We start from the raw sequence: 72,089 nt of genomic DNA, 5'->3' as shown, positions 1-72,089 counted from the left end.
GTTAACTTATTTTTTCACTGTACCTCATTTTGGACTATAAAAATATTGGGAAGAAATAGAAAAGTTCCTAAGTACATTTCACGTCCTGAATGATTAAATAACAGTACAATTCCTACATGTCATGGTGAAAGTAAACAGATTTTTCCATGAATAAAAGACTGAAAAAAGATCTCCATCTCATACCTTCTTAGCTCATGGTTTGAGGCAAGGCAACTTCATTTATAGGTATAGAATCATTAAGGTTGCAACAGACCTTTTGCATCATCAAGGCCAACTGTCAGTGCAGCACTTCCACAGTAACCCCTAAACTGAAAAAACACATCACCCAGTATTAGATCCAGATGCCTCTTGAAGACCTCCAGGGATGGTGACTTCACCACCCTGGGCAACCTATTCCAATACCTGACCACCCTAACAGAGAAAAAATGTTTCTAATATCGAATTTGAATTTCCTCTCTCTTAGCTTAAGATATTTCCTCTAGTCCTCTCACTGTAGGCATGGAAAAATATGTGTAACTCAAGTTTGTCCTACAGTTATAACTGTAATGTAACTGAGTATCTGAGCAGAGCCAATCTATACATTCGTGTATGAGTAATTAGTACCTGGATGGGCCAGGAACTCCACATCTACTCCATCTGCACAGATGAATTAATGGACTGATCTTAAACAGTGAAAGGAATTGAAACAATGTAATTAAAATTATATCCACCAGCTCAATTAAAAATTTGATTCATTGATGAAGGAGCTCATTGAGAAGGCTTTTTAGAGTCCTGAAGATTTCAGTCATCTCTTGCTGTGCCTACACCGATTTGTTGGCTTCAGTGTATTAACCACTCTGGGAGAAAAAGTCTGGTGCTTTCAGCAATTTCTCATATGGTCCTTGCTGCATAATTGATCACATCATGTGTGGATAGGGTGTTTAAAGGGAGTAGAAACTGTTCCTGGAAATGCAGACGTAGCCATGTAAGACAGTCCTCTATACATAATTTACATAGTTGGGTGATGTTTTGTATGTGTTTTCAGATCAGCCAAAGAGGTAGGTCCCATATATGCAGGAGTAATCATGCATCAGCTGCATTCAGCAAAACTAAGGCTGGGTGCAGTCTTATCTGATCCAACTGAAGTACCTTCCTTAGGCATTTCCTCTTTGAGGTACTTGATTCCCCAAGCACATGCTACCCTGTGCCAAGATCCCTTTTGTAATGCTCTCTGTCTGTGCAATAGGAAAATGAGGGAAATGGAGATGGTGCAATATTTTGGCTGTTTGCTTCCTCTAGCTATTCAGAATTAAAATTTTGTTTCAGTATTTCCCAGGAGCCATCAACATAAATATCAGGTCCTCAAATGAGGAAGGCATGGCTGGCTTTTTCAGAAAGTACAGAATTAATGTATTTATGTTTATTTCCTTGTAAGAGTTGAGGCAGCTCTGGCAATCTGAAAGTTAGAGCACATCTTTCACTTTTCAGAATGGCCTTCTTTCCTTTAACACTAATTGTATTTTTTTAATTATACTATTCTTATTAAACTTTTAATTTTCTGATACCGTAACCAAATGGGACGACAAAAACTTATCCAACAACAATTTGATGTGAATCAGCAGACATTCTTTATTCAGGGTGCTGGGAACACTGGGGACAACTCCTCTGAAACTGTGTTCCACCCAGCAAACAAAACTCACCCCTTTGATATACTTTTCCCGCTAAACCATTGTTACAGAAATTCTTTTACATCTTATGCACACTATGGAAGTTCTTTCATTTAACCTTTACATTTATTGGTTCCAATAGTTGATAACTTCATCAGTATTCTTATCCTAAAACAATCATTGGCTACTCTACTGAGGTCTACTGATTGGAATCCTTGGAATCAAGATGGGAAGGATAGTGGGTTTCCAGGCAGCATAACTTTCTTGACCGAAACATAAGGATCCAGTAACTTCTTGGTGAGGTTTCCGTGGCTACACATTCCAAACACAGCACTCCTGATATACCTTATACTTCATGATTTTCTATTTAAAATCATAGCTAACACTTTTATATTATTTAATCAATTATTTGATCAAATATGTTGCATGCCTAGAAAAATGTCCAAAATGTTCTTCTTGTTTGCTTTTATTTGTTTTGGTTTTTTTTCTGTTGCTCAGTCACACTGTCAGTATTTCCATTAACTCTAATACTGCTGCATTAACACACCTGCAGCTCATCCTTTATTTCTTTAGTTGCAGAGTTTTTCACAAGGTCTAGTTAACTACATAGTGCCTCCCGAGCTGATTCAAACTTATCAGAATCTAATCCAGTGTTTTGTTTAAAACAGAAAAAGAAACTATTGAAACACACAGAAATAGAAATTACATAACTAGAACACTGGGAATGAATTACTGTACAGTACACTGCCACTTTTTAAAATATAAAACTTAATTAGCAGCACACAATACTTTTCTATCACCTGTTATATACATACCTAAATTTTTATCAATGTCCAGAGCTACTGGTAATATTTTCATTTTATAACACACTTCTACTGACAGCCCTCAGATACTGAAGAAATGAAAGATATTTTTTCTGTTACTAAATTGAAAAAAATTTGAGGCATGGGGAATAAATATACTGTTGAAACAATTATTTTTAAATGCAAGTTGCAAATACAACTGAGCAATCTTGTCCAAAGACTACTTTTGAGACTTTCTGTTGTAAACATTACAGTTGTTGTCATCTTTATCACTGTCTCACACACCTTTATCACAGTGGAATCTAAATTTCATCAAGACAGCATCTATCTCCCTAGGTCTAATAACTATCTAGAACTTATGTCAGTCTTTTTTTCAGAGGAGTACATAAAGGAATAAATTTTTATCTTTACCAATGACTATGCAACACAGAAAAAAGTTTCTGTTTGCCTATAAGCATACAAGAGCAGCAATACTGATTTTTAGTTTTAAAAGTATTAAGATCATCTGTGATCAGACTATTAATGCTCTTACCCATCATTCTGAGAAGTAATCAATGGCACTGCTTATGGGAGTAAAATCTCCCTAATGTGGTCACATGCAGGGCTCACAGCCAGATCTATGAATGTCAGCATCATATTAATAAATCACTTCTGAAACACTTAACAAGCTACATGACTTTGAAATTCACTGTAATTTTCCAAGAAATAAAAACTGCACAGATCCTAAAAAAATAAATTAAAACCAAATAAAAGCCCCATATCATCAGAGAATCTAGAATAATCTTTAATCAAAAGCAATAGTCAATGATAATAACGAGGTGATATCAAATGTGCGAGCTTCAGTATAAAACATAAACAAAGAAGGGAAAGAATTATTTAGAGGGAGTGAATTTTTATTCTCATGGTGATATTTGTTATGAAAGTAAATGATGTTATGTTCTGGCTAAGCTGTACACAATTCTAAAGATCTGCTTGAATAATTATATATTCTGTTTGTGTACTATTTAGTTCTCTGTAATTCTGCTTATCATTCTAATATTACAAATTCAGTTTTATTCTCACTGAAATTAATAGGCTGACTGATATTCAGTATAGATTGAAATATTATCTTACAAAACAAATCAACATTTTAAAATTATTTGTTTCATGTCAGGACTAGAATTCTTTTCAACTTTGTTGTTCAGTTTGGGGTTTTAGTTTTGTTTCCTTCCCCTTGCAGTGTTAAGTGGGGAAGAGGTCAATAGCAGAAGGATCAATATCCTGTATATTCCTGATATGAAAGACACTGAATCAAGACCTTGGGTAAGACAGAGTAGGGTGTGAACTGGGTGTGAACTGGGCACATCTCGCTCTGTGATTTAGGAAAATAGAGCTATATATTGCACTCCGAGTTCTGCTTATATTTCTAAGTAAGCATTCTAGTATATTTCTAGTATATTTCTAAGGAAGCAATTGATTTTACTAAAACCACAAGAAAATGTACTTTTGAAAACCTCCCAGATGGTTATAAACACCTAGAAAGGCACAGATTTTTGGCCAAATTTGTCACTAAAAAAAGTTCCTGCTTCTATTTCAAGTCTGAAGTTTATTATGAAAGATTACCGGCTTGAAATGTACAACACAGAAAAGTTTTCCTCTAAAACCTCCATTCAAGTTGCTACTTACTATCTTTTACACTCCAGGTTATAAATGTTTCACTCTATAACTCTGGAAAATGCACATTTCTCTTCTAAGACATATTAGTGTACGACTACAGGAATTTATTAGCTTGTACCAAAAGAACAGATAAACACACACCCCACAAAAATTAAAAACCAAAACAAATCAAAAAACACCAAACAAACAACCCTCAACAAACCAAACAAAACCCCCCTCCAAGACCAAACCAAACAAACACACAGTCGCCCCAAGAAAAAAAGAAAAAAATCCACAAACAAGTCTAGCATGGTTATATTGCTCTGTGCTACCTTGTTGATCATAATGACACTATAAATGTTAAGTATCTCCATGAAATAATGAATGAGACATACAATTGATATTGACACCTACTTAAAAGGTAGAAGTTTAGAAATTTGATTACAGTCCTTTTATTTATTGAAAAAAATCTATATTGAAAAAGTACTTCAAATGAAAAAATGAAAAGTATTTTTAGACTTGAAATGGAATGTCAGGATCAGTATATAGTGTATGATGCAAGCATTAACAGCAGCAGTCAGAATGAATTAACATTTTTGAAATCTTAACATCAGCAATAAAGAGAAAATACTATTATTAAGAATAATATTAGGTGTATCATGGCTAAAAATGTCAAACTGGCAACAGTGAATTTACTTGCTTATTCAAAGTATGGCCAAATCATATCCTGTGCAATTACTGGACTAAATCAAGGCAATGTCTTAACCATAAAATAAAGTGGAGTCAACCAAACTCCATTGTCTCCACTGCAGCAATCTGGAATCATGATGCAGCCAAGCTATCTTCAGGCAAGAACAGGTGGCCAGGGGAAGAAAAAAACAGGTATTTATCCATAAAGAAATCCACAGAAGTTCTGCTAAAGCAATTATTTCTAAACCCAGGGCAGAATCGTGCACCTGCTAAACACTCAGAAACTTCTTTTTTTTCTTTTTCTTTTTCTTTTTCTTTTTCTTTTTCTTTTCCTTTTTCTTTTCCTTTTTCTTTTTCTTTTTCTTTTTTTCTTTTTCTTTTTTTATTTTAAGTAGACATCATTTTTTTATAAACATAAAGGATTCAAATACAACACTACCAGAGAGTGGGGTGCATGAAAGCACCTTCTCGCCCCACAGTGTTCCTACACCAGATTGACTTTTTCCCTTTCTAGCTTATGTTGTCATTGAATTTCTTCTCTTTTTGACTTTGCAACACTTGAAACTTAGAAGTTTAACAACATGAGCTATCAGATCAGATTATTCTATTTCAGCTTTGTAGAGCTGTTTTCCAGAAAAGCAGGGAATTAATTTCTTTACTACTTTCTCAGCTTTTCTTTCTTTTTCCAAGCTCAACAAGTAATAACACAAAGCATACGGACAAACAGATTAAAATTCTCACCACTTCCCTTATAAAACATGTACTGAATTGCAGGAATCAGCTGCAAATCACAATTTTAGCCTCAAAGGGATAATTAATTAAATTTTCAGATAGCTAACTCTGTCTTGGAAGACAAGAGCATCTCAAATAATCTCTCTCTTATATCTTTTATTTTCCATTTAAAGCTTTTTTCTGTATCATAGTCTGAATGCATTTCTCAAATATGAAAATACTTTCTCTTTTCAGTTTTTAGTTAAATGTTTGCTAAATCTGTACTGTAAATTCAGCTATTGATTTCAGCTTAATATTCTGCATATGCTGGTAGGGAGACAATAAATTTCAAGTAATCAAGTATGTTTCTGGATGTAATTACTCACTAGACACACGTTAATCAATATAATTGTAGTTATACAGATCTCCATATACACTACTTGTGCACATTTGTATTTGCACTCACACAAATACACACAACCACACCTGTTTATCTGGAGAAAAAAAATAGAAAAAGAAATATTTTTCAATATATGGATATTCTTGCAAGCAACAGAAATATATGTAAATATTATTAAATACAATAAGCAATGTAACATTTATATATATATATGTGCATATTATCTGCTATTTTTTCTTCTATATTGTTTTTTTCCTTTCTGAATTTTTCTTCTAAAGCACTACTTAATGGACACCCAACTGTTATATGACATTCTCTTTGCAACTACTACATTTTAAATGTTTTCTTTTTGTTGGCATCATTTCTAAATTAATATAGTCAATAATAAGCAGTAAAACCTTCAAGCAATTAATCAGTAAAATAAATAGAACCTATATGCAGCTTCTAGATTTAGACTCTAAGAACTGCATTTGTAAAACAATTTTCTGGGTTTTTTAATGCCAAATTTGATCAGTTCTCTTTCAGAAAAGGTTCACACATCTTAACAGAATAGCTTTCTATAATTTTCACTAATTTGATGCTTTGATGCATTTTATTTATACAGCTGTGTTTCAATGGTGTTTAGGGCAAAACTATTTCTAAATGTGAAAAAGCAGAGAGAAAATATATATATATTAAGCTTTTTATGTTCTTTCTTCCCTAGCTTGGAGGGAATCTCTCTTTATCAACATTTTTTCTTCTAAGCACTTGCAAATTATTTAATTATTTGCTGGAGTTCTGGAGTTGAGGACGCCTAAGTGAAAAGTGGTTCATGATTCCTGAGAACTTTCTTTTTTTCTGTTTTTGGAAGAGCTGCCACTATGTCCCCACTTCATTCCATATAGTTTCAAGTACTTAGATCCAAGACTTCTGAATTAGAAGTTTAGTCACAGCGTCTTCTCTTCGAAGACACCATGATATACTTTCTACATATGTTCTTCCAAAATAGCATTCAGTTATTTTTATTGTCAATCTACCCAAAAACTAACCACAGAGGGAAAATCTGTGTATACAATGGGGAACATTTACTTTATCAAGCCAGAGTGAGGTAAGGATGAGAATGTAAAATATTTATATATTTTTGTCCCTAGACAGCAATAAAGTACATACTATTACTACTTCAGCTACTACTAAATGTTATTATTTTTATTATTATTACTTTTAAACTATCTATATTTTTTCTAGTTTATTCTGAAATTGTGTTTTGTTTTGTTACTCTTAAGTTTACTTTTTAAATCTGTATACAAATTAGTAATCTGATAAATTCTCTACTTCTTTTGTTTTGTGGGGTTTTTACCTGTTTCCTTTCAGTTCTTTGCTGAAGTCCTGATTTTTCCAAGTGGGTATCTCTGTAATACTTATCTTTTTCTTCCATTAGTGTGCTTGTATTAGCTGCAATGTTCTTTTATGAAACTGTCCATTCATTGTATGAATTCACTATTTTTTCCTTTGAGGAAACAATCTGATCTGCTTATTTGAATCTATGAATTTTAATATGCACATTTTTCTGTATTAATAAATAAAATTCAGCATTTACAATGATCTTTCTTACCCAATTTACATTTTAATTTCATGTTCTCAGTCATTTCACACTTGTTGATCAGAAACAAAGATAAAACAGTTTAGATTTGTCTTCAGCTTCTGTATTCAAATGTTGGCTCCAACAAGAACTGGCTTTATGATCTCTTACAGATTTCTGTATGTGAATATGTCTCTGTCCTTGCTTACAGAGGCACAGCTGGTAGTTCATAAGCTTCGACTGACTGTGCAGCTTTCTGATCCCAACTGACTGAAGCATCTGTTTCTGCACTGTGTACTGCAATTCTCTCCACAAAACATCACTCCAAGTCATACTGCTATCATGGTGGGCATTCTAGGGACAAGCTGGTCACAACCATAATTTGGGTTAATAATTTACTTCTTTTATCATGACAGAATAGTTCCTAGCACACATTGCTTGCTCTGTTAGAAAAAAAACAGCTTGCAGAAATCCAGGTTCAAAGAATTCTGGTGATGTCTTTCTTTTACACTACTTTAACTGGTTTTCTATAGTGTTTGTACTTTTCTACTAACTATAGTGAATCTGTGGTCTCAGTTTTAATTGCAAAGTTATCTTATCTGTAGCCCAAATATTAATTCTCTTTAATCAATAGGAGACACTAGGAATGCAGTTCTTTTTAAATATTTCTGAATGTTATACTTGTTTTACGGTCAACAGGACCTCATCCTACCATAATACAGTTGTAGATCTTCATTAACTCTTGGCCTACAGAGACCCTACTTCTTAGCTTTTTCTTAATAGTTTATTTGTCACATTTTAAATCAACTGGTATTCTATGAACTCCTTATTTCAATTTTTCAGTTCAGAAATCCTCTTCTTCAGCATCATATGGCATTGAATTTTAGTCTATGTTTATGACTTTATGTATTTTTTTCCACAAATAAATGCTTCAGTAGTTAAATTCCCCTTTAGCAATAATCTTGTGATATGATCATCATGTTTAGTCTTAGTCCCTCTTGAGGATGGCATTTTTATTCTTTTGTCCTTTCTCCTTGGCCCAGCCACTCTTCTTTTTTTGTAATACAATAAGTCCTTGATTTGTCTCTCCTCCCTTTTCGCACTGCTACTCTTTCCTAAGCTGCATATACAGCAGTAATCTAATTTAAATTTGGTATTCCATTCAATTATTCACTAAGATTTCCAGATTTAATATTCAAAAACTTTGTCACAATTTTAAACTTGGAGGGATCAGTCTGTGGTCAGATGAAAGGGAGACCAGGGCTTTTCCTGACGGAGTTAAAAACTGAGCAGAGTTTTGCATATGAATAGTTTCCAAGGAACAGAACAGACTAGATTTACAATGTTAATGCCTATTCTGAGAAAGCAAACCGAAGATGTAGGATTGCATGTTTAAACTGGTAGTTGTGAAATGTCTAACAATTTGTTAGAGAAAACTTTGCAGCAGATTAAGTGCTAGGTAGCAATACACATCATTGGTATAATTTCTATGTGCTCATATACCTTTGTATGCATATATATGCCCTTGGAACTGTGCCACTCATTTCAGATTTTGTTAGGAGGAATTTACTTCATACTAGGCAAGAACTGCAATTTTAAGACCATTCACTAAAATCAGAAAAACTTTTCCTGGGTTTAATTAGAACCAGAATAGAATATATCTAGAACAGTCTAGATATATCTAACTCACTATCCAAGTTATTTTAAAAACAGCATGGTCAATAGTTTAAATTCAGAGTCCACTCTAAGTGGACATGATCTTTACCTAGAGTAGACTCTGAATTCAAGCTATTGATGGGGCTGCACCAATGCTGAATGCAGTGGGAGAATAATTTCTTCTGGCTGGCTGGTGATGCTGCTCTTGATGCACCCCAGGATAGGTTTGTTCTCTGGGCTGCCAGGGCACACTACTGGCTCACACTGAGCTGCTGCTGACCAGGAGCCCCAGATCCCTTTCTGCAGGGCTGCTCTCCAAGCAGTCCTCTGCCAGTTTGTACTTCTGGCTGGTCTTATTCTGTCTTTGGAGCAGAATCCAGCACTTGGACTTGCTGAATTTCATCACCTTAATCATTGCCCAATGCTCTAAGTTGTCTAGATCCCTCTGTGCGATAAGTCAGCATCCCTTCCCAGTTTGGCACGATCAGAAAACTTGCTAACGGTGCATTCAACTCTTGCATCCACATCATTGATGAATATGTCAAACTGAACTGGCCCTAGAACCAAAACATGAGGAAAGTCACTGGTGACTGGTCACTGGATAGATGTAGCCCCATCCCCACAACCCTTTGAGCTCTGCCCTTCAACTCTGCCTAATGCACCAGGAACCTGCTGGACAGCTTGTCCAGATGGATGCTGTGAGGCACAGTATCAAAAGCCTTACTAAAACCCAGAAAAAAACTACATCCACTGCCACCCCTTCATCCACTAGGCAGATGTCCTTGGGTGACTTTATGATGCTGAATTGTATCTCCGTTCCTCTGTTTAGCCCAGAAATAAGCTTTGACCCTTTAAGACTGGTTCGGAGAGTGAAGAGGGGGAGAGAAGGAATTAGTTCATTTTAGGATATAACCATAATATCTGGGAAAAAAAGGGGAACTGCAGATTTTGTATAAATAGACTTATAAGATTTCCTTACTGCCTTGAAATACAGGAGAATATGTTTATATATAAAATCATGATCTTTGTTTATCGTGATTGAAAAAGCACTTCACACATACAAAAGTTCTCAGGCAAAATAAGAGATTTTCTACCGAAAGAAGAAAAGTCACAAGTCCTCTGCATTATAATGTGGTGATGCAGACAGACTACAAATACCTATGTAGTTTCATCTGTAACATTATATATACAAAGATATAGAAATTTTTAAATTCGAAAGTGCCACTGAACTGTAAGGAGTTGACAAAATGTACAGAATAGAATTAGAAATTGTCACCCTTTTTTAAATCGGACAAATATTCCAAACATGCAGAATTCTATAACAAACTGTAAGATATTGACTTTATGAAAGGAAAAGTGATAATTATATGAAGTGTAGAATTGATGGTGTCATATCAAAACTGTTTAAAAAAAGGCAGGAAGGTCAATGAATTAATAATCAAATTTCAGCGGTATTTGATTTACATGGTAAGGTTTCAATAGTCAAGGGGGTTTTTGTGAGAAGACACCAAAAGCTGCCTCCAGGTCCCACAGAACCAGTTCCAGTCAACTCCCAGATGGACCTGTCACTGGTGAAACTGAGTCAATCAGAGATATTGCACCCTGTGAAGAAGACCATGGTAAAGCAAGTTGGTCCCATGCAGTCAATGGAGGTCCATGGTAGAGCCGATATCTACTCTGCTGGCTGTGAAGGATCCATTGCCAGAGAAGGTGCATGTGCCCCAAAAGAAGCTGTGCCCCTGTGGAATCTCCTTGGTAGAGCTGGCTTTTGTCAAGATCTGTGGCTCTAGGGAGGAAGGAAACCATAACAGAGTAGGTTTTCTGACAGAGCATGTGATGCCAGAGGGGACCCATGCTGGAGCTGTCTGTTCCTGACAGAACACGCCCTGTGTGAAGGACACGTGCTGCAGCAGTTCTTGAAGAGCTGCAGCCCATGGGAAGGACCCTCACAGCAGGATTCTGTGGAGTACTGTCTCCTGTGGCAGGGACCCCACACTGGAACAGAGAAAAAGTGTGAGGAGAAAGGATCAGCAGGAACAGAACAGTCACCTTCATTCCCCATTTCCTTGTGCTGTTCAGGGCTGGTGGGGTAGTGCTTTGTTTAACTTGCAATAAATTAAATTAATTTCCCCAAGTAGAATCTGTTAAGCCCATGACGGCATTTGAAAGTTCTTTGTGCTTCTATGTCTACCTAGAAGCTTTTTTTTTAAGCTCTTCCTGGTTTGCTGATGGAGGGGGAGTGACAGAGTGGCTTGGTGGGCACCTGGCAGCCAGCTGAGGTCACCACACCACAACAGCTCAGTATAGTGCCACTGAAGTAAAAAGGAGATTCTCATTTGTGATTTAATAATAGAAGTTCTGCACAAGAGTTTTTCAGTAATTGTATTTGGAAGGCCTCAGCAAGTACTGTGTCCTACATTTGGCATCTGTCTAAAAATAATACATAGGGAAATGGAGGAAAGGCTCAGTATGAGGTCAGAAAGTATGACCATTGAAGGAAAGAGAGAATTTAAGGGAACAAAAAATCATGTCATCCTGAAACTAACTGTCATTATTTGTGCTTCATCTTCACTGAGAGGAAGGGAAATAAATCTGTATACCTTGAAACAGTAGCATTAGATGATAAGCATTTTATTTTTTAACTATTTGCCTATTTTAGTTTCAGAATTTCTTCTACTGAAGCTTCTTAATATTCTATTTACATAATGCTTTCCAGAGATAGATGTACTATTTGTGATCTTTACCAGTACATAAAAATCTGTCAACTTACTTTTAATGATGCTCAGACTTTATAACATACATGAAAAACTGAGGATTGGTGACAAAAATATAATAGATATATAATATAGTCGATAGTGGTTATAGTGGAAAAGAATAAGATCTTAGCAGTTCCATTAGGAATTTGAATCCTATAAATCTTCATTTCACTGTCACAAGGTTAGAGAGTGCAAAAAGAAAAAAAAATCTATTTTATTAGAGATAATATTTCTAGGTTTTAATATTCTGTGGAAGCTATGAGTAGAAAATAAAGAATCTGTTACAATATTGTTTGTATTTTGTGGGTAACCTAATTAGACTTTCATTCCTGTAAGACTTGGGAAAACTTTCTACACAGATAAAATGTTGACTTTGCCTCAATAAATGCAGTTCCATGTATTACATTCTACACTGAAATATATCCATAATTAGAATTCTAACAAGTGATTTCATAAATTTATAGGATGCATTACCACTTTGTGGACATTTTAATTTACTACTTGAATTAGTAGTCCACATTAGTGACATTAGAAAAAAAAATGAAAAAACACAAACAGTTATAAACACTAAATGGGATTAAGTAAGCATTTTTGTTAGCCCCAAAGCTATCCTGATATAGCTTTATTGTCTTAATCAACTTAGTTGACTCATTTTACTGCTCTTCTGAGGTGGAAGTTGTGGACACATGCTGGGATACTAGTTCACTTCTGCCAAATTAAAAATGATAATTCTCATGCGTGAAATAACTGCATGGACTAATGACCAAGTCTCAGCATAATTTGAAGTGAAGCCCCAGCAGGTGGCAAACAATTAAACACATAACATAATATAATATAGACAGAAGTATTTTTTTCTTTTCTTTTTAAAGCAAAAAAGTAAGGGAGGGAAATAAGGAAAGCAAATAATCTTTTTCTTGAACACTGCTAAACTCCACAAATAAATGCAGAGGGATAAATGAGGAAGAAATTAAGTATATTGGAAAGCACTGGAAGTCACCTACTAAAAGAACTCTCCCAATTCTAATCCAGAATTCTAAATACAAAATAGTTGTTTTCTTGTGAAAGTGTAGACATGATTCTACTCCTACTGAAAAAATAACCCAAAATTATAAACCCCAAAATTATAAACCCCAAAAATTTCTTCAGCAGCAGAATAAACTGTGAGAAACACTTTGGCATTTCCTAAGCCTCAGAAATACTTTTAAGCCAGCTTGAGCAACAAATATGCAATAATTTAATTATTATTTAAACGAGAAAAGAAAATCGAACCCCATATCAGAATAACTTCCCTCTACAGAACCCTATCTAATTTTTCCTTACTTTTATATTGGATCACTTATTGACATGATTTCTGAAAGTGTTATGTGTAAGTGCTGAACTTGTGTTTCTCAGATAATGATGGGCAAGGTTTTTCTTGAAAAACAGGCTTTTTGAAGAATGTGAAATGTTTTCAGAGGCTCATTTCTTGTGCCTGCAGGTATTCAAAAATACAGTAACTGGATTGTAATTTCAAATATTAACTTAATCAGTTTACAAATATTCATAATCTGAGTTTCAGATTGATTAATACAAATTTTATTTAATTGTGAAATTTCAGGTTCTTTTAGGAGTTTGGTGACTGGCTGCTTAAGTCTATATTTCAACTTATGCTAAATCATAAATTGTTAAGTATTTCTATAGAATGGGCACTTAAGATTGCCAGGTAGTTCTTAGCAAAAGAGTCGGAGTGCCTCCTATAATCTGGAACAGTCCACACACAAAGCAGAAAGGATTGGTGTAATATTAACTCTTAAAAAACTGTAGATTTGTGTTGCTAATGAATTTTTAAGTTAGGTAATACTGAAGGGTTTTTTAAAATAAATAGCTAAATTATTTTTAAAATCATTAAAATAGAACAAAAATTGGCTCAAAATCAGTAAAACTTTCAGTTTTTGAACTTATAACTCCTAGAACATATATAACGTAATTGTAAAATGAAGTTGTTTTAAAAGCAATACCTTCTGTTCTTGCTAAATATTATAACTTAAAGTCAAGAATAGTGCTGAAGAATGAAATCAAGCAGTTTGATTAACATAGAAGTTTTGTACTCTGTTAGTGAAAGCCCCTGAATGTACTTGTTATTTTTATTTTGAAGACAATCAGAGAAATGTTTATTTTTAGGAGTAAACAAAAGAAACCCAGGGCAAGATATTGCTGTTGCTGTATTTGCTTTTTTTTTAATCTAATGTTAAGGGGCAAATTGCAGCTGCAGCTATCATTTTAAAAGGCTTCTTTTGGAGAATGTCATGCTGGGAAAACAACTAGAGAGACAAACTTCAAAAGAGCAGATGAGTATCCTCCCAAACACAAAGCACTTCTGATAAGGAGACTTTCTCCTTTTAGTCACAGTGTGAGGGGAAAACCTGAACAGAAGTTTTGTGGAAGGTTTTTGTCTGAAGAAATGTGGAATCAGAACAATGTGTGTCTTGTATTAGAACACGGTTTCTTGGAACCTAGTGTTTATAACCTCTGATTGTTCAGGGTTGGTTTTGGGGCTTTTTGGTTTTTGGTTTTGGGGGGTTTCTTGTTTTTTTTCTTTTTATTAAAGTTTCTGCAATTACTCTGGTAAACAATCTTTAAGGCCCACAGACGTTTGCAAATAATTTTCTGCTCTCTCTCCCCAACCCTTTTCTTTTATTTGTACTTTTGTCTGGTCAGCTCACACAGATACCATACAATTACTTGTGAAGAAAAACCACACTGTCACATTTCATTTTAAAATTTAATTTTGTATTAAAGCTACATAATTATATTAATTTCACTGAAGATTTAGCTTAGCATTGTCACACCTCTAGACTTACTCTCTCTTCCACTTTAAATCTAGTGCCAGTGGATGGAAAAAAAAATATTTTAACATAATCCTTACTTCTTCCAAGAGGACATACCTTTTGCTAGTGATACCTGCTTCTTTTTTTCCTATTGCAAAAAACTCCCTATGAAGAAACACCCACAGGAGAATATGTTGTTCTCTGTAGTATCATCAACTTCAGCTTATCTCCTGTAGTGACTCACTCTTTCAATTTTCTCAGAGCTTGAAGCAATTTCCTCCATGAGGCCTGAATTTTACTGTTGTCAAGGAAAGAAAGAGGGATGAAAAGACAGGACAAACATTATTTCTCCCATCTTTTTACAAAACCATCATCAGGGCAATATTTATTTCTTTTTCTTTTTGACAAACTTTTGCATACTGAGAGCGTATAGTTGTAATTTAGTTGTAGTATGCACTTAGAGCTCTAGACAGATGTCAGAACCCTCCTAAAGGAGTTTAATGAAGGGATTATGCAATATGATCTGAAAACTGCACCTATCCAAATTTATTAGCATGGATTTTCCTGAATTTTTATTACATCTTTTCAATTATTTTTATTAACATCTTTGACACAAAATCCACAGGAAAAAAAAAATCAAGCTGCACTTTACAAGACATTTCCTGTTAACTCAGTGTTGTAGATGTTCAACAGCAGTACTCAGCAGCTTACATTTTCACATAAATGTAAGAATGAGAGCCCGAGGCAATCTGAATACAGGCTTTTCAGACTTCAAAGGAGTAGTGAATGATTCTTGCCCTGCTTTTGCCATCCCGAATTGGCCTAAGCTTGGGGAGCAATTAAAATTAAATGCCACTGAACTGCAGAAAGTGAAGATCGGCAGCTCTGGGCACGAGCAGACTTTTATGAAGTCTCCTGACTAATTCATATCTTGGTGTCTGTAAAGCGGGGAAGGGAGTCAGAGTGGGACCATTTATACAGAAAGAGAGCAAAGGGCAGCTGCATTAACCTTGAACATAATGATTCACATCTTTGTTTCAAATCTGTTTCAAATCAAAGCTGTTTTTCAGTTTCTGGTTGCCACATTTTCAGGAGAGGAACCCTCTGTAAAACCAATTAGCTACTAAAGATCTGAGTGTCTCCTCTTTAGGCCTAATGTATTCTTTTGTAAATAGCTCTCAGGGTACTTAAACATATAGACGAAGCAAAATGTACCAGATCTCTGGCTGTGCTGAAAGGTGAAGCCTTTATTTACAGAATGGGATGTTATTTTTTTTTTAACAGAGGTTTTATTTCTTTTTGTTTCATAAGTGCCAGAAGAAGTTTTAGATGGATATTGCTGAAAATATCAATAATATTCAAGAATATATGCAGGACTACTGAATTGAGATGCATATGTATATTAAACCATGTTTCCTGACATCATTTTGAATTTTGAAGTTAAGGGATATATAAATAAGTCACAAATTCGTGAAAAAATAATTTATTTTCCTGAAATTGTTTCACGCATCTTTTGTCCAGCAACAAATACCAGAACATCACTTTCAGTAAAAGTTCAGAACACATTAAAAAAAATGTAAATCAGCAATCTGATAGACATATATGAACTCCGGTGTTTTAAATTAATTTGTCTTTGAAAGAAAGTACATTCTGATACTTCAAATGCCATTGACAGTTTATATAGTTTGTTATAGCCTGTCTAGTGTTCCAAATCATATTTTGAATGGTTGATATAGGCATTTTCCTGTGAAAGGAAGTAGAAAACAGGAGAAACATGAAAAATTTTAGGAAGACTTGCCTATATAAAACAAGAAAGTTTTCAATTACATTCCTTCTAAAGTCTCAAAAATACATGATCTCTAAGGATTAGAGTTTTCCAGTCACTAGGTTTTTTTGTTGTGCCAGAAAAATACAACATTTTATCGGCTGTGTTAATAACAGAGTTCCAAAAGACATGACTCTATTGTACAAAATGGAAACTGTATAATAACCTGTATTTCCCATTTACATCAACTCCTCATAATTGCTCAATTAACACATATCACCCCTACATAGCTGGTGTTTAACAATCACTAAAAGATCCATTTTTCTATTCAATCCATGCCAAATGTTCTCACAGAAATTAGCATTTTCCTGAGTACCGACCCCTGATGTTGAATAATGTATTTGTAGAAATCATTGGGATACCTTTACATTTTCCTCAAATATTTGCAATGTGATACAGGCACATATAGATTCTCCTTTACTTCTCAAAAGGTGCCCTGCATTTGAGATGTATTTTGCTTTGTTGTTGGTTTGCCCCTCTCTTTCCCCAGCACACTGACCAATACTTGTCACTGAGCAGCTCTGTAATACAGTATGGTCATTTCTAGCAACACATCATTAGCTTTGTACTGAGTTGTCAAGGCCTCCGGATAAAGGTTAAAGCTAAAGCTTGTTTTGTCTGATACTTTTTGACCTGTCCATGCATTTCTTTTATTTAGTTTAGCTGCAGCAGCAACATTTCACAGAGTGGCTTGAGTTGGAAGGGACCTTAAAGGTTATCTGGTTCCAACGCCCCTGCCACAGACAGCGACACTTGCTAGTAAAACTTGCTCAGAGCTCCAGTGATGGGCTGGTTCCTGGAGGGGATGAGCAGTGACAGAACAGAACAGACCCTGAAACTGAAGAGGAGTAATTTCTGTTTTGATTATTTGCATGAAAAATTGACAGAATCCTGTTGGAATGGGGTTATCCTTCACTAAGAAGGTTTGTGATTACCTATGACCCCTGGATGGACCACACAAAACTCAGCAGTGCCCAGAGCACACCAGTACCCAGTGTACAGTACTCCAGAAGTTCTCCATGAAAGAGGTTTCAAGTGAATCAGCCTCTGAAACAAGCTGTCTTTCCTCCTTGACCCACTGGGGATGACTAGGCCTAATTCGGTTCTTCAGGTAAGACTGACATAAAGTGAGGTTACATTCAGGAAATGCAAGACACCACTTCTAAACAGTAACATAGCAAATAAACTTCACAGAATCACAGAATTTTCTAACCAAACAGGTCTCTACAGTGATTTATTTTTACTCTTGTTCACCTTTTATGGTTTTACATCTCTAATAGACTGACTCAATGCAGGAAAAACAGACCTGATATATCAACAGATGGCCTGAGAAGTGGTGATGCAGGGTGCATTTTGTAGGACTGCAGTCCTGGGATCATAAGGAATAGGCAATGGTCCTGGCACTCAAAACTCCACAGGCACAAACCTCTCTGACACATGACAGGTTAAAGAAAAGTCTGCTTTTAGAGGCAACAAAAATGAAAGTGCTATCTACACATTGTTAAAGTCACCATGTAAAACAAATTTCTATATAAATTGGTGTTGCAGGAGAAAATGTAAAACCAAAAAATATAAAATCATCTTATTAGACATAGAAATTACAGCAGGTGGACCACACAGTGAGGAATAAGCCATCAACACGTACATCATACTCATTGCAACCTCAGATCTTCCTTCAGGTGCTAAATAATCATTATAACAACAGAATGAAGCCACAAACTTTAGGATCCAGAGAAGCAGAAGTGTGAGCAAAAGAGCAGAGTAGGAAAGAAGTCCTTGCATAATATTTTAACTACTACACTGGTAATTTCAGTCATACTGAAACTTGTTTTGGCATGCTCTTATTCCATCTTTTCCTGTAATAATTAGATCTGCATTATTAATGATTTTTGGATTAGACTGGTAAGACTTTAATTATAATAAGAGTAAGATGTGATTTACATATCATGTTTCATCTTTGCTTATAAACAAGATTTTAAGCATAGCATACTGAACCTTCCTGCTTCCGAAAGTGTAGTTGAAGTCTATATTTCTTGCTGTCCATGACAGTGTTATCCCTCAAGAGAGGCTGGAGAAGGTTACTTTGCTGCTGTTGATATCTGCCCTTAACTGTTCTTTCTAGAGACAGAAATATACTTAATTCTATTTGCTTGTCAGTTATGTCAAATTTTTCTGTTATTGTTTTCATAATTTTCTATTGAATATATTGCTTATGGAAACATTTTCCTATATTGTGGTTTCTGTTTGACAAAAATATTGAAAAGATATCCATGTTCACGGGATGGTAGTGAGTATCTTAATTTTTTAGGATTTTGCTGAATATTTAGTATGTTTTGGGTTTCGGTTTTTTTCCTTTGGATGACAACAGAGAGAGAGATTCTGTATCTATATTCAAAGGCAATTATTCCGTTTACTTCAGAGATGTTTACATTAGAAAAGTGCTGCTGTCACTATTTGGGCAAAGCTATGTCACAGAGACCCTCAAGGGAATATTGTAAGTGACATCAGAGGGACTCCTGGTGCATCTTTATTTTCTCCCCAAATTGCACAATCTTCACTAAATATAATTAATTTCCTGATGTATCTGCATTTAGTCTTCAATTTTTTCTTTCATAACTATGTCATCCACAGATATGTCTGAGTTCTTTCTTTTTTCCTTGGAACATATAGCTACAGTTTGTAGTAGCTAGTAGTTTGTAGACCTTGTGTACCACACATTCATTCACAGTAGGTTTATTTTCCCAAAAGTCTACAGTTTGTCACCATGCCCAAAGGCCCTCCTTTCTTCAACTGTGTGACATAACCAAGACATTTGAACTCAGGAGTGAAAACTGGGACTACTAAAACGGATGCATGTATCAGATATAGAAATGCTATGCCATAAACAACACTTTGTAATGGAAACTTCCTTGCCAGTACTGTTGACTCTCTTATTCCAAAACAAGCTTTTCTTACTGTAACAATATGTCAGTTGTTTGCAAAAGCACCTAACTATCATTAATAAAGCCAAACCTCCTCAAACTTACAATTTACCTTTTACTGCTACTTTACACAAGATCTGAAAGAATTATTCTTCTTGGATTTCCAGTTTATTGCAACACATAACTCAAAAGTTTATCACAAATTTTACAGTACAAATGTATCTTTTAAAAAAGAAAAGAAATATCTTAAATTGCTTAGAATTACAGATTTAAACACAATTTTCAGGAAGAGTTGAGAACAAACTAACATGATCTGGAATTTAGAGGAGACATGGTTATAAATCATTATGTGTTTCTATTACTTATTAATTAATCAATTACGGAAAAACACAAAAATAAAAATTTTATGCTGAGATCTTAAATTAGCTTTATATTTTAGAGAAATTTATTGTGGCTGCAATATTATACAACATATTTGACTGGGAGTATTATTAAAGCAAATAGCAAAAAATATGTCTAACATAATTTTAACTACTTGGTTTAAAATAGGGTAAAAGAGATCTTAAAAAAGTGTATTTCTCAGTGTGTATATAAAATAAAAAATTTAAACAATCGATAAATTAGCTAAAACTAAGCAAGAGTTATTGGCCTAATTCCTTTTAAAATATTAACACAAGCCTTCAAAGAGCTATTTTCTAAATAAAAATACAGACAGGAAGTTCACAGATATAAGAAAATTTTAGTTTATGAGAAACAAATACACAGTGTAGAGAAATGCTAAACCATTATTCACAAAAATAAGTTACTTTATAGTGCAAAATATCAGTCAAGGATATGTACAAAAATGTCAATGGACCATTTTCAGCTGTAGAAAAACTATTTGTGGATGAAAGTTGTGGAAGGAATATGGAAAAACGTTGCATCTCTGCATAGTCTTTAATTGCTTCCAAAATGATCTTAAGTTACAGAAAATTAACTGTGGAGGATTGGGGCTTTCCAGCAGGTGTGTTATAAAATGGAAGACAAAATGTAGTGCATTAAAGCACAATGGTAATTTAAAACTGATATCATTAGATTTTGGATGAAGAACAAAATATTGCTTGAATATAAGTTTCAAAATGCTGTAGCTGTATACTCTGAAATTTTGCCTGGTGGTTACAAGGGACTAAGAGCTCCCACCCTCTCTATTTCCTATTTTCTATTTTGTCTCTTGTGTATCTTTAGTGCTTTCTCCTCATAATAATTTTTCTTTAATTTGCTATTTTTGTGGAGTTCTTTGCCTTGTATATACTTAGTATTTTACCAGATGAGTAATTTTTATTTAATGGAATCAAATAACTACAGAGATACTCTTAACACAAACTAAATTCACTACACATTTAATCACCTTTATTAAATATCAATCAGATAAATCAAGTTGATTGATATAAAGGAAAAAATAGCCAAGATTAATAATGTCTGTCTTTCTTACCTGCCTTAGAGCTTTATAGATGTCATTTACTGATTAAGCACATTATAATAAAAACATTAACAATAAGGTAGTGTGGAATTTCCAGATATTTTCCTTTGTGGTGAGAATACTGTTTAGCAATTCTATAAAAAATATTAACAAAGATGACATTAATTATTTTATTGAGAAAAATTAATTTATATATAATCTATTATCTACAAAATGACCTCTTCAGTGTTGGAAGGGGAAGCTTCTCAAACTCAAAACTAGCGATCTTTGCAGATTTGTTTCAAAATCAGGTAAGCTTATCAGGTGCTTTACTTATTTAAGCACCACCCCCCAAAATGTATTCTCCATCTGACCTTTACAAAATTATTTCACCCTACAAAGCACTTCAGTTGCTATAATGGCTCAAAAACAACTCCATTAACATTAGCAGAGTTTGTTATGTGTAACCCAGCTTCTACATTAAACTAAATCCCATTAAATGCAATGGGACCTTGGTATAGATAAAAAACAATTGAGAGTAAAATGTTTTTAAAAATAAAGGAGGCGTAATAGAGTGTGCAAACAAGCTTCACTGGGATGGGGTGTATTACATCTAAACCATCTTCTATATTTGCCACTCAATATGATTTTTCTTTAAATGCATAAGGTCTTCCAGGAGAGGTGTGATGCAAACACCACACCTCTGATAGAAGGCAAAAAGTATGCCACCTTAAACATTTGTTCAAACAAATGTGGAAAACTTAACTGCAAAGTTCAGGTTTTGAAAACAGACCTGTATGTTTAAAAAAACTCCAAAGTGATACTTAAAGTTTGTCCCATAGTACCTTATGCAGTAATATATAACTGCATCTCAATGCTACATATTCAATGAATGAAAACAAACGTACTGGGAAGTAGGAAAGGATACTCAGTCAAAAAATTCAGTCTCTTAATTAAATATTAAAATTAGGCTAATTCTATCTCTATTCATTAAAATCAGAATTTTATATGAACTAACACAGGCTAGGTAATTCCTATTACATTTTCAGGAAAGTCTATTCACATCTCAAAATTATTAGGTTTTCAAAAGCCTCAGAAGAATTGGTCAGGAATTTACCATTAATTAAATAATTTCTTTCCAGAAATCAGCATTTGGAAAAGGAGAAAAATTTTATTTTTTATATATTTGGTTTATTTTACTTTTCATTTTGTGTAGAATATACATCTGATGTATTCTGTTATTTAAAATTTTGATTAATTCATTGAGGAAGACTAAAACAACTGAGAACAAACTGAAAATTAAAATAAACAATAAGAAAAATTTTGTGAAATATTGTCATATTTTTAATATTGACAAGTATGCCATGGTAAAATTCTTATATGAAATATCAAAAATTCTCAAAATAGATAGGACACAAGAAAATGTAATAAATAATCTAATACTTTACTCTGATATTGACTTCAAGGTTGTTAGAGGAAATTATCTCACATAAGCTAATGCACTAGGCTGATATCAGTCTTCATAAAAAGAACAGTCTTGTGGAAAGTATTTTATTAAAAAGTCATAATGAAATATTGAGTGCTTCAATAATAAAATATTTGATACAATATTTGTTCCTGTGAAGACTGTATTAGAATGTCAAAGAAAAAAACAGAGGAGCATGTTTATATAAATGATGTCTCTCTTACTAGTAAATCCCAAAAGCAGGATTTCAGCTGTTAATAGCTGGAAGCTATTAATATCCCACAGGATAGACTTCAATATTTGGTAAAAAATGAAAATATCAGGAAAAAAAGGGGTCCATACAAATAGTAGAAGGTATTTGATAAATATTTAATAGTTCTGAACAAGAATGTTGCACAGTGCCTTAAGTGTCATTAGATTTTTATGTTGCTGAGAGACCTTCATTTATACCTCAGTAGTCTGCCTTTCACTTGCATCATTACTGCTTTGGCACTTTATTTTCCACATCCACTGTGGCAGCATTTTTTGCCTTATTCTCATGGCCTTGGACCTGCAAACTATTACTTTTATTATTGTGGGCTCTCCTGAGAAGTGACTGGCACTGGCACTGAAGACAACCCTTCCTTTCCCCACTGTTTCTAGCACAGGAAAGATTGATTTACATTAGGGGACCTAATAATGTGTGTGCACACACCTTTAGTCAGCTGCTGGCAGGTAAACAGCTGCTCCTAAGAAGGGTGTTCCCCAGCCATTGAGAACAGTGCCATAAGTAGGTATATATATATATGTATATATATATATATATATATATATATATATGTAGATAAAAGGAGACTGAGTAGGTAGCCAGATATTTCTGTAGAAAATGATGTACTTTTTCCTTATAATGAAATGAGACTTTTGCTCCACATAACTTAAAACTGCAGTGTTTTTAGTCTTTATCCACAATTATTGCAAATATTTCTTACTAGCCAAAGCCTAGCTGTTTCTAAATATCTCTCACTATGTGAATTCCACCTTTACGTCCACTCATAGTGAAACATTAGTTTTTCTATGTCTGGGTGCATATTGTGTGAGCTGTAACTGCTGCAAATTTTAATATAGTTTAACAGAATACTCTTAGAAGGACTGTGCTTTAACAATCAAGTCAGTTTATGCCTTCAAGTCTTGTGTCTTATGGAAATGGATAATATTCCTAAGGCATACTGTTGTAATCCATTATCTACTGAACCTGAAGAAATTTTTAGTTAGAGTATCATTCAACTGTGCAAAATGGTTCCAAGCCCTGAAAGCATGTCACACTGAAAGAAATCAAGCAGAGAGTTTTTCTGGCACGAACATTTCATGTTAAATACTAGCCTGTCTGGAAAACAAATATAGTATATTCAGTACTACTGTGGGCACATATCTAGACTATTAAGATTATAAAGCCAGCAGACACTGGTGTAATGTGAATGAATACAGATCAGCTTTAATGTATAAAAATACAGATGAATAAAAATACATATATATAACTCAAGATTCAGTTATGAGGAGACCATACAGGAAAATAAACCCTAAAAAATATGGCCAAGAGACATAGTCATGAGATCAGGTTAAATTTCCAACTTTTTTCCCTTCATTTAAGAATATTGTCACTAGAGGCTTTCCAGTTCTGTCACTTTCATTTCTCATTAAAATAATTGGCACTGAAACCTTTGACTAGAATTTTAATACTATAATTTGCAAATTATGCCTGCAAACTGTACTGTTTTAACATTCCAAATATGCTCTTATTAGGTTCAATGGTCATTCTTATTCACCTGTATTTTTAGGTTTTCAGTTAAAAGAACCATCTGAAAAATTATGAGTTTCCTTCATCTCAGATCCAAATACAGAAATACTTATTTGCATGCTTTATTTTAAACAGACACTTGACACCCTTTATCTTCTTTCACATAAAGTTTACACAAATTTTTATTATTGATGAGGTGCAGCAATTTAGAGCAAAAAGGATCATTGATTGTCAGCAGTAGACAGAAAATTTTTGTAGTGTTGATTGTATGATTGCACTTTGTGTGTGCTCAAGCTGCTGTGCCAATTGCATGCAATTTTTTTTTATATATTCTATAGACTTCCAGCCTTAAAAAATTAAGGAAATCAATGATGCGCTCTTGGCTTCTATTATAGAACATGCAACTTCGTTTGAATTAATGTAAAATTTTATTTATGAATTTAGCATTTTAATCTGAGTAGTTAGCTCATAGTGGTCTCCACACCCCTGGCCTCACTTCAGCTGCTGGCCTCAAATTTACCCACACTGTTCATCCCAGTAGTTAGCACTTAATCCCTGTCCCATTTGTGTGTGGAGGGGTGCTGCAGGGACTGAGGCCAGCAATCTATCTTACCATCTAACTAATCTTACTATTTTACTAATCTAACTTAACTATCCTACACAGGCAGATAATTAAGGATAAGAAGACAGACTGAAATTAGGCACATGGCTCAGTTGCACAAACCAGCCTTATTTTACATATAATCAGCTCGTTTATACCCCTTTCTGTCTATTCCTGTATTGCTTCTTCCCAATCCCCTTGCATGACACAATGTGCCATCAATTTATGTAGCTCCAAGATAGCCCACATGGCTCCATGACTGTGACTCTCAGATCCACACCCCCATCACTTTCTAAGGCCCTTTTTCAAGGTACCCCTGCAGTTTCTTGACAGACCAACAGTTATTGTCATTGATTTTATTGGTTTCTTGTCATTCTATCCATTGCTGTTTTTCAGGTCTGCATTTCTGCAATTTTTTTTAATTGTCTTCCCCCCCTCTCATAGAATCCTAATTCAACAAGGACCTCATCAGTTAATCCTACTGAAATAAATATTACCACACTCCACATATACTTACAGAATCCACTCTTTCCACTACTACTGTATGAAATTACATTTAACTTCTCCCTGAATTTTAGCACAAAATAAAAAATGTGTTCTCTATGAAACCCATAGTTACCTACAGATATAAGAGGACATTCTTAGGAACCAGTGAAACAGTGGGTGGAAATTAACCTGCAAGGCAGCTCTCCATTTTATGAAGCATCTGCTATCTGAGTAAATATAGACTATCTTTTTTGGTTGTACTGAATTGGTATTGTATTTTTCTTGTTACTGGGGAGATGCAAGCACTCAGTCAGCAGTTCACAAAGCAAAACTCTGCTATCATCTAAAAGCTGACAGCAAAGCTATATTTGAGGGTTTAGTGAAACAAAATTAACTTAACTTGAAAGCAAAAACTATTCTGGCACCAAAACATAGATGAATAAGTTTCATGGAATAAAAGTCAATTTTAAAAATGTAAAGTTTATCTAAAAATGTAAAATAGTATTCTTTTTAGATAAACAGATGTACCCTACTTAAAAATTAAGTTGAAGTGCTTCTTACACATATCTTTTGGTTTTATTATTTCATAATGTAAATTATCTAGTCTAGAGAGTTATTCCATGCAGTGAAGAGAAGGAGCTAAAGAGGGCCTAAAAGAAAGGTGAAGGTCCTTGTACAAGGGAGGGTAGGGTAGAGGTAAGGTAGATTTAGATGAGAAATTATGAAAATAATTTTAATTGTGAGGGTGGTGAGGCACTGAAGAAGGTGTGGATACCTCATTACTGGAAGTGTTCAAGGTCAGGCTGGATCAGCTTTGAGGAACCTGGTCTAGTGAAAGGGGGATGAAACTTTAAGGTCCTTTCAAATGGAAATCACCCCATAATTCCATGACCTCGGAGAATAAAAGGTGAAATATATAATTTGTAACATACAATCACTGCTGATTTTATCTTGTTTTGTTTTGGTGTTTTGGTTTTTTGGTTTGGTTTTGGTTTTTTTTTGTTTTGTTTTGTTTTTGTTTTTGTGGGTTTTTTTGTTTTGTTTTGTTTTTTGTTTTTTGTTTTTTTTTTTTTAGAAGCATGTGTTTATCCTTAAATACTTAGAGTTTTACAGTACAGAATCAGAATTACTCTAATAGTAATAGTAGTAACTACTGGGTCCCAATGAATTGCATTTACTCTGACACCTGACACAGGTAAAATTATTGAAATGGTGCAATTATATTTCTAAAAATGCACAAAAATTGAACAGAAAAAAAAAGAATGGTAAGCAATTTTCTGTGAAGGATCAAAAGCAAACCTGATATAAACAGCAATATTCTCACTCTGTATGAATAAGAATTTATCCTGAAAGCAAATATTTTAGATGGATACAATCTTCTGTTCTCTAAGTTTTTAAAGAAAGATTCTCAAGTATTATAAAATGTTTCCTTTCATTAGACTTTGCATAGAAAATCTTATGCATAGATGACTATGTTGATTGCGAGGAAGCAGTGTTTTCAGCTGCTTTGAATTTGTACAAAAGTTACCCTGAATGAACAAAGTATATTCAGCTGAAAAAGCTGTATAATTTTAAAGAGGTAATTATAATATTAAGAAGAAAACAGTTTTTATAATCCACAGGAGTGGCATGAGGTGGGTCATTAATGACAAACTATAGGGAAAACATGAAGTTCTTATATATATTTCTATCAGTGACAATATTAATCTCTGCATGAAACACAAAACACAGTTTTTCTTAATCAAAGATGTTATATTATAGACAGATTAGTGTACTATACAACCTGTATTTATAATCACCACTTCACAGCAGTAACCCTCACATCTGCTTTACATAAGTATTTTGGGACAGGGACACAAACAGATTTAAATCTTTAAGTACACCTTTCTATTTCTTAGGGAATTCACATTGTTCACAGGAAGGTTGTGCTTTCTGTCAATGGTCTCCACAAGGAGATTGACAAGGCCCTGCAATGTGCACTTGCAGCCCAGAAAGCCAAATGTATGCTGGCCTGCGTCAGAATAAGTGTGATCAGCAAGTCCAGGTAGGGGATTCTCCTCCTTTACTCTGCTCTCATGAGAGCTAACCTGGAGCACTGCGTGCAGCTCTGGGGCATCCAGCATAAGAAGGACATGGACCTGCTGGAGTGGGTCCAGAGGAGGCCACACAGGTTATGAGGGGAATGGAGCACCTCTACGAACAGAAGCTGAGAGAGTTCATGTTGTTCATCCTGGAGAAGAGAAGGCTCCAGGGAAACCTAACTGAAGTTTTTAGAACTTAAAGGGGACCTACAAGAAATAGGGAAACAGACTTTCTACAAATATACTTTATATGTAGTCATAGGACAAAGGGGAATGGCTTCCAGCTGAGAGTAGGTTTAGACTGAATATTAGCAAGATTTTTTTTTTCCTGTGAGGGTGCCAAAACACTGGACTAAATTGCCCAGAGAAACTGTGAATATTCCAGACCTGGAAGTGTTTAAGGCCAGCTTGGATGGGGCTTTGAGCAACTTGGTCTAATTGTAGGTATCCCTGTGTGGGTGGTTGGTAGTAGTAGAACTTGGAATTAGATAATATTTATGGTACCTTCCATCCCAAAGTATTCTATGATTCTATGATCTTATGATCCTAAAATAAACTTTTGTTTTTCAGTGTGTTTCATGGGAAAGAGTTATGGCAGCTCAGACAACTCTGTGGCACTTACTTGTCATGCCAAGCTATTTTTTCAATTTTTCAATGTGGCTGTGTTCATTCAAGTTGCTAACATCAATTTTTTCCATTGAGTACGTTGATATAACAGTCTTAATATTTTAAACAATCTGCTCCATTTATTTTGTTTACATCATAAAGGACATTTCTACACAAAGTGTCAGGGAAAAACAAAGCACATGCATCTTTCAGTCCTTTTCCAGATATCAATGTCCTACTGAGTACAGTACTTTTAGGTGGCACTAACTTATGCATCAGTCATGGAATGTAGACTATAGGAAGAAAATCTGAGAGACGGTAGGTTTTATTAAAAAAAAAAAAAAACAAAAACAAAAAAAAAATCCCCAAAAACAACAAAAAGAAGAAAAAAAAACCACAAAAAAAAAGAAAAAGAAAAAGAAAAAGAAAAAGAAAAAGAAAAAGAAAAAGAAAAAGAAAAAGAAAAAGAAAAAGAAAAAACCCCCAAACTTATGACTCACATTTTTTTTTTGCAGAAGAAAGTAACCAAACTTTTAATTACAATTCCCAGTTCAATATAAACAAAATAATTTAAAAGTACTTGTTTTGGCTTTAAAGTACACTATACTCAGTCTCTGTTTTCTTGGAAACTCATGAGGTCACTGAAGATTTGTCCAAAAATATTTTAAAATTATTAATTATTATTTTATTACTAATTATGATTTTGTATAAATAATGTTTATTTTATGTTCATGGTTGGAAAACCTTTTAGTAAGCTAAGGAACAAGAGTTTTGTGTTCTTCCAAGATTCATGCTATTTGAGGATTTGCATTTTACTCAATATTAATGATACTTTTTAGTTGACTTCTCTTTCAGTTTCTAGTTTACCACAAGTGATGCAAAAAAGTAGGTGCAAGTCTTGCAAAGGGATTTTCAAAAGACTTGATCAACAGACACACATTGATCTTACATGTCATAAAAATAATTAAATACCAAGTCAAATATTAGCACAATACATATTTAATCAAATATACTCACTTTGTCTGAAGAGACAGGTTTTGGAATTTGTTTCAAAATAAGATTATGATTTTTTTTCTTTTCTGTTTCTTAGTACTGAAAATAAAAGATTTATTATACTGAAACTGGCTGAGAGATAAAGATTACTCTGCCTTGCCTTCAAATCTATGAGTGGGCAGCACTAAGTATTGTAAGTAATGAAGAGTATAAGGATTTTTCTCACATAGTTACCTTTTCCTGATTTCACCGGATTAGAGAGAAATCAAGCATAAATTTATTTCTGGATATTCACAATCAATAACTTTCAACCATCAGAAGACCTCTTCTTTCTATCAAGTACCAATGTTATTTTATCTGTCTTAATAGCTCTTATAAAAATGTGTGTATTTAAAATGGCAAATTTATTAGAAATAGCACAAAAGATTATTTTATCATTCTCTAACAACCCTTTTTAGAAAATAGAAAAAAAATTTATTCTATGGTATTCCACCTCAATTTAAAAAAATGTCATACTAGAAGAAATTGCAAATACCTCTTTCATTCCTCTATGTAAGAATAAATGCCTACTATGTAGTCTCTCTGAACATTGAAGATTTTTTTAATGTTTCCTCTTGTGGCACAATTAAGTAGAACAATTTTGATTAAATAGCTCCCAAGATAATAACAATTATAATGCAGCAGACTTGGGAATAGTTTAATCTGAAATGCACATTGATGTACAGCGTGCATAAAATATCTGTATTTCATTATGTTTGTTTCTATGAGATCTCTATATGAGATGAGTATGACATAGATTGTCCCTGACATTACTGAATTATAAATACTAAACTGAAAGATAAATTGTTTATTTGTTATGGAACAGCTGTATGAATATTTCAATAATCTATTCTCTAGTAGGCTCTAGAAAAGACAATATATTTGAAATGGTAATACAATTAACTGTGCATGGCTATTTTTGATTAGATTATCAGTAAAAGTAGACACAAACCAAATTCCTAATACGAATATATTATAGTAAAAATGTTATCATGTTCTTGCATAATTGCTACCATAAAATCAGAAAAACTACTTTATAACAATTGAGATATTAAATGCTGATAGTGAGGAGGCTGCTGTGATTAATCAATAACAATACAAGGAAAAACCATACACAATATTCTATATTTCTTACACTTTTTAAGAATTTGTTCTAGGAGGAAAAAGGAAAAAGGAAAAAACAATTAGGTCAAAAGAACAGTACTGTAATATTCTGACAAAGACAAGAATGAAGAAGATGAAGTGATACTTAATGCGTACTTTTGTGAGTTTATTTATTTATTTATTCTTAATCTGCTTTACTGCCTTTGAAAATTTCAGCATCTTTGCCATACTTTTCTCACACTACTTTCATGGCTGCTTAAGCTAAACTGCTGGCACAGTTCTTACATGTATAGATTACTCTTTTAAAGTAGATATCACAAAATTGGATTTCTATTTTGCCTGTTCAGTTGGTTTTAATACAAAAATAAAGAAGCAACAAGCCAAACACGAATCAGTAGGGTCTGTGAAATTAAAATGAGGGAAAAAAGTTTGCAAAGAGATTTCTAAGAACCAGAAAGCAATATGTAAAACACTTAGGCACTAGCAAAACATCTTTAATAAATCTTTCATGATTTTTAGCTATCTGTCCATAAACCCTTGACTGAACTTTCAATCAAGACTAAAGCAACAGAAGGAAGACACTTTTAAGCACACTCAGCAAAAGAATCACTTAGACAATAAGGCAGAAGTAAAGAAAAGGCAACATAAAATATGGGTTTTTTATTCAGAACCAGAAAATAAATAAGTGATTAAATTTGCATATTGGTGTTTATGTGAGGTTTTGTGTATTGCATTGCCCAAATAAGGGTTGAATTTTCTCTGTAAACTATTGTCAAAGGAAGAAGTATTGATGTTCTTTAGTATTTTACCAATTATATTTTATGTGCAAACTCTGTCCAAAAATGTTCACCTAGAAAAAAAAGAATTTTAAATTTTTTCAAGATTTCACATTTCAAGCTCTGGTTTACTGTAGGAATATTTTAGAAGGAAAATTTAAACATCTTGACAACAGCAAAATTAATGCTTACATTATTTGAGAAGATACATGCCTAAATAATTTGGATAGGTACAACTAAAGAAAAATAGTAAATGGAAAATATATTTATATCATAGAATCATTAAGGTTGGAAAATCAATATCACCATGCCCACTAAACCATTTTTTGAAGTGCCACATTAAATTTTTTCATTTAAACTTCCAGGGATGGTGGCTCCATTACTTCCCTGGGGAGCCTCTTCCAGTTCTTACCCCTCTTTCCGTGAAAATGTTTTTCCTAGTATTTGATCTGAACCTCCACTGATGCAGCTTAAGGTACTTTACCCTTGTCCTGTTGCTAGTTGTCTGGGAGAAGAGGTTCCCATCTCGCTACAGCCTTCTTTCAGGTGGTTGTAGGGTGTTCACTGAACTTTTTTCTCTTAAGGGTAAGCAAACCCTGTTCCCCCAGCAGTTCCTCACAGGACTTGGGTTCCAGACCTCCACTACCTCCATTGCTCTTCTTTAGATTTGGTCCAGCACCTCAGTCCCTTTCTTGTGCTGAAAAGCCCAAAACTGACCACTGTGCTTGAGGTGTAGCCCTGTGAATGGTGATTACGAGGGGATGATATCTCCCCTGGCCCTGCTGACCACACCACTGCTGATACAGGCTGACCTTGACATTCTTGTTCATCTGGGCACATGCTGGCTCATGGTGGCTGTCAACCAGCACCCTGAGATCCTTTTCCAAGAAGCAGCTTTCCACCACTCTTCCCCAAGCCTGTAGTGATGCATCGGGTTCTTGCGATCCAGGCCCACAACCCAGCACTTCACCTTTTGGAAGTATGTATCCATGGCCTTTCCTATATCTGATTGCTACTGAAAGTCCTCAAAAACCACATAGTCTCAAAAAATTATCTTTGGCTGTCTTCATGTTTATGAAAAATTCAAAGTTAAGACAATGGTAACCAGAATGTCTGTCATGACTGTCTCTAGTCCAACATTTATTACAGATAAGTGTGGACATAAAGTCATAGTAGCTAATTATTACTCCACTTTCCAGCTCATACCTGCTTAATCCAGCCAGAGCTGGACTTTGTCTGGGAAGTGCTTTTGGATAGGCTCCACCTTGTGACAGATGATGGACACCGATTCAGAACTTTCTCAGATAAATGTAAATGTGAGGACAGAGATGTCACAGGTATTGTCAAATAGAGAGAAATCATGGTTATTTAATATATGGTGAAAATATCCTTATATTTTTGAGACAGTTCAGTGTCTTTTGGATTGGGATGAGTAATAAATGGTGTCAAGCTGTACAAAACATAATAGGGTGAAATTACTACAGTGAAAAGTACATTTCAAAGGAGAATATGTCAATTACTAGAAACATTAGTTTTATCTAGTGAAACAAAACATGCCAAAAACAAACAGAGATATTTAATTCAGGAAAAACCCAAATGAAATAGCTGTGATGACATCAAAATTAAGATATCAGTCTGACTCCAGAAATAACTAAGAGAAAGGCAATGGCTTGTGAAATATAGGCCAGGCAGATTTAGTGGTTCTCACTAGTCTTAAACTCTGATGAATTGAAATCATTTTTTGGTCAGTGTTTTAACTAGCTGCACATATTTCTTTCATATTACAGGAATTATTCAAATGGTGGAATACTTGTTGGCTGAGAGCCTGAGGCCTTTTTTCCCCCACAGGATCTTCATTAAATCTTTTCAGTGCACATAGAGAATTCCTCCTTGCTTAGAAAATCCTGTTTTGAAAAGCCTAAGAAGATAAAGTAAGTTTGCTTTTACTGTAATGTCCTTCAAGACATATATTTTTGAATACAGCTGAATGTTCTTATTTACAAAGCATTCTTCAAAATACACAGTTGCAGAAAAGGGATGGAATTCTTCTTCGCACCTGCAAGATTAATTTTCTTATTCAATTAAAACATTCACAGTTTGTAATGTTCATATGTTATTCAAATTTGATATACTTTAAGAGGAAGGAGGAGTCAATGAAGATTTTTCCTCTGTTACAAAGTAAATGTTTCTTAAAGGGAGAAAAAAAAAAAAAAGAAAAATGATGGACTAAGCATCCAGATTTCTCTCTCGTGTCAGGCCATGTCAATGAAGATTTACTTCACTGTCACTCGTCCTTCGTTGCTTTCCCAGTAACCCTTCATCATTTTTTTCTGACCTCTGAATTATTAGTCTTTTTTTACCTGACCGAACAAGAATACTGAAAAAAAATCCCACACAGAGTAGGTCAAAATCAGTGAACTGAGCCATAAGAGGTAGTGTTTCAGTCAGTTGAGAAATATTTGCTGTTATAAAACAGGGGTATATCAAAGGTCAAAACTCCTTTGGATGAAAATCACATGTAGCTAAAATAGTTATGATCCTACAGTAGCTCCTTTCAATTTTTAATTTTTTTTTCTGCTTGCATATTCTGACTATCATGCCTTTGGGAGTACTGTAAGGAGAAAGCAGTTTACTTTGCTCCCTTTCCTTTAGTTGTCTGACAGCTCCTTCAACACATCCCTCACCACAACAGCTGTTCACCAACATTCTTAATTCCATTTCTGGCTTTGGTGATTTTGGAAAGGGAAGATGAAAATGTTTTTTGACTGACTTTTTTTTATCCTTCCTCTTAACGTTTAACACATACATGGCAGTTCCATCCTCTTCTGTTGCTAGAGATAACAGTAACTTACTATGCTGGCCAAAAAGTTAGCAACTGAATGCTCTTTTTTTTTCACTTCTATGAAATCATTGAATGACTTTGAGTAATTTTCTTCTTCTTGCTGTGACTCTGATTTTTATAGAATGCATATTTTTAAGGCAGGGCAAATCTCAAGAACATAGATGTAACTTGTATGAATGAATGAATGAATGAATGAATACTGATACGAATCTACATATATTTCTGCAGACACATGGATATATATACGCACTCACGCATACACACATATAAAACCATATTATATTTATTATTAAATCTATGAAGCTATTGTTATTATGTTCAATATGATTATTCATTCTCTTCTCCTTAGCAGGCTCTCAATGTTGCTGCCTGGCCATGTTTGGCTATTATAAATTGATATACTATTCCTCAGTAGTATTGATATTATATTGCAGGTAATTAGTCTCCAAATAATTTCCCAATCTAAAGTATAGTGTATTTTTAACCAATGAAATACAATTAAAAAAAATATGAGCAGACATGTTTAATTCAAGTCTACACTGTGATAAGTAATATATTTTTTATGCTATCAATTTAACAAGGTGAACAGTTATGAGTTGAAATTACCTTTTAGTTCAATAATGTGATTTTTATTTTGTCCAAGTGTTAGGTTGGAAGGGGTTTTTTTGAGCACCACTAAAAACAACAACAATAAAACCTAGAGAACCCAAATTATACTAACCTTTTCTAAAGCTGTTCCTTTTTAATGCAAGGAAGAATCAACATGACCTTTAAGGCTGTCTTCTGAGAATACAAATTAGATAGCTCAGATTGTTTTTTACTGTAGTATAATCTCTACTGAAGTAGAATATTTCCTGCAGAAAAGGATGATTTACTTCATTTTTACTATATTTTCTTCTGGAGAAATAAAATCTTTGCTAACTTCTTCTCTAATGAGGGATATTTGTGTGAAGTGTAGATGTGAAGTCTTAATGGTTTATAATCAGAAAAAAGGGTTAAAGCATATTGTCTATTGCAAAGTCTAATTTACCTGTAACTCTTTCTCTAAAAGAGTAGACATTAAATGCAGCATCATCCAACACTATAAATTAACAATGAGGAACTAAAAGTCAATTATGGCATATTCAGGTATATGACTATAAGAATATTATTATAAATGTATGTCAGAGAGAATAAGATTCAGAGAGGTGTGCTTATGTCCCTGAAACCCAATAATTAAAAATGTAATACTATACTAAATTTCTTCTTTGTACTAAGGAAACAGCAATGCTTGATTATCAAAGAGCACACTCAACTGACACAGCAGAACTACAAAAGATGTACCCAAGATTCATGGTGTCCTCCTAGCTGCTCCATGAGTCATGTAATACCATCTCTATGGTATATAGATGATACTAGATCTGAATAGCCCAAAATACTTTCTTAGTGCTAAGGCTTTCTTTAATAGTAACAAGGTTTAAAAAAAACCCCAAAACTGCTCATGCATAGAGAGATTGAGATCTTATAACTGGTAGAATTTCATGTGTATAAGTAATGCCTATGAGTGATAGCCTTTAAAATGTGTACTACAAATGACAGACATCTAGATTCCCAGATTCTGTATTCAGAGGTTTAAAATCCTAATTTGCAGGATGTTAGACAATTTTTTTTTGTCTTCCCTTTATCAATAAACATATTCCTACATTCAAGATGTTTTGTAAAATTCTTCAGAAGTGACTACGGAGAAAAGATTTCTTTGTTTTGAAAAGATTTACTAGTACTTACCATCTTTTTTGGTTTTTTTGCTGACACCTTTTTTCTCTAAAGAAATTGCATGTTCATAGTTTTGTCCCATTGTATTTGAGAGAAAAATATCCTATGATCATAATTTTGGTTTGTTTTTATACAAGTTGTTAATTAATGACATGTGGGGAAACACCTGGCTCCTTTGCATTCACCTCACTGACTGAAAGATACATTTAATTTGATTCCTTTGTACTTATTTCGCTAGACATGTGTTCTTATTATTTACACACTTTGTGATTTTCTGTAATCTTCTTGAGATGAGATTTATCTTAGTTAACTTTGGACTAGTAAATTCAATCAATGGACACAGTGGGCAAAAGATGCAGGGGGCAATAGTCCTTCTAATAACGAATGGCCTGGAATAGGAAAGATGATTCTTTTACGAAGGTACAGACTGAACTTTTACATTACTTAAGTTGAGGTAGATGTGTTCATTTTTCAGTTTAGCTTCTTTTGGGGTTTTTGTTTGTTTTGTTTTTTTGGTTTTTTTTTGTTTTGTTTTGAGTTTAAGCAACACCAGTATTTATTAAGAGAAACAATATTTGTCCAGCATGGATTTACAAGATCAGAGGGATATTTTGGAGAGACAAATGCCATGTTTTACCTCTGCATCTGTAAAATGATATTATTTTTCCCAAATAGAACAATTAAACGATTATTGAAAATTTACAATAATTATTAGGCAATGAGAAATTCAGTAAGAAAATAGGTAAGATCACCTTGACATACACATTCAAATTATTCTAAGATTATTTGAGTTTATTCTTAAACACCTTTTAGTAGCTGTCCTACTAACTCTCACTTCATACTTGCAGTAAGATGTTAACATCAAGTATGGTTTACATAGAAAATATTTTCTTTAAACTGCAAAAGTGTATCTTTTCACTAGTTCTTATTCCTGTATCTTTCTTCAGGACACACTCTATATTTTTTACTAGTTAAACTCACTGCTGTAATGTCATATCTGAACTTTTTTTTTTTTTTTTTGGTAAGTTACTTTTGTTATGAAAGACTTCTCTGTCACCTGTGTAAATAAGTGATTAAAATTTGTCTGACAAAAATATATGAAAATCATAATGATCACCCAGTTTTATGTTTAAATCGTCTATTGAAATATTTCTCATGATTACAGGAGTTATGTTATAGAAACAACCAAACTGACATTATGGTTTATATCCAAGGTGAAGTAGAAAGTTGGACAATTTAATTGAAGGTTTGTTTTAAAAAAGAAAATTAATAGTACTTTTATAAAATCAGAATTGAAATACAGTGGTGAATTCTTCTCTTCAGCTTGTTTAATTGGACTGTATCTTCCTTTGAGAAAGTGTTCAAACCTTGCTGTGGTATTTGAACAGGTTCTGACAAACATGCATTCAGGAAGTTACTGAATGATTTCTCAGATACCTCTCTTCGGCTTTGCCATAAATAATGTATCTTTACAGTATGACTAAATGGCATTGTATAATATTATTTTATTGAAGAGAATTTTTTATTGCATCTAGGTCTTTTGGTTGATTTGTTTGGGCTTTTTTTCTTTTTGTGGGTTATTTTATGTGTTTGTTTTTAATTTCACATATAGCACTGAATATAATCTGGCCTTTTTTTTTTTAATAGAAGCCCTTAATACAGCTTTAAATTAAAAAAACTGTATAGTATTCAACAAAATACAAAGTACTAATCTTACTTCCTTAATTCTGAAAATAAAGTTTCAACTCACAGCACAAAAAAAAGTAAAGCCACCATCATCCATATATTGATACATTTAAGTGAAAAAACTTTAAATGAGGACTCACGTAGTTCCATTTAGGCTTTTTCTGTGCTTGTCTTAACTCATCCTCCTTTTAGAAAAATGTGTGAAAAAAGAACAGTAAGCAACTAACCATGAGGCACATCTTGTGATTCTAATGTAAAATTATATTAGACATTAGAAAATATTAAGGATTTTAATTGCATTCAGTTCAAAGACCATTTACAAAATTTTATTTCCCTTAATACTGTTATAATATTCTGGCCTTTGAAAATAACACAGTACATAAAATTTTTAAGATGTAACAATGTTTATCATTGTGCATCTGAAATTTCATTGTTTGATAATTTTTTTTTTTTGTTATTCCTTCAGTTTTGCTGGAAATTTCATAGTTTTTCAAATATACATCTGTTCAGCAAATTCAGTAACTGACTGTAAATGCAAGCACATCACTTTTGCAGACATACCTATTAACAGGTGTTATTAAAACTATGTACTAAATTTCCCACTAATAGACTGTGATGTAATGTGGAATGTGAGAGCATCTGTTTCATTTAGGTTACCAGATCAGGATCCCTTTCCAGTTCAACAGGAGTCAAAGTGATGAATGAAACAGACAGACACCAATTTGACAGACAAGTGACAGGGGGACTGAAGACTAAAGCTCTTGAAATGGTAATTGATGGCCCATTAAGAAACTCCAGGCTTAACTTTGGAGACTGTCAGTCTGGAATCTGTAGCTGTCAAGAACAGGGACGCAAGAGAATGGAAGTATACGGATATTTAAGGCAGGATGTGGCTCTCTGCAAGACATACTAAGGGATGTTTAGGAAAGCTCAAAGGGAGAGAAAAAGAAGGGAACAGGGACTTAGAAAATGAGGGGCCATGATAAGAGAAGGAATAAAAGGAGCCAGTTGTGTGTATGCAAGTCATCAGTAAATTGGTATGACCAAGCCCTATGCCAAATCATCACTATCTATCCTGCCTTCTTATGAGATATTTTTTAAACTGTCTTTGTAATCTCACCATTTGTCCCATGTGTGAGTGCTCAGAGACTGCACCTGGAAAGACTGTTGGTGAACTCAGAACTTGAACTGCAGTGACAGGTCTGACAGGGTCCGTGTGTCCCTGGTGCAAGCAACTGGATTGGGACAGTGGCTCATAGGGCCTGTCTGCCTGAGTATCAGCAGCTGTGAGGAGAGGAGGGTGCATTTTTCTCAAACCTGGGAGGCGTGAGGTGGGAGTGCATCAAATTTACTAGCAAGATTTAGGCTGTCCCACATGGCATACGAGAACCCAGGTCCAGGCAGAGGTATCAGGCAGAGAAGGTGATCAAGGAAAGGTGTACAAATGTGAGGTGAAATGAGTGGGCAGATGTTTGCTAGTGAACATGAGGCTAGATCAGCCAGTGGAGTGAGTAAGAGGGCTCAGGATCCAGGCAGAGGTATTGGAAAGAGGAATAGTTGTGCCACTTTACTTTAGAGATACATGAACATGTGAACATGCTTGCAAACCTAGAGAATGAGTGGGTGTGTGTGTATTTTCATTAGTGAACCCTAGTACTCATCAGCTGGAGTGGAGAAAAGGTATTTGGCTATTTGTGCTTATGTTTTATCTGTACTTGTGTTTTCTGTGAGTCCTGGGGAGTATTTCTGTGAGTATTGGGGATTGTTAAAGACAGTGCCCTGTCCACTGCAGCCAGCCATGTCAGTGATCCCAGTGTGTGCAGGAGTGAGTCTCTGGTATACATGCTCAGACTCACTGCCTTCAAATGGGAAAGCAGCAGATGCATGCATCAGCTTGGGAAAACAACTCCCAGGCCTCCAGGGCACCAGGCTGAGCTCCAGCAGCCCACACAGAGAAACACCTGGGCCCCAGAGCCTGCTTAGCAAAAATATTGTTTCAGCCTCACATCTATTACAAATGCCTAAAATACGCCTAAATGGCTAAGACAGTATGGTTTTATTTCATAATCAGTATTCTAAGGAAATATCCACCTGTTCTCTTATTTGTTGAAATTAAAAGCTATTCATAAAAATCATTTATGTAAAACTTTTTAAATTAAGTCATTTTCATTCCCTTATGACATGGTAGTCACACTTGATAGAAGACAGAAGCTGAATAAGCATAATCTTTTTTAATAATTTCAATACATTCTGCTAAGTATTACTGATGATTAAATTATACTGTCTGATATGTTTTGTGAAGGCATATTGTAAAAGAGAGTGTTGCACTGGAATAAATTATTGAAAGATATATGTCATTAGGCATTCAGCATGCATGAAGGAAGTGTTTCTGGGTATGACATTAATCCAGGTCAAGGAAGGACAATGAAGGTCAAGGAGGCAGAGCCTTGAAAGCTTTTTAAGACATTAATTATTATGGGGGGGGGAATCAATAGGATTTGCAAAGTGAGCAAGAGAGTAAAGTGTTTTCTGAACAAGAGACAATCATAAGATCTTTGTGGAAAAAAAGCTAAATTTTTATTCATAGACATAAATCATTGTAATATTCTTGACAATTCTTATTATAATTGCCATCTTGCACTTACGTGCTGCTTTCTCTATGAAGCAGCAAGAAAGGATATTCTGTGGTGATTCTGGAATGAAGCACTAATGTCATTCCACAGAGAACAGAAAGTAGAAAATGATTACTCTGAAGGGTTATGAAAGAAGCACCATAGGGCACAGATATTTCCATAATCAAAACAGATGAATATTATCTCCTCCTCTAAGACATTTTTTTCCTTTTTCTTTTTTTGCATATTTCAAGCCAAGATTGTGGATATTGTGAATGTGATTCCAAAAATCTTTAAGAAAAACATACCGACAGTACCTACCAAGTATTCTAATATAATATTTTTTTTCAAGCAATATAAATAAAGCTTTAAAACCTAAATTGAAAGATTTTTCTTTTGTGATCAACCTAGTCCAAGATTCTAGCACAGCTAATATGAACTTATTTTCATTTCCATGCAGATCAAAGTTCTGTGTCCCTCATATATAAAAATAACACTATAAAAAGACACTAACTTTCAAGATATGAAGAACAAGCCATTTCACATATTAGGTAGATGCAGTTACAACAGAATAAAATAACAGTAATTTTTTTTTAAAAAGAATAACTTCGTGAGAGTGTAAGGTAGCTCTTTAAAGTATTGTGGGTTTGATATATTATTTATTTAATCATAGATTTGACAAATAGCAAATCAAATAGGAACAAAACATACGGCACATAAGGCACAAAGACAATGTAACTTCCCTGTATTCTCATAGTAAGAAAACCAGCTAAGAACGTGCAAAATACTGATAATTGGTTACACTGGCTTTTTATTATAACTTTTCATAGTAAAACTATCTGACTTTTAATGGTAATTTTTGGCATAAATCTAAAGGAATAAAGAAGAGTAATTTGCATTTTGAACTGCATTATTCAGCTGTTGAAATGGGACAATGGTATTGTTCAGAAATGAGAAGGACATCCATTTTCTCATAAAATTATCTTACACTGAATCATTATGAATATTTGTAATAAGGTAAAAATTATTGTGTTCACAGGGCTATTGGAAATGTACCAGTTGAGATCCATACTTTGACTCATTTTAAGCAATTTTTAAAGGTATTCTGTATGAATCCATACATAGACTTCACATTATTATTGTTATTATTATTAAGTACAAACATAGCCATTATAAAATTGACATATAAGAGAATATTGTGTTCACCAGAGAAATAAAACTGAAGTTTTTAAAATCGTCATGAAATTCTTTTTTTCTTCATTCTGAATTTTTGCAGCTGTCTTAAAGAGGCAATGCTTGCTTTTTGGTTTTGGTGGGGTTTTTTTGGTTTTGTTTTTTTTTTGGTTTTTTTTTTTTTTTTTTTTTTTTTGTTGTTGTTGTTTTTGGTTTTTTTTTTTTTTTTTTTTTTTTTGTTGTTGTTGTTTTTGGTTTTTTTTTTTTTTTTTTTTTTTTGAAAGCATGCAATTACTGCAGCTCCATTTTTTGTTAATAAAGAGTATTGTATTTTAATTTGTGGTTTCTCTGCTCACTCACCATTTTCCTGTTTGGTAACTTAGTGAATGAGCACATTCTAACTATTGATAGTTAATAAAAGTGTGTTTAGAGGGGGTTTGGAGGTTTTGGTAGGATGGTTTTTCCTTTTGTAAGAGCTGATCTTACAAGACCTTTAGGTCCTCTTCATGAAAGATTAAGAACTCCTTATAAAGCTCCCCCAGCTACAGGGATAACTAGTGGAGGTTTAGGGCTGTTTATTCCACACCACACACATCACCATGGTGGGGACAGTCTTCGGTGGGGAGCACCAAGCTCCAGAAGAGGGGCTTTTGATCTTACCCCCTTGAGAAGGGATTGGTTTTTTGTGCCCGGTAAAAATTGCAGGTGGAAACGCTGGGCTCACTATGGAGAGGGAGTCTCCCACAAGTCTCCAACCTCTGCCTGACTTCACATTGCCGGTGAAAGCCCCTGCCAGGTGGCATGGGCTGAGCAGCTTAGTAACATCGCTCATTCTGAACAAAATAGCCTTCCAGGTTTTGCTGTGCCCATTTTTCATTTTTTTCTGCTGGGTGAAGGCTTTAACCACAGAAACGCTTTCATCACATTGTTTGCTTTTTTCTTGAGCCATGTGATCCCATGTGAGAACCCCCTCCCATTTTGGCTTTGCTCTCAAGGAGGCCATGTGGCACAGAAGGCAGGAATGACCACCATCCTGTCTTTGTTCTAGGGCATCAGGCAACATCTTTTGGTGGTGAATACCCTTTTTGTGGGTATTTATTTCTCTTTTGTACAATATTTTATCTCTACTGTTGTGTTTTTTTGTGATTTATTTAGTCACAAATTGTAAATTTATTATTGCAAATGTATAATCCCTCCTTGTATTTTTCCTCCCTTATTGAAAGGGGGTGGTTTGAGTAGGTTTAATTTTCTTGATGAGTTTTAAAATTAACACAAAGCCAAAAAGCACAAAAGGAAAAATCAATCTTATATTATGATTTTTGGTGGGGATTTTTTGGGTTTTGTTTATTGTTTGTTTGGGGTTTTATTTGGTTTTATAGAAACATTTCCCTGCCTACCTAAAAACCACAACTATGATTTTCTGTTGAATAACAAGTACCAGTTATACCGCTAAAGATTATCTCACAGCTGCAATGCATTATGGGTATATTAGACTGAGTATGTTAATTCTTATGTTATAGCAAATATGAGAAAAGCTGGCAACAACCTAATAGCAGTGCTTCATCTTTGCTGACTCTCCAGATCTATGTCATTAGTGACATAGTTTAGAAATTCATCCCAAAACCTCCATATTTATCAATATTTTTCTGCAGTGGGGGAGTAATAAACATGACATTTTAAACTTTAAATTGGAAGAAAATACTAATCTTTTTTTCTTTTTTCTTTTCATACCCTAAGTTTCTATAAATAAATAATGTTAGATATATTCTAATAGTACTTTTTGAAATCACAGGAAAATACTTGCCAATTCTGTCTTCAATTGATGTTTCACTCACATGAGATTTATGTAGAAATGCATTACTTTCTATTAAAAGAAAACAAAAAGTTGAAATCACATATTTCAAAATAATTTATATAAAGCAAGGATATGAAACAATTGCTTTCAGTGTTTTCACTGTTTTAAAAATAAATATATTGTTGTAAAGTGTTACTTTCTTAAGAGAATGAGAATTACCGATCAAATTAATCCTGCAGTAATCTCAATTATTTCTTCTCAGTTTTGTGTAGTTCATAGGACATTGTAGCAGAATTTGTTTGCTTTCCAAAACAGTTGTACCAAAGGACAATTTTCTGTCTATTTCAGTACAGCAGTTACAACAGGGCAAAGTACTCAAGGTACAGCTATGGAACATATATGTAATAGAGATCAGAAACATCACAGATGGGCTTTGAATTGACAGAAGTACAGAACTATTTGGCCTTCATTATTTTACCCTTCAAGAATGCTTACAATTCATTCAGTGTATTGAAACAGTTCCATTTTTTAACTTACACTATTCAAAGTCTTACATTATAAAAAGATTTCTCAGAAACAAGGTCTCAAAAAATATTTTCTCAGTGTATTTCAGTCCCTCTGGTCTCTTCCTCTTTCATCTGTTGTGTTCTGTGACAGAACCATCAAAAATTGAAAGGCTCTGGTGGATATTCTCTATGTTGTATCTTTCCATCACATAGTTCTTCTAAAAATTCTCAAAAAAGAACCAGATAGTATGAAGGAGAAAATACCAAATTTTTGATGGATCTTTAACTACTCATTTCATATAGTTTTTGTATGTCTCCTCAAATGACTCTTTATATGTGACTAAATAAAAAAACCCCAAAATTACTAACATTTTTGGCAGGGAAGACTTCGGTATTCAAAGGTGCTCAATGGAATCTAAAGAGTTATTTAAAGGACCACCATATTGCTAAAAAGTATCAAAATCTAAATACCAGGTACCTTTACCAATAAATACAAAGTCAATAGTTTAGCATCTCATAGAATTATGGAAAATGAACTTTGAGCACTGATTTGTTTAAATGTTTAACAAATGCTAAATCACAACTTGTTTATTTTTTAATAGCTAAGTGATTAATGGAAGCAAATTACCTGTGCAAATGAAACACTTGATCATTATTTCAATAAAATTATAATGATTTTTTTAAAGTGAATTAAATTTTGTATCAAAATTGAAGAGGAACATTTTAACTCATGTTAATGGGATTTGAGACATAGATGTGTTTCTCAGCTCTCTTCTATTTGAAATTTTGTGTAATTGTATTTTGAAAACTAGAAATAACTAAAAATATCATGTATGTGGAGAATGTTGATCCCTTTATTTTTTTTGTCCTAAACAAATGAAACAAATTCCCCTAAATTAAAATATTGTGAAAATTGCTCTTTTATTCTTCTGAATTGACCTTTATTCACTTGCCAAATATACTAAATATGGGGTTTTTTTAGCCATTTAAAACTCTGATGAAATACCATCAACACTGCAGAATATTTTTTGTTCAGACTTTGTGACTTCTAATTTAAGAAGTATCAGTATCTTTATCACAAACCCTTTACTAACTATCTCTAGCAGTCTAATTTATTCCGTCCGTTATACATAAACACTTACTTTGTCAAGAAATGCACTTTCTTTTGTAATTAAACTAATGGGTAGGTTTTGCTGACCTCAAGTACACATATATCAAGAAAATTTTCAAGTGACACATGAAATTATCTAATCAGCTCAAATCAAATTTTAGGTTGACTGTCCAGCTCCATGAAGATCTGTTCAGTTTTTATTACATGTTATTTCATCTTCACTCCCATTATGTAATTTGATCTGCACCAATAAGCAGAGTATAGTTTATTCAGAGAAGGATACATTGTAACAACTCCAGGGATGGGACATTCACAACTTTTCCAAGCAAATTCTTCCGGTGTCTCACCACCCTCACAGTGAAGAATTTCTTAATGATATCTTGTCTAAACCCACCGCTGTTCAGCTAAAGGCATTACCCCTTGTCTTATCTCTACATACCCTTGCAAAAGTTTCCAGCTTTCTCACAGGACCCCATCAGGTACTGGAAGAAGTCTATGAGGCTTTCCTGGATCCTTCTCTTCTCCAGGATGAACAACTCTGTCAGCCTTTCTTCATAGCAGAGGTGCTCCATCCACTTTTAAGTGTCTAGTTCCTATTTTGCATCCCACTGGAAATTGGTGCCTTAAGTTCTCTGGAAACTAGAACAGTTTAGGTACATGAAAAGCTCTGTCTTTGTGAACCTTACCTGCTATGGCTGACAAATGTGGCCAGACTGCAGAAAAAAAGTTTGCCAGCTGTCAGTAAAGTACATTCTAATGTTTTAATTTCTACTCTATGTTAGTTTCCATTTTCACCTATTAGGAGTTATATAGTCCATAAAAATTAACTTCTCTGAGGTTTTAAGGATTAATTTCTAACTTAATTCCTTTTAAGATTATCTATTAAAATACCCTGATGTCTTCTCTGAAATCAATTTATGTTTTCTTTTTGTTTGTCTTATGCTAGTAGTGTGAAAGAAGAAAACAAGCATACTCTTTCATTGAAGACAATTCATACAAATTAAACAGGCTCACAGTGGCTGATATTACTACACTTACTCTTTTCTTGCTTCTACCTCCTAAATTTAACAGTTTCAGTTTAGATTATTCTTAAAGCACTTTTACCCAGACTAAATAGAATAGAATGTTTGAGTCAGTCTGTTGCTCACTAAATAAAAACACTTCATGAAATCAGAATTTTGAAAGATCCATAGAGAAATGTTTCTGATTTTCCAATTTTAAATACAGTAACTGAAGCTATTTTAGAAAAAAGGATAATTTATGTTGAATTAATTTTTTTAAAGATGAGACCAAAGCAGATTTCAGTTTTTTTGCAATTACATTAGAAAAGGTATTTTTAAAGTAATTTTTATTAAAAAAAAAAGCAAAAACCAAAAAAACCAAAAAAAAAACACCTAAAACCCCCCTCTTTATTATATTAATCAGTCTATCAAGGCATTACTCATGTCAGAATAGGTGGGCTTTGGTCCCCAAAAAATTGAAAAAATGTTGTTCCTCCTTGCCATCAGATGCCATTCTAAAAGTATATGGGTTTCATAAAGGTCCTGTGTCATGTCTAAGAGAACAGTGAGGATGGCTAAAATCTCAATGCATCTCAGCTGAAACTCAAAGCTTGTCTTTAAGCAACAGAATTCTTTTATTCACTATTTTATGTATTTTGAGTCACTTATTATATATACATGGAGTACACAGAATTCCAGTTCTTGCTTCTGAAGTATTTAGAAACGTAAGCAATCTTTATCCATGTAATTGCCTTAAAAATACACCTTTTTTTCTTTCCAAACTCTATATGTTATTGTTGCAGGAAGTTGTTTGGTTTAGAAAGGATATTCTTGTTCTAATTCATCTAATCCTAAAATACCCTTTCTCTTGTCTAACAGCAGTCTGGATAAGAAGGAGTATTAGCATTACTTCAGACTTCCTCTTACACTAAAAGACTGAGCAACTAATTGAACTCCCTGGCCACTTCAGCCCAGACCAAAGTTGCCCAGATGCCTCTTAAACACTGGCAAGCCTGGGGCATTGCCGATCTTTTTAGGAAACCCGTTCCTATGTTTGACCACCCTCTCCTGTCCTAATACACATTACTTGAGAATTCCTGAAAACAAGGATAACTTTTTAACCCCAGTGTTTTTATTCAGCCTCCTGCCCCCTAGCCTTCAGGTACTTTTGACTGCATTCAAGAGGCAGATCTTACAATGTGACCTACAGTCACTTTGAGCCACCTGCCCATGGTAGGGTGTTCGAAGGAGATGATCTTTAAGGCCCCTTCCAATGCAGATCCTTCTGTGTATAAAGTTTAAACTGCAGGGTAGTTATTAGTTTTTATTAGTGAGAAAATTAATTAAATACACTGCACATAACAAATAGCTAAATCCTTTGCATGTATTTAGAGGTATTTTCATCGGGAGAGAAAACATTTAATTTGAGAGTAATGATTAGGATCCATGTATTCTATTAAAGCTTCCTTACTTTTGTATCCTCTGTCCTTTGAACTGATAACTGTTGCTAGACACACTGAATAAGCTAATTATTGCACACTTATGTTTCTGTTTAAACACATCTGCTCTGACTGGAATTGCAGAAGAAATACACGTATGGCACTCTATTGATTGGTGAGCCATTAAGGTTCCAATTCAAGAAACACCTGCTAGTTACTCAGCCTCAGGTGTCTTGCTTGATTAGGTATTAATTCTTAAATTGATGCCAGATTCTCATTAACCTCTACATGAATAAAGATAAGGACTAAATATACCGGTTCTGTAAAGCAAATGTTAAATGTGCTATAAACTGGCCTCTTTTTTCAGATAATTATTAGATCAGAAGGATCATTGAGGGCAACTCCTGGCCCTGCTCAGGACAACCCCAAGAGCCACACCACGTTGTTATGACCTGCCTCTTAGGCAGAGTAACAGAGGTTGGTGTTAATAGATCCCTTGAGGTGAATTAAAGTGAAACAACACTGAATGACCAGTGTATATATGAGGCAGGTTTATTTTTAAACAATCTGGTTGCAGCAGAAAGAAGGTGTGCATCTGGTTTTGTTCTTTACTATAAAAATATAATGAAGAAAATATATAAGGAAAAGATAGAAAGAGAAGAAAACTACAAGAGAAGATAGTAGAATGGAAAGATATCACCTCCTGTGGATCCACTGATGACCTTTTCTATTTTGATGTGTGTGTGCAGAGTGGTGGTTAATCTATAGGGGATGCAACAAAGAGTTTGTCAAGCTACTTACATTTGGTCTTGTGTGGGAACACCCTGATATCTCCACTTTGGGGGGGAGTTTACACTATCAGATGCCATTGTTTCTTATCTGAAGGGAGGACATTAGCATGATAAAAAGCATTACCCCATCTCTGCAGGATCTGCTTCTTGTCAGCCTTTTCCCTTATCTGGAATGAAAACGCTTTGTTTAAGAGAGCAGTCCCTGGTTATCAGGCAAGTGATATATGCAGGGCTCAAACAGCCTGTCCAAACAAGTTACATGTGCCTCATAGTGTTGTGTCAATGCTTCTTGGACTCTGGCAGGCTTGGTGACCACTTCCTTGGGGAGCCTGTTCAAGTGCCCAATCACCCTCTGGATGAAGAACCTTTTACTAATCTTCAACCTAAGTTCCCTAAAACAGCTTCATGTTCTTCCCTCAGGTCCTAAAATGGATGACCAGAGAGAAAAGATCAGTATCTGCATCCCCACTTCTCCTCATGAGGAAACTCTAGACTGAAATGAGGTCTTTCCTCAGTCCCTCTTCTTTAAGCTGAACAAACCAAGCTGCTTCTCAAAAGACTTCCTCTCTTTGTATGAAATTCTTTTCAATTTAAATATAAATAATTTTTCAAAGCTTTTAGTATTAAATATAGTGTAAAAGTACTTTCCTATACAGAAAATGCAGTTGGTCTCATTAAGATAATCTCTGTTGTATTCTATTTTGTTTGAATGGTATGTCCTGTCTCACCCCTCCAAAATGTATGGTATATTCTAAGCCTGTGGTCCTGCCCTGAACCATCCTGTATCTGTCATCCCATTGGTCCAATGTGGTTCTGCGCCCACTTCAATTCCCCTCTTAAGCTGTGCTGTGAGATCAGTCGGGCTCTGAGCCCTTTCTCTCAGCCTCTTCCCCTCCTCTTGCCCCTTCCCTCCCCTAGGCTCCCCCTCCTTCCCCCTTCCCCCCTTTTCCCTCAGTAGCCATGCTGTTCCCGGGGTTGGGACCCCAAATAAACCTTCATCTGATCAGCACCCTCAGTAGCCGTGTGGAGTCTCCTTGCCTACCTGCTGCTGCCAGCCAGCTCACAGCCTAGGGGGCCCTCTGGGGACATCCCCGGGGTGCTCCACCTCAAAACGCACCACAACAGATCTCATTAATAATTGGTCAGATGATTTAAAAGTGTGGAGTTTTTCCACAAAAAAAAAGTAACAATATGAGAAAAGAAAAGCCTTGTCTCATTTATGGTGTCATTTGGAACAGAAATATAGTTTCATGAACTATTTGAACCAAGTGTCCCCAAAAAATGTGTGTATAGTATAGTTTTCAATTAATACTCCTCTTGCTGTGGTTCTGCAGCTTGATTACCATTGGAACAATCCTGCTAGTGCAAATTGACTGGATAAGTTAATAGATGTTTTACTTTTCGTTTCTCTAGGCTCAGTAACAAGGAATGCTAAGCTCAAATTTACAACTTTATTTGAGAGTCTGTTAACAAAAAATACACTCAAAAACTGAGATTCATTAGTAGGTTTCCTTCTTGGCCTTTTCTCTGGTCAGTGCTTCCATAGATCCACAGGCTGATGATGTCTGTCTATCTGATTTAGGATATCAAGGTAAATAAATAGCAATTAAGTGCAATGTAGAAAGATGGACATCAAGCTGGGACTGTACAGGGACTCAAGTCCAAAGACTAAAAACCGATTGATAGGATTCCTAGACATGGATTAAGATCTTGATTTCATCGTTGGTGGTGCTAGGTTAAGAATTAGACTTGATTATCTTAGAGGTCTTTTCCAATCTAAATTATTATATGATGATATCGATCAAAACCAGAGCTTTTTTTGTTTCACAAAAAATTTATAGAGGAAGAGAAGTCACAACGAATGTGAGCACATAAACAGGAGAATGCAGTGGAATAACTGTGTGGTGGATTCATCTTGGCCTATTGCACTGGGCTTGGACTAGATGATTTTTAGAAGTCCCTTCCAACCAAACCATTCTACCTTCTGTATCTGGCCCTGCTTGTGTAGGTGGAAGTAGACCAAATAATCTCCAGAGGCATCTTCCAACCTCAATCATTCTAGAGTTTTATGAAGAATAATTCATTACCAAATAAAACCAGAGCAGGAGTGTTAAAAACCAGTGAAACAGATCCCAACCTCCCCTCCATTTTTGCCAACGTCAAATTTTACTCCTTCATTCCTAACTTTTCTATTCCTCCCTGATTGCAGTCTCTGCCGAGAAGGGCTCAGGGAGGATGGTAGGTGGAGGGGTGAGGGGTAAGGATAACTGCTGCAGGATGGATCCTTCCCATATGTTTGAGGTCTTCAGGAAAAAGGTCTCCTCCAGCACGGGATCTCTGTGGGTCATGATCCCTGTCAGGTAATATCCAACTGCTGCACCATGGACCGCAGGGAATACCTGTTTTGCCATGTGGATCTCTAACTTCCCCTGTTTCTTCTCTGAGCTTGCTGTCCACTGCAGAACTACTTCTCTCTGGCATGGGGCAGCCCTGGTCTCTTCTTGCTGAAGTCAACTCTGCTGCCCTCCATGCGTTGCCATGGAAATCCTAATGCAGTGTTGCATCCAGTTGTGTTAGTGCTGTTCTTAAAGAAAGAGAAATGTGATCCAGAACTCTTAGGTAACTCTCTGGAATTTTACAGAACAATTATTATTACCATTATTAATATATTTATTATCATTATTATTATTGATAATATCTTTTTCTCTGTTAGTTAGGATTTAAAATAGTGATATACAATTACTAGAATGTGTAAGAAATTAAAAGTAAAGCTGTCTTGAAACTAAAGATAAGGAACTTAGAAATTTTTTTCTCAAATTAAACACAAAGGAATGCAAAAATGTTCTTTGACAAAAAAGATAACTTTAAATACTCAGAAATGTCTAACGGTTTATATTTCCTAATCAATCTAAAACATGTCTTTGCACAACTTTCATTCCACTTACTGCTGAGTTCCAAAATCCTTTAGTGTCGGCAAACAGATAGGAGATCCTAAGAAACCAAAAGCATCTGCATTATGGAAAATCCTTATGGATAATAGTAGTCTCTGCCTTCTTCTTGAAGACTGAGAATATTTTATTATCTTGACTCTAAAATTACAAGGACAAAAAAGATTGTGGTTTTATGGTTTCTTTGCACTAAGGTTTTGTTCAGTGGTGTTTTGAAGAATATAATGTATATTATATTTTCATAAACATTGTTCTTTAATATGAGTATAATAACCCATAATTTCAAGTGGTAAGGCTTCAAACAAAAATATCCAAAGTGTCAATTAAGGTTGTCTGTGAAAACAACTCATAGCTAATTTCTTTGAAGCTCTATCGTACTAAGCAGATTTATAAAAACAAAGACAAATTGCAAATATTTTAATAATCACTTCAATTTTTAATTTTGTTAATGTCAGCTACTTGGAACTCAAAACTTTTTGAAGAACAAAAGGGTTTTTTTAAAAATGACATTTTGATGTACACTCATTGAAAAAAGATTGAGAGAAGAACAACATGAAGACAGAGGTAGGAAATGAGTGACTAAAGTGCACGGAGATGATTTTGCTTGTGCTTGTGCTTCGTTGCACTTTTGCTATTGCTCAGTCTAAATCCTGTCCGTTGTTTGCACTGATAGTCCCTTCCTCTTGGCTACATGATAGCATTCCCTTATAGCAGTAGAGATTTGCAGTTAGAAATCTGCATCCCATTTTTGCCTAAAATCACAATAATAAACAAAAAAATATTTTTATTCCTTGCTTAAGTCTCTTCTCAGTGCTTAGAATACTTCTCTGATACACATTTCAACACATACCAAATCCCTGTGCAATTTTATCTGAGATGGATTCAATTCACCTCTGAAGACAATATTTATTAGTTCTCCAGACAAATTAAAAGACCCTGACGATTAAATGAAGTCCCATTTTATGTCTTAACATATCTCCATAAGGGACATTCATGTCTGTAACTTCATTATCTGCGTAGATTTCTCTAATACAAACAATGACTATCAATTAAAATGAGATTGAAGTGGGGCTTGGGGCAAGTATAATTTCCTTTTAATATGCATTTGAAGCATCATTGCAAAAGGAAATGGTTGTGTTATAATGGCTTCTCCTTTGAAGTTAAGGAGATATAAATCTGGGACTGAGTTCAGCTGCTTTGCAGCAGTTCTTCCATAGTACAATGCTGGAAGGAAATGAACTGCACCTTTGAGAGAATTCCACTGCATAGTCACAATCCCTAAGGATATTAAAACCTCTGTAGCAGTTCTGATAAGTTCATTTTTCTGTCTCTAAGTAAAGGCGATATGACCTGAAGTCCCGTATGCCATGGATATTCTGCTTATAGCTGCTTATAATGTCAGCTGATCTGCATTACAGAAGTGTGAAATAGCACAAAATAATTGTCATTTAATTCACTTAACATTTGAAAATCATCAAAGAGAGCTGAAGAGAGGAAATGAAAATAAAAAGTCGTTTTAAAAGGAAAAACAAATAAAACAGGCATAGCTGAGAGGTCTTACCTTGACTAAGTAATGAAATTATATAATGTAACAGTCTGAGGCTTTTAAGTGTCTTTTGTAATTTTGTGATGACCTTGAATTTATCTAGGAATATGAATAGAAACACTGGGTAATAATTACCTATTTTGAGTCCACATGGATTCCTTCCAAACTTCCCCTAATCTATTCCACATTGAAACTCTAGGGGAATGCAATCAAAGGCAGTAAATGAACTTACTTTGAAGCTCTCTAAGGCATTCCCAATTTGCCATCAAACTATTACTGTAACAAATTATATTTGCAAACTCTGCAAAAAGGCCTTTTGTGTTGGATTCCTTTATATATGTTTCATCTGAAAGGGAAGTCTGCTGCAAAACAAGATAGACAATAAAATGTGTTTCTGAAAAGAAGGTTTAAATTGAAGTATTTAATGTCAGACTACTTATTGGCGCTTATTAATATAATTTTTTTCAGTCACTTCTAATTTCATTCATGAAAAATCCAAAATTAAAGTTTTCAAGGCCAGAAGAAAAGCCAAATGAACTAAGGTAAAATAAGTCAAGAAGCAGCGAATGTTGTTCTTCATAATTATATTCTTTCAGCATGTTTGGTTAAAAAAAAAATCAATTTCAAAGTCCAAAATAGCAAAATAGCAGTAACATAGCAAAGGAAATTTTTTTTTAATTGTGGGGATTTTTGGTTTTTTGGGTTTTTTTTCATGGCTCTGACTTAAAAATATGCTAAACTAACAATGTTTTTCAAAAGTTACCTAGGAATACTTTCAATTTAATGATATTTGTGCTCAAAAATGAAGTACTAATGAAAAACGTTGAGTTGGGCAAAATATAATCAGCTTAAGATGTAACTCTTTTATTTAGCAGAGGCAGCAGAAATATTTTTATAAGTACAGGATTAGGACTTTGATTATCCTTTAAAAATGCAAAAGTAGTAAATACAATTACTCATTATTTTAATTGGCAATATATGAACATACCTTAAACTGAATGTGTTACACCTGAGGATCATTAACCCAAAGCCAGACTTTAAGTTGAAATTAGTTTTCTAAATATTAAGTACTATATGGCATATATTCTTGATACAGCGGGCCCGTTTTCAGATTGCACTTGACTCTATTTTATATGTGTCCAAAGGACAAAACCAAATGCAAACTTTCACTGACTTAATAAGTAACGCCTATAATCCTGCCAAGACATAAAAAAATATACAATATTTTTATTATATTTAATAATTACTATGGATATATTTATCAGCTTTCAATTTTTTATCTTTTCCCAACACATTATGAAATTTATTTTTGGCTTATGTTGTTTATGTGTCTTACACAGTTGCATTATTTATACTTTACAACTTCATTTACAATTTGCAGAAAGGTGTAAATTATTCCAAACAGGGAGGAGGACCACTAGTTTCTCTGCTACTTAATGGAATTTTCTGTTAATCTGCTTTAGTAAGCCCTGAAGTCCTTAGAAATCTTGAAACAGAAGTAATTTTTATCCTTCAGTAGGAACTCTTGGTTAGGTAGAGCTGAAGGCATGACAGAGTACTGTTCCAGGATAAAACATCTCTTTGTCTATCTACAATTCTGCATGTGTTTCTTCTTCTTGATTCTCTGATATTGTTTGAAGAAAATGAGATTAACTGTGAATTACTGATAAGAAAGAAAGAAAGAAAGAAAGAAAGAAAGAAAGAAAGAAAGAAAGAAAGAAAAAGAAAGAAAGAAAGAAAGAAAGAAAGAAAGAAAGAAAGAAAGAAAGAAAGAAAAAGAAAGAAAGAAAGAAAAAAAGAAAGCTAGCTATGGGGAAGAAAGGTAGTGTAGGATAGAAATAAGTATGCGCATTTCATACTTCTGGTAGGAATCACATTAATCTGGTGCAGGATACAAGAAGGTTTTAGAAAATAACTGTAGTATTTCAAACTTTGTTCACTGGCACAGCAGTTAAAGTACATGAATAAAACTAGAAGGCAGCAATATTGCACCTAGTGCCCATACAGGCCTAGAGGTGGAAGTTGGTTAAAACTTCGTGTTATTCTTAGGTTAGTTCTCTGGAAGAAAAGGGGAAATTGTGTCTAAAACATAAGGCTGTTGTGAGGTTATTGGGCACTGTGGTCTTTAGGGCTCCTGAAGGACTTTGTTGCAATATAAGCAACTCTGTGTTTCATTTCCATTGTCAGGTTACCTGCAGATAAACTGCTTTATCTCAAGAAAAAAAAAAAAAAGAGCTGTAGATGGTGTCATCTGCACATACTGAGCAGGAACCAAGAACAGATTTCTCTATCACAGCTCTCTAAATTCATCTCGGTGGCAGTGAAGTTCACAGAGAGAAGTATGTTTGTACACATCTCCATGTGAAAGAGACAAAGACAGACAAATGTACACGTGGTAGCACATGAGTGTCTCCAATCAAGGCCCATAATTATACCCTGCCTAAATTCTGCTTGAAATATATATCTCTTTATTTCAATTTTTTCTGGCTGTAGCCCACTGTGGAGAAGATAAATGGTCAAACCTAACTCAGAGTAAGGGAAGCCCTGGTTTGTTCTGGGACCTTATAAAGCCTACAGCACTAATTAGTATTGGCAGAGTTGAATTCACTGGGCTACAGTTTCATGGAGCTGCTACACCTTGGCTTGTTATATGACTTTCTGTATGACAGAATTAAATAGCATCTTATGCAGGCTGTGCAGATAAATTGTCTTTTGTGGTGGGATGGGTTTTGGTTGGGTTGGGTTTTTTTTTCTATAATGTTAGATTAAAATTGATACTTTTACTATAACCTTAATTTTGAAAGAACTTACTACAATTCAGATCAAGTATAATTATGTGGGGTTTGATTAAATATAGTGAGAAGCTGTAGATTATATCCTGCATTTCTGAAAAGAAAAATTCATGATATATAATGTCAGTCATAAATATCTGCAAGATGGGGACTGGCACTGTACTATGTTGGAAGTGACTACAGCCCTGTTATCATTTACAGAAAAAAATGCAGTAACTCCACTGAAGTATTTTATTTCTCAAAAATACATATGCAAAGATCCACAATTGTTCTATGTCCTGTTGTATTTCTATGACGAATGAGTAGAACTAAATGAAATTTTATACGGGACAGAAGCAAGGAAGTAAAAGTGAAAATGTTAAACCTGAGTTCTAGTTGCCAGTTCCATACAGTGGCTTGGAAAGAGATTAAGACTCAAGAAAGAACAAGTTTTTAACTGGAATTTTACTGCTGAAGTAGTATAATGACACTAAGAATCCAGAATAAATCTCTACTTTCCATTCAAGAAAGAAAGTTGAAAGAGCATAACAGCTGGAAAAGATAAGCATTTGCTGATGATCTTCATTTTTTTAAAAGAGCAGCAAAAATTCAGTAAAGAGATGGATTTCAATGAGAAAACAAGGCATGAATTCTGTGATTTTTTTTCCTTTCAGATCTTTTCCCATTAGCTTAATTATTCAAAGGTTCTGCTGGCTGCTTTTGTAAATGACATGTAACATGTATTTCTCAGATTGTGGACCTCACCTGTCATCCCTTGACACATTTAGGAAAATACTCCTTTCTAAGTATTTTAGGTTTTGCACATAGCTGCTCAAATGAATGTTTGCTGGCAAATCTTTTTCATTTTGTTAGTGTAATTACAAAGCAGTGTCTTTTTCACCAAGCATGAGATAATGTCCATTTTTTGTGTGTGTTTCAGATGTATAATCTTTTCACAAATAAACAAACAATTTTAAACTCTTTAGTAAATTAGATTTACTGATTTAAAATAAATTTATGATTCTTCCTGATTAGCACAACTAAATGAGCTCAGCCTATTTCGTTTATTCAGAAGTTTATAGTAACTTAATAATTGTGTAGAAATTCCTAGAGAAGAAAAATTACTTCTAATAAAAAAAGCTCATCTACTAGACAAACACATAAGATCTGTTGACTAGAAAATTATAACTGGTGCACAATAATTAGAAAAAAAACCAACAAAAAACCCTTATTAAATCCTGTGATTTAACCTAATACATTTTAGCTGTAAAAAATGCAAAAGTTAACAATATAACAACACAGCAAACATAAAAGTTTGCTAAAAGTGAAGGTTATGACCAAAATCAGAATAGAGCAAACTTACTGATGGTCTCTCTATATATTTTCCAGAACAATTTATTTACCATTAGAGGGTTCCTTGAAGATAACATCTCTATGGTTGGTAGATTATAATGGATTTTTATTGACAAAATGTGTAAGTTGGCTTATTTTTTCTTTCTTTTTCTTTCCCACTTTTTCTTTTACCCACTTTTCCCCAGTTCAGAGTATTTATTTCAAAATACCTATTCTTACCTCAGTCTTACAATCGATTAAAAATTTTATAGACTGTAAAGATCTTGTTTGAAGCTTTGAAATAATCTTCAGTTTAATTACATTATTTAGTTGTTGCGAAGGCTAAGCAGTGTTATAATTATTATACCTGACATTACATTATCTGAAGTGATTTTATTTTCTTTCAAATTCTGGAGTACATTTCATCCAGAAATTGGGTTTTTTCACTTAAAATAATATATATAATAATACATATATATATATTTTAAAATTAAGGAGAAAACAAAAGTAAAAACCTTCAGCCAACAATTCCCAAAGTTGCACTAAAATGAAACAATGATTTGGTTGCTTTCAAAACTGCTCCTCTCATAAACAGGCATGAACAAAATTTTGTGTCACACTCAACTCCTAGGCATGTAACAGCTCCCGCATTTGCAGTGGGATAGCTTTGGCTAATGGATATGTGCCTGGCCAGCTGCTTGCTCTCCTCAGCAGGGCAAGGGGAGCAGATAGGATGAAGAAGCTCATGAGTTAGGTGGAGAGAGGTAGGTCTCTTAATAGTAACTGTCAGAAGTTGAACAAATTCAACTTGTGTAAAATTAATTTAATTTTTTCCACTTAAAATAGATTCTGGTAGACACAAATAGTATCATTCCTCCTCCACCTTTTCCCATGCCTTATTTAACTCCTTTACTTTCAGCTCCTCCAAGGCCAGATTGATTCTTTCATTTCCTCTGGGGGATGTAAGGCTGCAATCAGCACTTCACACTTTCCGTCTGTTGCTCCTTCCTCCTCATGCTTGTCCCCTGCTCCAGCATGAGTCCTCCATGGGCTGAATCTTTCACAAAAATTCTGTTCCAGAATGGACTTTTTATAGGTTACAGTGAATACCTGCTCCATCCCCTGGAGCACCTCCTATTTCTGCTTTTCTGGCCTTGGCATTCCTTCTGTTGTTTATCAATCTTTCTGGTTTTCCCTGCTCCTTAACTTTTCAAAAAGTTTTTAGTAATTATGTTTTCACAGAATCATCACCAATTTGGATGACGGGCTCTGCTGTGTCCTGATGTGGAGTCAGATACAACCTTCTGTGTCTTCCATAGGGGCAGATCCAGGCCTTCCCCCAGTGCCAAAACCGTGTCATATAAACTACATAGAGTGTTTGCAAAAGACTTGACTGGAGGGCATGACAATATAAACTACTAAACTGTATAAGCTTGCTGCATATTACATGGGAGTGGAAGTGTATATTTTTGTTCCAAGCCCCAAAGTTTCAATTGAGTTCCTGGAAGGACATTGTCTCCTGAGCTGAAAACAACTTGCTATGAGCTTTGCTAATTTGAATAATCACTTTTCCAAGCAATTCTTTAATTTTATTAAACCTTTGTCTATTAAACTGGGTTTCCCTGTAATAGAATTTTCCATGGGAAATGTACTTATGCCCTGTAACTGAGGCATTAGTTGATACTGTTTTTGAAAAGTACAGGTTGATCTCTTCAGAACCTTTCACTTTAGATTGGGTGTCCTCTCTATAGGGATCTCTAAAGTACAGAAAAATAGAAACATTCTCTAAAGAAAAATGTTAAATAAAAAAGAAAAATATTAAATAAAAGAGAGCATGACCTTCACAACTGAAAAATTTGCTACCAGGTGCTTTAAGTTTTAATAACCTTGTATTCTGCTTGCAGAAAAACAAGTAAAGGTCCTGAACAGTGTTAGTCACTTTTTTCTGCTTACATTTTTTGCTGATTGACTCTGTCCACAAACCAATTAAAATCTATGGCTATTTAGTTATCTTCAGCTCTTACCTGCAGGGTGCTGAACTCCCTCAGCCTGATTAAATTATGATAAAACACTTTTTTGAACAAAGGTGTAGTCAATGTCATCTCTACTTGCTCTAAGTGGTAAAGCATAGAAAGAACCAAAATTTGTTGTTTGTGCTACCATAAAGATATAATATAAACTTTCTAACAGCTCATATGTCCAGGCTAGCAAGTCTAAGTGTTTGACTTAATTCAAATGAAAGATCTCTTGTTAGACTATAAACTGTAGATGTTTCCCCCACAACATAATAACTGTTTTGCTAGTTTCTTCATACAACCTAAAAGAATCATGAGATCATAGGAAAAAAAGCGAGGACAGCTCCCTGCTTTCTAAATTGAAATTTCCGTTGATCCTTCCAAATAAGATGCTTATGGGGAAGAATTAACATAAAAAGATGGAAACTAATTCTGTGTTTAGAGAGAGAAGCTATAAATATTAATGACATGATCTTAAAAGAGAGGATAAGGAATTAACAGGTTTCTATTTTCATTTGGGATGGGGAGGAGTATCAAGTGCCAATTATTCAGGAAAAAATTGTCAGCGACCTGCTATACCACTTAGACCTGCACAATGCTATTGGATTGGGTGGAATCTGTCCAAGGGTACTGAGAGAGCTGGCAGAAGAGCTCACTGAGCTCCTTTCAGTCATTTATCAGCAGGTAACTGTGTGGGTTCCAGTTGACTGGAAATTAGCAAATGTGTTACCCATCTAAAAGAAGGGCCAGAAGGAAGATCCAGGGAAGATCCTGGCAAATATAGGGCTGCCAGAAGTACAATTTTCAGAAAGGAAATAAAACACTGATGCTTTGTCTTGTTCAGTTGCATATGTTATAGTTTCTTACATAACCATAATTTTTAATCCTCTCAGGATTGTCAAAAAATAGTAGATAATAGAATTTATAATCTCAAAGTTTTATCTAGAATATTAAGACATGACTGTTCTTTGAGCAACCCTTACAATTATATTGCACATCTCCATGATCATCAGATAGTTCATAATTCTATTTTCTGCTACTGTTATCTAACATAGTAAGGTGTATCCTTCGATATTGCTGCAGAACCCCAATGACGGAAAAAATCATAATGGCTGTGCAGCTCTTTAGAAGGACCTTTACAGATTTAGAGATGGGTAGAGAACTGTCTACAATTCAACAAAGGCAAATTCAGGGTCCTGCACCTGGAGAAAAGTAACTCCCATGTACCATACAGGTTGGGGGACAACCTGCTGGAGAGCTACACTGTGGAAAAGGATCTGGAAGTCCTGGTGGACAAAAAGCTGCCCATGAGCCAGCAGTGCCCTTGCAGCCAAGATGGCCAGTGGTATCCTGGGATGAGTTAGGAAGAACATTGCCAACAGGAAGAGGGATCCTGGCCTGAATCCTGAGGGATTCAGCCCTAATGAGGCCACATCTGGACTGCTGCATCCAGTTCTGGGCTCCTCAGGACAAGAGAGATGTGGAGTGAGTTCCACTTGAACACAAGGAAGAACTTTGCCATGTGGATGACTAAACACTGGCATGTATGGCCCAGAGAGATTGTGGAGTCTCCTTCTCTGGAGATATTTAATAACTGGATGCAATTCTCTGTCCTAGCATGACTCTGCTTCAGCAGGGAGGACCAGATGATCCACTATGGTCACTTCCAATCCTATTCATTCTGTGATTGATTCTCTCATTCTGTGGCTGCTGGCTCACTGCAACCACAAGAATTACTTTTTCCACCCTTCTGGTGTCAAACTCTCCTATGTTTATAAACAAATGCAATTATTTAAAAAATCTTTCTATATACACATATAATACTGGCACTTTTTTCCTTTTTAATTTTTCCCCCTAGAGTAGAAGAGGGAAGAAGAAATGTCCCTAGGTTACTATCTAAAGTATTATATTAATATGATTCAAGGTTACTTCTCTACTACTTCAGAATCAAACTTTCCTGCAAAATATGTAAGATGGAAACGTAAACAATATAAAGAATGCCCTTTGCTTTACTAGCACAACAAACAGCATTAATTTTTTTTAAAACAGCATTAATTTTTTTTAAAAACTTATTAAACATAAGGGACAGATTCTTGTTACAAATCAGCCTGACTTCATTGAAGTCAATGCAATCATGAAACTTTAAAACTTTGGTAGTGCTAATCCACATTTCTGTCTCTCTCTCTCTCTTTTTAATTCTCCCTCCTCTGCTTGCACAACTAGACTGTAATATGGAAGCATAAATGCCATTATTTTGGGTATTCAGCACAGACAGATAAGGAGAAAGCAGTTACATAATAAATATATGCACTAATTTTAAAATATGCTGCTAGCGCTAGAAAATTGTTTTCTACAAGTAAGTATTTAATGATGCAGAGAGGAGCAATGAACCTTTTTAGAAATGCCTAGACATTTGGCTCCTCCAAAAATTGAACAAGACATTTAGTTATAAATATAATATAACATCAAAATATGCTTCTGAGTTCAGTTTTTAAAATTGAGGGTTAATGGAATAGAGGTTTTCACCAGATCAGGGAAAAGCTATCACATGAAACACTTTTTTTACAGCAAGACAAAAATGCAGCTGTATACAAATCTTCAAAATCAAATTCTCAAGTTTTTTTATTGTAAAGAAAAGTTGTTTCATAGGTCTTGTAATATGTGTTTCTTGGTATCTAATTGTAGCCTTTTAAAAGTTATTGTCCAATCTGATTTCCTCTACTGCAGAGAGATGTAAATCTATACATTTAATATGAAGCTAAGACAAATGTCTCAGTACATGGGATGAAATAGTCTTTGAGAGTTTGTGCTGACTATAGAGAAACCTGCATGAAGATTTTAGGCTGAACATCTGATTATTATATAGCTAAACTTACGTCTAATGAATTGCATCTTTCTGCTTTTTCCTGCCTGAATGACTTAACTTCTAAGAGCAATTTTAATTTTCTCCATTGGTCTGTAAATATTTACATTAATTAACTGTTCCCAGGGGATTGAAAAACAAGGAAAGCTATCAACAACATAAAATTAAACAATACAAAAATACTCTATTTATTGGTCCATAGCTTTCACATTTTGGAAAGTAGTCTTTTTTTCAGATGGTTCACTTTAGGGTAACCAGCTGCAGAAGGACACAAGCCAGCAAAAGACCTTATGATCAATATTTCTTGATCGAGAAGGTAAAACTTTTTGCATTCATTGGAATCAACCTTCCCTCACAAAAGCATCTGGAATCGTTCACCTGTTCTCTCAGGAGAATAGAGACTGCAAAATTTTTGGGCTCTGCTACAATACATTTTAAGTGTCTCCTTTGAAAATAGGTCATCAAATTAATTGATATTTCTGTTAAAACTCTGGAATACAACAGTTTCAGTGTCTGTCAAAGCTGTAGAAGTAGTACTTTTTTTTTTTTTTTCCATACTGTAGATAATGACAACACATAAGAGTTTTTATTGGGCAGGATCAGCCCAACAGGCCAGATCTTCTGTTAATCATTAGTTTATTAATTAGATCATTAGTTCTGTCAACTAATTTGGTAGTCATTGTGATAAATGTCTATCCCAGTGCTTAAATGTACCCATTCCTTTCAGTGTAGCCTTTAACAGTCTATTGCATTGGTTGATTTTTTCCAGAGGCTGATGCATTTACAGGGGATGTCATACAACCACTCAATGCCATGATCTTTGGCCCACATTTTTATGAAGTTGCTTTGGAAATTAGTTCTGTTTTCTGGCTCATTTCTTTTTGGGGTGTCGTGTTCTCCATGCAACTTTCTTTTCAAGGCCCAGGATAATATTTCAGGTAGTAACACAGAGCAGAGAATACATTTACAACTACCCAGTGGTTCCTTCCACCATTGTAGGTACATGGTGCTTTCCTTGGTGGAGTGTTTTGGAGTGTGATACAGGCAATCTGCCAGGCCTTCCTGTATTTATATTTCAGCTAATTCCCTCAGGTACTGGATACTTGGATACCTTTCTCTATTGGGGTTCACTTGCCTGACTGGCATATAGAATCTTCCTTAAAGAATACCTTTCCTTCACAATAGATGGGATTTACCTCCAGAGGCTAAGAACTTGTGTCCCTTTTCCAATCACTTTTTTAAAGGCCCCTTCCCTAGAAAGTTATCCCAGTGACTTGGCTTCCCTACCCTCTAACTGCAGGCTATTGGTCTCCCCAGCCAGAGTGTGGGAAACTGAATTGGAACTTCACAAATATTTCTTTTTTCCTTCTAGACCAGCTTAATAAATAAAAATAGTTCATTTATTAAATCACTACAGTGCTTGAGTTACTTTTTCTGTGATTTATATTAACAGTATTTTGGCATCAAAAGTTATGTGAAGACAAATTTTTAATTTTTCAAGCAGTGAGGGAAAACATATTTTTAAACACTTCATTAATCTATAAATTCTTTTGCAGAGTTATTTTCTGTTTATGCATAAAACTCTTGTCATATATACATCACAGATTTGTGAGAAAGTATAGATTGTAAGAGAGCTCTGCAAATCCTCTGTTTCCAAACCTCTTGTAAAAGCACAGCCAAGCTGATCTTCATGTCTTGAGAGGCTGTCTAGGACAGAGGCTAGACAGTGTTAAAGGAATAAAGTAGGTATTTATTAAAAGGACTTCAAAGGATACACTTTGGGCAGTACAAGAGCCCAGCCATAGCTACACAAGATGATGACGGGTCACGAATTTTCACACTTTTATAAGTTTTGGTTCATTTACATATTGGGGTTAATTGTCCAATTACAGTTTCAGGTTATGAAGTCCTAGCCTCCCAGATTGCTCTACTCAGTTCACTGTTTGTACTTTTTGGGCCTGAAGATGCAATGGTATCCTTGATTCTCAGGTTGCAAAAGGATTGTCTAACTAAACTGTGAGGAGAACTTGCTAACACTTTATATGAAGTTCAGAGTTATATACTAATGCAGTACAGAATTTGGAAAAAACTTAAAGCATTAATCTTGGTCCCTGGTCAAGCTGAATCTTGAACTTCTCCAGTGACAGAAATTCTGCTTTGTCTGTGTGCAACCTTCTCAGATGTTTGAGGAATTTCTGTCTTTTATTTTGACAGAATTTCTCCTGAAGCAACACATGCCTGTCACCTCTTGTCCTGCCACCTTGCAACCTAGTGAGAAGACAACCTCTACAAGCTCTCTGTAACTCCCTTTTAGCTACTCAGAGACTGTGATTAGGAGGTCCCATCTGAGCCTTGTCTCCTCTAAGCTGAGTAAACCAAATTTCTTCAATCTTTCTTCATGTGTCAAATCATTCAGCCATCTAATCATATTGGTTGTCCTTTGTTCGACCCTCTCCAGTTGTTCAATGTCTCTCTTAAACTGGTGAATCAAAACAGTCAACCAAGTATAACAATCGTCTCAATAAAAATTCATGTTGAGAACGTCCAACTTACTGTGTCTTCAACAACTAAGACAGATGGCCCTAGGTAATTATTGCGGATTTTAAAACTTTGGCTTTACCCAAAATATCATACATCTTAAACTCTGTTGAACAAGTTGCTTTGGTTTGTTCGAATTTGTTTGTTTGTGTTTTGTTTGTTCGTGGTTTGTGTGTTGTTTGTTTAATTTTAAATAAAAACAGAAACAAAATCTAAGTTTTATTCATATAATTTTTCTCCTTATTTCCTTTGGTTTGTGAAAAGTTAGGCATAAACTAGCAATGTATGCTGGTAAAAGCATTAATGGGATCACAGCCAGGAAGCTGAGTGGAGTGACTATTCCCTGCTGCTAAACATTTCTGAGATCACAGAAACTGAATTGTCCATCTAGTTGTGGGCCTTAAAATACAAGAAAGAGACAATCACAGAAACGCAGAATGATAAAATGGGTAAGACTGGAAGGGACAGCTGGAGGATCACTTAGTCCAATCTCCTTGATCAAGCAGTTCAAGTCTGATAACACACCATAGTTTTGGCTACTGCTTAAACTGTACTTGCACATCATCAAGACTTCCCCTGTCTCTCTCCCCACTCACTCCATCCTCCCAAAGTGACTTGAGTGGATGTCAGCAAGAGACTGAGATGGGGCACAGCCAGCACAGACAACCTGAGCTGACCAAAGGGATAGTTGATGCCATTTCACATTGTGTTAAGCAGAAAAACCTGGTGGAATGAAGGAAGAAGGGAGGGAGGAATTAACGTGTTTTGTGATGGTATTTGTCTTTCCAAGTAACATGTGCTAAAGGCCTTCTTTCCTTGAAATGGGTAAGCATCTGTCTTATAGAAAGTAGTAAAATAATTCCATATTTTACTAGTGCTTGCAGCTTTCATTCTTTCTAAACTGGCATTACCTCTATGCATGAGCCTGTTCTCATTCTTTCTATTTTCCTTCCCATTCCCACGTTGGAGTGAGTGAGTGAGTGAGTGAGTGAGTGAGTGAGTGAGTGAGTGAGTGAGTGAGTGAGTGAAAGGTGTGTTAGGTGTTTAGCTACTGCTCAGGGTCAAACCATCATGCATATCTAAGTTATGTAGGCCATGAGATTCATCTGGGGAATAACCTTTCTATAGTTACTGTGTGTGTTCTTCACTGTCTCAACAACTTACTCAGAAAAAGTAGAAATTACAAAATCACCTTGATTAAGCAGAAAATACTTTAGAAATAGTAAAGCATTATTGTTTACCTCTATTCTCCTATTTTTCTGATGCACCATGGAACCATGATCTATTCCATGAAGAAATCTGCTTGTCCCAGAATAATCAATAGTCAAGTTATATTTCAGAGGAGCATGAGAAATCATTGAATGTTATTTTGTCTCTTCTGGAATAGCAGTGCAACTAAGTCTTCAGTTTTCTATAATGTTTTTCAGTAAGTACACTGTGGATAGTGCTGAGTACTTTTTAGTCTGTCAAGATGAGTTGTCTACTACTCTGGAGAATTGTTTAAAAAATCTGGATTTGTGCTTCTCACAGTTGATATTTGTGCGCACAAGTAAACTACTGTGTGCTAATACTCTTGTTGTTACCATTTCAACTTCCATTTAAAAAAAAATCTTTTCTGTGTTTGGATTTAAGTGGTAAATGAGCAAACTTATTATGCAAGATCACAAAAAAACAAAAAAAAAAAAAAAAAAAAAAAAAAAAAAAAAAAAAAAAAACAGAGCTCCTGTCCTGCAAGCTCTTTGTCATTTAAGAACTTCATATACATAATACTCCCAATGGAAGAAAATATGTTACATACCAGAAAGGCTTGGTGCCATTTCTTCCAGATTTTCTGGAAAGGTTTACTTGAGAGAAATTGAACATACTTTTAGATTTTTTTCCATGTTACACATGAACAGTATATTTTAAATTGGGTTTTAGTTATAATGCAGAAAACAGCCTAAATAAGGGAAAATAAAGGCAAATTTCGAGATTAAATGGTGTGATGATGCCCAGGGATGGATGGGATGATTGTATTCTGATTAAAAATTAGTAGCGAATGAATAAGCTAATTGTGCAGCAATTCAATGATGAGCTTGATGCATATGGAGCACATGGGAACATGCCAAGAGGATCTGTACTTTTGTGGTACAGGTGAGAATGAAAAAGATTGTTTTTGGGAAACATTAATTTAACAAATTGTTTTTCAGAAGACATAAACAAAGTGTTAAATGAGAAGACAAAAAAATATCTGCAGAAGTTGATCCTCCTCTTAAGCTGTGAAAAGGTCAGACATCTACACTCAGTTAACACCTAAGGTTCTCCTAAAATCATGAAAGACAGACCCTTTCAAAGGGTAATTCATTGTAAATATTTTAGATACCTTGTACCCTAATGGCTGCATTTTATATATTCCATTCTGTGTATTGCATTCTAAACTGGATAAAATCCCAACTGGCCTTGTCTGACCTCATATCTGACCCTGTTTTGAACAGCAAGTTGGATTCAGGTGACATTCTGACATTAATTTAATGAATTATTTTGATCCTACTAGCCTAAATGCATGATCAAAACATTTTGCATTGGACACTTATTTGTCCTACTCATGAAACACAGTAAAATTCTACTGATATCATGCTTGAAGACTGGAAAATATAATTTTGTCCCATATTTTTGAGTATACCAAGTTTCTTCCAACATAAGTTATTACAATTGCCTGTGCAACCCCATCAAGCTCATAGGCTTTATGTTGACCTGACAGTACAGGTTCAGGACTTGTTTTAGCTTGTCTTGTCCTCAGCTGATTTTAATTAGTTTTAACTCTCAGCTAGTTGCAAAATATATTTTAGTTTAGTTTTACCTTGTGGAAAAAACAAGTAATTGTTCTGGCTGAATTGAACTGTCTGTGATCTCAGAATAAAATGTGTTGTAGAAGAGTGAGGTGTGATCTTATAACAAAATGTGCTGTGGAAGAGTGCAGATAACAGACAAAGATCCCAAACAATAAACACAAATCACTGCCATCTGTCACTGGTCATTACCAGAAAGTTTAACCTTGAGCACTACAAAAACCCCTGTTGAGTTCAAAAATAAAAACCCTGAGTAACTGGGAAACCAATGACAAGAAAGAACACATTTTGACTTGTCATAAAACTTTCCATTTCCAATCTACTTGATGGAGATGGAAAGAAACACTGGGGAGGTAAGCATAACACCAAGAAAAAAGGCTGTTAGTGGCAACATAATGTATAAAAATTTTACTTTTGTGGCTTTTCTATATTAATTTAGGCTATGAATATTAGTATTGCTGTAACGGACAAACTGCTGCATTTTGATTAGATTTTAAGAGTTTAATTACACAGCAAATTCTTCACTCCATATACACAATATATTCCATTCTGCACATAAGATTTTGAATGTAACATCAGATGCCTGATTCTGTATGAGAAAATTATTTTGATTTTCACTGAAAATCTTGGTTTTTCTCTTTCCTTGATCCTTCCAGAAAAAACATTTCTGTGGCTTATCCTTAGACAACCCTGGAATTATATATTTTCATACTGAAAAAAAAAAGAAGTTTTAAACACTGCTGAATATATTCTACGTTTCCCCACCCCCTCTCCACACTCATTTATTACTCTCTTCACCAGATTTTTGACATTCAGACTAACAATTTGAACACTTAGAATTTATCTTTGGGCCTGGGAGACCCAGGATCATTTTTCCTGATACACACCATCATGCCTGTAAAATAGGCAGTCTTCCCACAAAAACGTGATATCATTTCCACCTGTCAGTTAGACACAGCTGCAATTGCAGCTTGTTCTGAGAAATTTGCAGAGGCAGCATTTTATGTTAATACCTCATTTTGAGCTATTTAATTTGAAGCTTCAGGTGCCATTAATTTATCTTCAGTCCTTTGTATCACAATTATATTGTACTTTCTCTCCTTCATTTATTGTTGCCAACAGTCACTGCTCACTGAATGATGACAGACTTGCCAGCACAATTATAACCTGAAAATAGAGCTAAATGCTATCAAAATCCATATAATTTTCCAAAGAAGCAGATGCTAGAAATATTCTAAAATGGATAACAGGGAGGAAAGCACAAGTACCCTGGCTTTTCTGAGGACACTGACCTTATTACAGGACTAATCTAACACGTGAAAGGAGTTGTACAGGAAGTTAGATAAAAGCTAGATTATAAAATCTTTCTTTTGAGAAGAACACATTAGTCTACATATCTTGTTAGTATTAATTGAGGCAAAGAAACTTGGTTTAGGCTTTTCGGTTTGATAAATTGATTGGGGATTTTATATTTTTTTTTTCCTGATGAAAAAAAATATTAAAAAACAATAGAAAACCCAAAATCAAGATTCAGTAAAGTTATATTTGAAGTTTGAGCCTTCATGCACACTTGGTCAATAAAAAATTCTAGACAGAAAGCAATTAGGTAAGTGATGTGTTCATTTGGAATCTGAGCTTAAAGGTTCTATTACCTTTTAAAATAAAGTCTAGCGTGCCAGACCTAATGATAAATATTTCTATACTTTTGAGTAAGTATAAATATAGTTAGGCTATGGTGTTTGTAAGTGTAAGAGGAACCACTGCTATGTCTGCCAACCTTAATTAGCACACTGCTAAATAGAAAAGATTATTTTCAGCAATCAAAGAAGTTTTTGGAATAGAACAAATGAAACTTCAAAAGTTGACCATGGCAGCATGTAATAAAAAAAACTAAATTAGTCAAGAAAACTTAATAAAGTCATCAACTGTGTTCTAGGCAACAAATCAGGATTGGAATGTTTCCATCTGCTGTGCCTGGAGGGTGAATCAGTTAATCATTTTTTAACTTGGACTTTTAGATTACTATAATACTCTGGGACAAAATCTGGCACATTCCCTCCTTGTCTCTCAGGAATTTACAATTTAATGTTTCAATTGTGTGGCCTATTGTTTTGTGATGTTCTATTCTGCTTGCAGAATAATACATACATTATCTTCTGTAACCAAACCAAAGAAGACTTAGTATTTTTCACAGATTTGTTCACTAAAAACTAAGAGGAGAAAAAAAAAAAAAACCTAAAAAAAGTTTTAATTGCTACTTCTGCCTCCAAACTCTTTGATTAAAATATCTGTAACTTACACTCAGGGAAGCAGTAACCTAGGAAATACCTCACCATATCACCTCTCTTGTTTCCTTACCTCCAACACTTTTTAATGACACTCATGGGGTTTTTTTACTGATCTTTAAATATTGCATCTGTCTTGAACTTGGAATAAGGTACTTATTGATTTCTTACCAGTGACTAATAGAACAGAAAAATAATTTTACTGGTCTTTAGGTGAACAGTAAACTAACAAGAGCCTTTTGTTGACTCATTTCCAACACCTCCTCAACAATGACGTTGCACCATATTGTACGGGATAGGTTTGATCATTTGATAGCATTTAGCTCTATTTTCAGAAATTAGAATGAAGGCAATGTTACTGCATCATAAATCCAACAAACAGAATAGAAGACTAGCAAAGCTAAACAAGGAAATTCCTCTGGAGCTCAAGAGGAAAAAGAAATTGTATGATTTCTAAAAGAGAGGTCAGGCTTTGGGGGAAGATTACAGTGTCATGGTTCTTATATGCAGGGAGAAGGCATGCGAGGCCAAAGCTCCATTACAGTTAGAACCAGCTGTAAAAACCTGATAATGAGAATGGCTTCAAAAAGTGCTTCATCACTCTGTCTGCTTTTCATAATCATTCTTGAGTACCTGAAAATTTTGTGCAGGATGGACTGTGCATAGCCCAGCTTGAGGCCCACAAAAAGGAAGGTGAAACTGGTGCAAAGTTTGGAGGGGAAAACGAGGGGCAGAATCCCTGACTTTTGCCTTCCCCCAGCACCATCACCTGCTGTGAGGCACCTGAGGCCTCTGGGAGCTGACACTGCCCACCTGGGGAGAACCCCCCTGTGGTATTCACATGCCCTCTGAACAGAGAGAAGCTGTGAGAGAAGCAGAGAAAAGACTGATCAAAACAATTCTTATCTCATTTGCTGCTCCTGTGTTTGTGCTCATGAGGAATGTGTTCTGGAGATTGTTTACCCAAGGTGATTGCTTGATTGGATTCTGGTGGAATTGTTTATGTTAATTAGCCTATCCAAGCTTTGCCCTGACTGTCAGGAGACAGTAATGAGTTTTCTTTTGTATTTCTCAGTAGTTAGGAGCAAGTATGATATAGTATAGGATAGTATCTCTCTTTAATATAGTTGTAATGTAATATAGTATAGTTTTAATGAAGTGAGCATTCAGCATTCCAAAGCCTTGGAGTCAGATGCCAATAATTTCCCAGACATTGGGACTGCCTGAAATTACTGTACCCCCAACCCTGACCCTCCTGGACAGGGGTCACAGTGAGCTGTGGAACCCCCACCCGTTCCCGCGGCCGCGGTGAGAGCACCGCGAGTGCCCCGAGGTTCGGCCACAGCTATCAGGCACCGTGCCTGCATCCCAGGGCAAGGGCTGCTGCATCCCAGCAAAACTGCTCCCGAGATCGGAGAAGGCAGATGAGATGCTTCAAACAGCAGGGGAAAAAAGGGCAAAAACTGCTTCACTCCTTCCCCCTATGTCTGAGCAGCAGCAAAGGTAGCACAGCGTGGTGATAACCTATCTTATGCTTTTTAAAGTAAACTTAGCTTTTTCTAACTTTTCTTTACTTCTCTCTTTCTCTTTGCCTCTTTTACTATTAAATAAAAATATATCAATTTTTTGGCATAAACATTTAATCTCATTTGTTTTTTATCTCTTTTTTTTGGGGAATATTTTGAGTCTTCAAAGTTCCTTCTGTTTTATTCACAGAGAGTTAATTCTCTTTACTCCTCTGTGTTTAAGCCCGTTCATAACACTGGCCAGTGTTGTTTCATATAGCAAGAGCTTCTTAAAGTAGTTCCTCATAGCAAGAGAAGATCTAAAGGTGTTGAAGATGGTCATCTAAAGAAGTGGAGGCATCCAATGAAATTTTTGCCTCAGTCTTTAGTAATATTGATCAACCTTGGGCTTCTCATACTCATACCTGAGTATGTGGACCATAAGAGTGAGACAGTGACTTTTTATTTGCAGCCCCTGAAATTGTAAGGAGCCATCTGTATCAACGGAATGATCACAATTCCACAAGGCCTGATGGGATTCACCCCAGAACACTGGGGGAGCTAGAGAATGTTAGAGCAGGACCCACACTTGCCACTTACCAAAGATCTTGAGAGTCTGTGCTGCTTCCTGCTGACTGGAATCTAGTCAATGTTATTTCAATCTACAAAAAAAGGCACAGGGAACTACAGACCTGGTAGTCTAATCTCAGTTCCTGGAAAAATTATGGTGAAGATGGCACTGAGTACTATTGAAAGATATTTAAAGAACAATGGAACAAAGAGGGCCAGTCAGCATGGGTTCACAAAGGATAAACGCTGTTTAACTAACATGATAGCCTTCTGTGACAAGACCACCTGCCTAGTGGGTGAAGGGAAGGCAGTGGATATAGTTTTTCTGAATTTTAGTAAGGCTCAGGAAGTTGTTCTGGCTGTGGTCAATGCCTGTGCTGTCTTTCAGGTGTTTTTCAAGACTCCCCCTAAAAATCTTCATAATAACTATACCAGACAGTGAAGTGAGAGTGGCAGGCCTGTAGGTTCTGGCGTCCTCTTTCTTGCCCTTCTTGAAAACTGGGACAACATTCACCACCTTCCAGTCAACTGGGACCTCTCCAGGCCAAGACTGCTTAAAAATCTTTCAGAGAGGCTTTGACATCAGCTATTGTTTGTTTTCCTCCCTAGACTGTTGTCATCTGCAATCTTAACAATCCTACCCTTTATTTCACTATTTAGGTACTGAATGAAATAGTGTCTTCCTTGTGCACTTCTTCTCCAAATGCAAACCCTTGCATAACCCCAACTAAATAATTATTTTATTAAGAACTATTTATAACACTCTGCAAATATAGATTTTACATAGGTTTGTACATATTTTATGATGATTTTATCTTAATTTATATTATGTAAAATTTATTGGAGGTTGTGATCTGAAGGCTTAACCACTCAAAACTGTACTGGGCCAAAGTTCAATGTATTGTTTAATCAATATTGCCAATTTAAGATATTAGGGTGCTTGAGTCTCTCTATGAATAATGTAAAAACTCTCATCAGTCACACCTACTTTGTTCACACCTAATTATTCTGTTGGAATTAACAAGCAGAATGGTAGGTTTGTAAAACTGGGACATGAGCAAGCTGTGAAAACTTTAATTGTAAATCCTTTCTGTATGGACAGAAATTAAAAGAAAGGAATAATATATTCAATTTTCATGTATAAAACTGTTGTTTATTCTAATGTGAAATGTTTTATTACTCTTGTTTTCACAAATGCATTTCTGATGATCTGAAATGTATAATTTTTGGTGGACTGGTAGTTTTAGAACACGGATCTTAAACTCAGAACTGCCTTTTTTTATTTTTTTTCTAGAGTAAGAGCAGGCAAATCTTAAGTTTCATTCAAAGTTGATCTTTTAGAAGATAACTGCTGAGCTGTAGAATTGATCACATTAAATTGATCGAGGCCTACCAATTTAACTCAGTGA

This window comes from Onychostruthus taczanowskii, unplaced genomic scaffold (genome assembly GCF_017590055.1).
Source record: "Onychostruthus taczanowskii isolate IOZ18803 unplaced genomic scaffold, ASM1759005v1 scaffold2, whole genome shotgun sequence".
Lineage (NCBI taxonomy): Eukaryota > Metazoa > Chordata > Aves > Passeriformes > Passeridae > Onychostruthus > Onychostruthus taczanowskii.
Note: the sequence above shows the minus strand (reverse complement) of the source record.